At 40.0% G+C, this 72,089-nt stretch overlaps 3 protein-coding genes across 3 annotated transcripts; 2 read left to right on the top strand and 1 right to left on the bottom strand.

Annotated features, from left to right (window-relative positions):
- Positions 1-24,070: 24,070 nt before the first annotated feature.
- Positions 24,071-40,163, bottom strand: hormad1 (HORMA domain containing 1). The gene is made up of 16 exons (XM_034145894.1): positions 40,060-40,163; positions 39,883-39,945; positions 38,007-38,151; positions 37,749-37,812; positions 37,602-37,638; positions 36,502-36,522; positions 36,309-36,335; positions 36,107-36,181; positions 35,367-35,541; positions 33,315-33,472; positions 31,591-31,659; positions 31,270-31,327; positions 30,787-30,839; positions 26,400-26,483; positions 24,523-24,576; positions 24,071-24,249 (listed from the first exon to the last, which is right to left on the bottom strand). Exons 2-16 carry the CDS (start codon positions 39,913-39,915, stop codon positions 24,154-24,156), a joined length of 1,149 nt encoding a protein of 382 aa, XP_034001785.1. The 5' UTR covers positions 39,916-39,945; positions 40,060-40,163; the 3' UTR covers positions 24,071-24,153.
- A 447-nt stretch (positions 40,164-40,610) lies between these two features.
- Positions 40,611-55,013, top strand: ensab (endosulfine alpha b). Its single transcript, XM_034145827.1, has 3 exons — positions 40,611-40,804; positions 44,344-44,466; positions 51,638-55,013. The coding sequence occupies exons 1-3, from the start codon at positions 40,748-40,750 to the stop codon at positions 51,800-51,802; spliced, it is 345 nt and encodes a 114-aa protein (XP_034001718.1). The 5' UTR covers positions 40,611-40,747; the 3' UTR covers positions 51,803-55,013.
- Positions 55,014-56,212: 1,199 nt separating this feature from the next.
- Positions 56,213-58,862, top strand: mcl1b (MCL1 apoptosis regulator, BCL2 family member b). Its single transcript, XM_034145802.1, has 3 exons — positions 56,213-56,832; positions 57,640-57,890; positions 58,034-58,862. The coding sequence occupies exons 1-3, from the start codon at positions 56,367-56,369 to the stop codon at positions 58,148-58,150; spliced, it is 834 nt and encodes a 277-aa protein (XP_034001693.1). The 5' UTR covers positions 56,213-56,366; the 3' UTR covers positions 58,151-58,862.
- The last annotated feature ends 13,227 nt before the right edge of the window (positions 58,863-72,089 follow it).

Here is a 72,089-nt window from a genome sequence, read left to right as displayed (position 1 = left end):
GCACTTGTGCCTACACTTGCTCATATAGTGAGCTAATGGCCGGCACATTGATCATGCTTGCTCGACCTCCAAATTGGGGTCAAACACAAAAGAGGCCCCCGTCTCTACTGTGAGGAAAACAACCGCCAATTTCAGTCATCTGTGCATGTTTTTCTGGATGTAACCCAGAATGTCTCCTCGCAGACTTCCTATCAAAGCCTTCAGATGAGAGGTGTCCCTGTGAAGCAGTATGTCATGTATTCAACAAAACAACATTTCAAAACTTGTTAGATAAATCTTTTGTTTGCAAATCTTTATCTTAGTACGTCCAGTGTACAATAGGTGGGGGTGACCTCATTGTCTCAAGCACTGCAACTAACCTTTTTCAGAAATAAATATCAGAGACACCCGACTTCCTGCAACCTAGTTTGCCTTCGAGCGTCCTTCAACCCACATCAGGCAGAGGAGGAGGTCACCTAAAACCCCCTCCTCCCCCCCACCTCTCACTACCCCCCTCACTCCCATTTTCCACCTCTTTTTTTCCGCCAGCAAGCTATTAACCTTTATGTAATTTCTTTAACTGTTAGAAGTTGACGCTTGGGCCTCTGCATTTCGTTTCTCTGACACTTTCATTATCACAATAGCAGGTATATGAAAATAGACAGGTGCAAACATGCATCGCAGCCCTCTGTCCTTGCTCCGCCGGTTGCCATGGAAACGGCTGATAGAGTAGGGTATCGATCGCTGTGTCCAGTCCCCCCCCCCCCCTCCCCTCTCCCCCCCCCACCTCCTGAACTGACTTTTTTTCTGCAGTGATGGGCGTGGATCAATAGCCTGTATATTGTATGCTTTTTCTCGCCTCTCGTCCTCCATAATAGCAAAAAAAAAGAGGGAGAAGAGGAGAATTGTAAAAAATGTAAGCGCCGGTATTTACCGTGAAAGGAGAAGATTTGAGTCAAAGAAATTGATTAGGATTAAACGGGGAATACGGCTTGAGTCCGATGACACGTAAATACATTAAACTGGTTTTATTTTTTTGGATGGAAGAAAAACATGGAGAACAGGGAGGAACAAAAAAGGAAAGGAAAGGAAAGGAATAAAAAGGAAAGGAAAGGAAAGGGAAGCAAAGGAAAGGAAAGGAATGAAAGGAAAATAAGCACAAGTGAAGGAAAGGAAAAGAAAGGAGAGGAGAGGAGAGGAGAGGAGAGGAGAGGAGAGGAGAGAGGCAGAGGAGAGAGAGGAGAGAGAGGAGAGGAGAGAGAGAGAGAGGAGAGGAGAGGAGAGGAGAGAGAGGAGAGAGAGAGGAGGAGAGAGGAGAGAGAGAGGAGAGAGAGGAGAGGAGGAGAGGAGGAGAGAGAGGAGAGGAGAGGAGAGGAGAGAGAGGAGAGGAGAGGAGAGGAGAGGAGAGGAGAGGAGAGGAGAGAGAGGAGAGGAGAGGAGAGGAGAGAGAGGAGAGAGAGGAGAGAGGAAGAGGAGAGGAGAGGAGAGGAGAGGAGAGAGGAGAGGAGAGAGAGGAGAGAGAGAGGAGAGGAGAGGAGAGGAGAGGAGAGGAGAGGAATAAAAAAGGAAAGGAATGAAAGGAAACACAAAGAGAGGAAAGGAAAGGTAACAAAATAAAGAGAAAGGAAATGATGGGAAAGGAAAGGAAAGGAAAAGAGAGGAAAGGTAAGAAAAGGAGAGGAAAGGAAAGGTAACAAAATAAAGAGAAAGGAAAGGAAAGGAAAGGAGAGGAAAAGAGAGGAGAGGAAAGGAAAGGAAAGGAAAGGAAAGGAAAGGAAAGGAAACACAGGAAACAAAAAGAGAGGAAATGAAAGGAAAGGAAAGGAAAGGAGTTGCAGGGGCACTCAGCATTCCTACTGTATTCCTAATACAGTCATTCCTAAATCCGCCCTTTCCCTCTCCCTGGCACACACTGTTTACTCATACATGTCACGGCACATTTACCCACATATGTGCGATTTTATATATCAAATCTTCCTTTCTTTAATTCAATATGCATTTCCCAACCAGCCATTAGGGAGGGCCAATCTTTTGGAGCAACGTGACGGTGAAAAGAGGAACCAGGCGGACCTGGGGGAGCTCGTTTAAATCTGGCCTGAGGGATCCCTCCAGCGAGGGGTCATGGTTGAAGTCGTGGAGCTGAGGATTTAAAGGTGGGCCGTCCTCAAGGTGTCTCTGTCGCCCCGAGGCACGGTCATCACAACTCCGAGAGAGGTGGAAATAAAAGTGAAGCGAGGACACAAAGGCTTTTGGACACTTCTGGAGAAATTAGCTCACTGATGGTCAACCTTAGCTACAAACACCTCCAAACCCCCCACTCATAGTCAAGGTTTTCCCCCTTCTAAACAACTTGATCCCATATATCAGAATTCATCTCAGCATGTCTCCAACATTACACTGACAACTGTATTTACATTTACACTCCAACCTGCCAATAAATACAACACATGCATCACGTCAACGCTCACATTCTCTGATTGTATCCCCATATTTACAGAGAAAATGTAGACTGAGGTCTAAAAACTAACAACTATTGTAATCTTAATGCATTTGAGATAATCAACATATGCTATACTGTATCACTGTGCTGCACCTATTCATAACAACAAACTAGATATGGCTCTGTATTAATGTTTTATCAGCTTGTTTGCACCATAACAACAGAGTTTATACCATGCATGCCACTTAAAGTGGACCTATCATGCTATATTTGAATAATATAGTGTAGGACCATACCTATATAAGGCATATTTATACTTTTTTTTTTTCAAATACCAAACAGATCATGCATTTTAGCCATGCCTCATTTCGCTCAATTTGAAAATGTTAGCTCTGTTTTTGCAAGGGCTGATTCAGTGAGAACAGCACCACCTACAGGCCTGGCATATGTACTACAGCGTCTCCAGCGCTTTCGAACGGCAATGTCCGTGGCTGTCTCCTCCTGATTGGTGGAGTTGGCCCAATAGCCGTAGCGCCACTGTCCTGACGTCAGGACAGTGTTCAAATCTGGATCAGTTTTTATCAGATCCGTTGCAGCCCCTTTTTTAGAGATTTGGGTATGGAGGAAAATAGAGAGGGTTGTGTTTTCTGACACTTGGTGAGTTCCCTGGAACACCGGGGACACATATTCATGTATAAAAGACGTACAAAAGTGCATTTTGCATGATAGGTCCCCTTTAAGGCAGTCCTATATGTCTGTGTAGGCCAAGTTAAACACACCATTTAGCTGTGAAGGGAAAAGCTAAATTATGTTTTACTCCAACCTGCCAAACAATACAACACATGCATCACCTTAACGCTCAAATTCTCAGATTGTATCCCCAATATTTACAGAGGAAATCACATGTAGACTGAGGTCAGGTGATCACAACTCCAAGAGAGGTGGAAATAAAAGTGAAGCGAGGACACAAAGGCTTTTGGACACTTCTGGCTAGCTCACTGATGGTCAACAACCTTGTCTTAGCTGCAAACTAAGGCTCCAACTGTATTGATATTACACTGACGAATGAATGTGAAACACCGTTTAGCTGGGGCTCATTTTAGCTTTTGTCACCTTATTTTCCTCCTAGTATACTGTATAATGCATGGGTCCACAACAAGGGATCTTAAGAGTGACTATGGCAGCCTCATTTGTTTTTTATAGTGTTTAAAAGACTACAAATATGTCTGAAAAAACACTTTACAGTAATATCAATTTAACATAACACCGGCAAAGATAAATCGGTCGGCAAAAAACTAGATAATAACATTTTAATCTTAATGCATGTGTGCTAATTATCAATGCTATGTGTTGTGCTGCACCTATCCATAGCAACAAACCGGTTATGGCTCGATATCAATGTTTTATCAGCTTGTTTGCACCATAACAACAGAGTTTATATACCATGCATGACACTTAACGCAGTCCTATATGTTTCTGTAGGCCAAGTTAAACGCACCATTTAGCTGTGAAGGGAAAAGCTAAATTACGTTTTTACTCCAACCTGCCAAACAATACAACACATGCATAATCTAAACGCTCAAATCCTCAGATTGTATCGCCATATTTACGGAAAAAAATCACATGTAGACTGAGGTCGGGTCTATTTGGAGAGTCACATTGTCCGTTTTCCTCCTCTAGCGCCAGGCTGATATCATATACAGCTTCTCCCCCTACACACATATGTCAATATGTTTGGCTTCACTGGGAGGAATGTGCCCTGAGGCTCCCATATAAAATTAGCAGACCATTCCCATGTTGGCTCCCTTTCATGCCCCCACTTGCAAAGCGGCCGACGCCACTGTATCAATAATTCAGCCACAATTTAGCTGTAGTTGGGCCACATGTTACGGGTCAGTTGTAACAGGCTATATTGCCACAGGATGCCGGATCTGTCTGATGGGTTTGTTGGGGGTTTGTGGTCAAATGGCCTCATGTCCTATAGCATTGTGGTTTAACTGGCCTACATGTACGCCAGCTGAAGGCTGTCAAGAGCTTTGTTTACAGGTCTTAGTTTGCATTTAAAATACCACAATGCGTCATTTTGAAAGCAACTAAAAAGGGTCAGTTCGTCCGAATGACAAGAGTACAAGTCAATGTCAAATTAACGTCTCTATATACCCTTTTTTTATGTGCTATGTTACGTCTTGTTGCTTATTTTATAGTGTTGTATTTGCATTGTGTTGTAAAGCACCTCGCTGGATGAGTAAAAAGGACATGGATTCTGGAAAAGGACGATGATTTTTAATTTAATTTAATTTGGTTTTGTCTGCATTCAAGTAGAACTATACTAAATCTCAGGGTAAAAGCAATGATCTGAAAGCAACTAAAAGGGTCAGTTCGGCTAAATTACAAAGTTTATTGTTTTAATGTATTTCCATTGTATTGTTGCTCATTTTATTGTTGCGTTTTCATTGCCTTGTATTGCAGCTTTACAACAAAGGTGCGTTGAGCAACACACAAGTAGACGTAAAAGGATTTTTGTTTATGAAGCTCCAAGGAATTGCTGTTAAAACTGTTGACAGCATGTTCTGTGGATTAGTAACAGCAAAAGATTCTGGAAAAAGACGATGATGATACATTTGTAAAATATAATTTCAGTGCCTTTAGCACCACAAAAGAAACCAAAACTATAAACGGGTCATGACCATAGACTGTATATATAAATGGACGTAGGGTCCGTGACGTCACCCATAGGATTCTGCAGAGTTGCCGAGAAGCCCTTAGTAGGCGGAGTCGGCCACTAACGGCTCGACAGTGACGTCTGAGTCTAACTCCCGCCTGCTCCAGCCTGCTCCAAATAAGGGCAAAGAGGCGGAGCCGAGGCGGGACCTTCTGCCTCCAGCTGGGAAGTAACAGAGCTAGCTCAAGCTAAGAAGCTAAGCTAACATGCTTCCCCATCAGCACACTGCCGTCACATTTTACGTTTCTAAGGTAAGCGGACATGAAACTATTCAGCAAAACTATAAATAATAATCTAAGTTATTGAGTTTTTAGCATAATACTTCAGAATCTTAAAAGCCCTTAACATTTGTATGCAATGTGCTAAATGCAACACTGGAATCAAGCAAATATTAATATGTTTGCATGACATTAGTTATTTATATTTTGCTATCACTTAATTATACGTTTAATACATTTAAGTTAAGCTAAGGTGCATGTGATGATAGCTAGTTAGTGCTCTTACCTGTGAGGCCTCCTCCAAACAGCATTATAACCAGACTGTATCATTACAACTATAAGTACCAGTTCTAGATCCTTGACTTTAGACAAACAATTCAAAAGACAAAATGTATTTAAAGACCAATCTTTATTTGAAGGTGCCTCTTAACCTGAGATATTAGTTATACAGTAATAGTATTGACAATCTAAAAAAACTGAGCAACTCAACAGTCAACTTTATATTTCTTATTGTCTAAAGCATTTATTATTTTCATTTTCCCCTCTCATATTCAGTGTGGACGGATTGAGACAGCGTGGTGTCCAGAGAGCTGCAGAGACTTCAGGGAGAAACCTCTGTATGATGGACGTCCTGTCTGATGGTTTGGAGAGGACTGAGGGTCTTTCCTCTGTGAGGAGGACCAGGCCTGATGGAGGAGCCCATTCATAGCTGATACCACCTGATCAGGCCTAGTCGTCACTTTATTTGACTAAATGTGTTTACTTATACATTTAATAGGTTTACACCTTCTGTCCATATGTGCTTTTTATTTAAAACATGTTTGATTAACTTTTGGTTCACATTTCAATAAATTGAATTTGTATTTGCACTCCTTTTGTCCATTATTCTTACTGAAAATGTTAGATTACACATTCACATCCGACTGAAGATTGGCCCCATTTATTTGCGTTGCAAACTCTGCGGTACAAGGTACATGTTGTGAAGCTCATAAAGTGAGGCAAATAGAATTAATCAGCTGATGGAGTGTAGATGTGGAAATAGGTGCATTCGATCAGCTGACTTCACAATAAAAATAGTTTCTTAGTGAATGTCCTGTACTGGTCTTAACATCTCATGACATCAGCTTTTAATTTTCCTCTTGGATGTTCTTCTTGACCCTCAGAGAAGGAGAAAATGTTGAGTCGTGTCTTTCAGGCATGTCCTTTCCTAACAAAAATTACAGGAAACATAAAACATATTATTGCAGAACAAGTGTGTTATTTATGAAAGAGGTGTGCTTGTGTTTAGGGGCTGTAGATATAATTATTTTGTAATTGTAATGTTTTATTTTATTTCAACAGTGAGCTACAAAGACAATCAGATTATGAATGAACAGTATGACATTCATCAACATTGAAATATATTTTATTATCAAAATAATATTTAACTGTTATCAAAACTTAGTGCAACTGTAGAAGCTTGCTCTGTTCTCTCACTGAAATCATAACTTTTACCACGTTTTTTACAGACAATATTGAGAGATAAATAGCAGTTGTCACTATGTGTTAAATAGCTTTGCCTTCAATACCTTAAATTAGAAAGCTGACAGTCATATTGCTTGTTAACATCTAAATGTAACCCTTTGCATGGAAAAAACCCTCAACTTCACTGATGTGTAGGTGATCTAGTATTTAGTATTGTTTAATGGAATGTATATCAGTGTATTAAAGTCAATACTTCATTTATTTAAACCAATATCTTTCTTGATTCTTTGTACAGTATGAAAAAAGAGTATTTGTACCTGTGCTGAAGTTCACTGCTGTGAGGAGTCCAGTTCTGTCTCTCACTCTCTGGTCCAGCCTGTCTGCATCACCTGGAAACTTTAAACAAACAGATATATATGTAAAGAACCATGTGTACAAACAATATAACTTATTCTCTTCTGTTGAACATGTTGGATTGTGTATTGTCCGAGTCAGGGTTCTTTTTATTTTACTGTAACTTTGGAAATTGTGTTACCAATGCTGTTGTGTTACTGTTTATTTGATACCAATTTGGTAATGCACATTTCCTGCTGAAATACATGCATACCAAGTTACTGCGTGGCACTTTGGTTTTGATAAAACAGTGTAGTTCCACTATATAAACGTTACATTCATAATCAAACGAAACAATCTGCAAGATAATGAGCTATTTGTTGTTATTTTTAATGCGTGTCCTTCACACGTTAATCAAATAAAATAAGTACCGATACATAGCAGAACAATTGTGGCGATGTTCAGCTTAATAAGCCTTGTTCAACATAATTTATTTAGCTAATACTACAGCGGGCTGCAGGCGAACCAAGTCTGCGTTTCGCTGCATTCCTTGATCTCCAGTTATAATGCCGGACTCCGCCGCCGGCCGAAGCTAACGGAGCCGCCGGGACGCGCTAGCGAGCTAGCCCCCTGCGGCTCCGTTAGCTTCGGCCGGCGTGGACTCCGGCGGCCACCACTGGGATAATTGGGTCCCCTTTTAACATTTGCTCCCGTTTAGCATTATGGGCGTCACAGCCATATACTATAAAAGGCTGAATCATAAACTAAACTGTATATATATATATATACACATGTATAAAGGGTTACGTCCTTAGCTGGCTAATAAGCTACATAATAAGCTACATAACAAGCTAAACTAACAAGCACACAAACACCTGCTAACGGGATTAACATGTATAATATTATCATTTTACTCACCGAAAAAAGCTGAGAGTAGACTTCTTGGAAGGTCTGTTAGTACATTCAAGCGCACAGCACTACATTTCAATTGTCTGGTATTTGTAACAATATTCCCTAAAAGGCACAATCACCACGAACACGGCTAAAGGGTCAAGTACAGCAACTACAACTAACTAACGTTGTAGCCTAGCAGAGTGGACAAATTGCTGTTAGCTGACAGTGAGGCACGTACCTGTCCATCAAAGTGACCACGCCCTAATTTATGCAAAAACTTTAAGACCTAATATAAATAAAAGGGTCGTGTTAGAAAACAATTCACTCACAGATCCATAATCATGAAGGTGGAATCTAACTATATTCATAATAATATTTATTGGATCCATAGGTAGAAACATGTTTTTTTAGGCTGTGAAATTGGGCATTTTAACATTGGGCTCTATGGAAATTGCTCCTTTCTGCAGTCAGCGCCTATCGGCCAATATATGAACTGCAGTTTGTGGCACTTCCGCATTGGCGTCCCGGCTCTTCCCCAGAGTTTGCCGCTTGGTCATGACACATTTTACATTTGATTTAAAGGTCACCTATCATGCTATTTTTAGGCAATAGCATAGGTCTCAGATATATAAAAATGTATAAAAAACATGTCTATGAAGTGTTTTGCTCAAAATACCAAACAGATCACCCATTCTAGCCATGCCTCATATCCCTCTATTTCACTTCCTGTTTCAAAAGCGCTGATTTGGGGTATAAAGCTTTAAAAAAAATGTTTGATACAAAATTAAAAAGGAGGGGGCTGAGCTCATGCGGGACCCGGCAGCTACTGTCTAAACTAAATACTGCTGTGATGAAACGCCATATCATGGATTATCAAGGATTATTTCTGAAACAGTATGGAGCTCAAAGGCTTTCTCTCTTGCCGGTTATACCACAAGGTGAGTTCCTTTTTATTTCCTGCTTCTTCACACACATGCTCTCCAGTACAGGTTAGCTCTGAGTGTTAGCGATGCTAATGTAAACACCGACCATATTACATCCAAAACAGTCGGGCATTGTTTCTGATAGCAACTTTCTGATAGGGCCGTGGGTCCACATTTCAGATATTACGTCATATCGGACGCAAATCTGGATCAGCTCCGTTGTAGCCCCGTTTTTAAAAGATTTGGGTACGGAGGAAAAGAGAGAGGGTTTTATTTTCTGACGCTGCGTGAGTTCCCCGACACACCGGGGACACATATTTATGTATAAAAGACATCAAAAAGTGCATTTTGCATGATAGGTCCCCTTTAAAGCGGGTTTTGCTTTCTGATATTTATTTTCAATTCGTTAAGAATGATTAAAGAGAGAAGTCACGGAATCAGCAGTGACAATTTTGGAGAGGACAAAGAAAAATAAAGTCACACAAGAATGGAAACCATCTGGATTTATATTTGACCTATAAAGCACCAATCAAATCAACAAATAGCATGTTTGTTTTTTTCCTTGAAGTAGCAATATACTGTAAACCTCATTGGTCTACAACAAGGGATCTTTAGAGTTACTACCTCAGCTTATATACATAAATAAATATGTTTACACAACATTGATGATAGTCTTAATGTTACCTGTAAATCTTTGAGCAATCTCCTGAGCTAACTGACTAATACTTCACTAAAGACATCTATTAAGGTTATCTATTACTATTTTAATAGCTTTTCGTACTTCATAAAAAATGTATTTTTCTCTACAATGCATGATTTTTTTCGCCACCCTATATGTTTTTGCAGGCCCAGTTAAAAAGCAAATACATGTTATACTTATGTAGTTTCATCTTATAGCTCCTTGGCCTACAAAATGATGAAGTCCACAGGTATAGAGTTCAGTATTGTACCTTGACATAAAATAAGCAAAATATTTGGGTTTGAGAGATTACACTCTACCAATTAAAAGAAAAGTAGAAAAATGCCACCCATGTTTACTGATTTACTTGGAAGACTAAAGTGCTCAACTGTGTTATTTGAAGTAGTGAAGAAAACAAATGGCTTACTTCAACCAAATCCTGTAAGTCTCTTATAATATGTCTTTTTTCCATGCAGTCCAGAGCTATATGTGAGGCCATCAAATTGACAACCAATTGACGCCTCACAACACGGCTCATCCTCCACCAGCACATTTGAGGATCCATACAATCCACAGCTGCCTCAAACAAGTCTTGGGGGATCTTCTCCCCCGCATGCATCCCACCAACACTGCTACACGTCTGCCCTCCTGTCTTAAGCCAGCCTTGGGGTGCTGGAGCTGCTAATCTGGCGCTATATAGCAGAAATGGAAATCCACATGTGTGTGTGTGCATGCTGGACGATGGGAGAGAAGTGGCTGGCCCTTCACCTTGGCGAGATGAAAAGCCCTGAAAGCCCGGAGAGAAGAAAAACACTGGCAGGGCAGAAGTCAAACTCCCAAGGCCATCAGCGAGAGAGAGAGAGGAAAATCTACCAAACTTTTTCTTTTAGCCCGCGGCAGATTGTCTGTGTGGTCAAACCGGAGACCTGCTGTGAGTTACTGTATATGAAATGTAGATTCAACGCCATAGTAAACTTTTAGGCAACTTGTGAAAGGAGACTGCAGTGACCTGGATTAGTGAATCCCTTGTTTGTCGGACAGATGCTGTGTTTCAGTTCTGTTTTGTTTGTGAGCCTGAGGTAATGCACCATGGTGTACTTTTTAATTTAGTTTTGGTCAAGCTGATTATAAGATGCATCTTTGTGCGCTGACCTAAAACACGTTTTCATTGAGTGTTTTATTTAAAAGTTTACACTAAAGTCTGTACTCCAGCCTGGTATATCAGCAACACACACACACACACACACACACACACACACACACACACACACACACACACACACACACACACACACACACACACACACACACACACACACACACACACACACACACACACACACACACACACACACACACACACACACACACATACCATGTATATATCACTTCAGGGGACATTACATTGACTTACATGCATTTTCTGGAGTCTTATCCTAACCTTAATCATAACCAACACATGCCTAACCCTAAACCTAACCCTAACCCTAAACCTAACCAAGTCTTCACCCTAAAATGTATGATTCCCCTCATGGGGACCTCCATTTTGTCCCCATAAGGGAGGCGAGTCCCCACACGTGACTGTGTAAACAGATTTAGGTCCCCACAAGTATAGTAATGCTAGGCCTAAATTGGGTTTTTTCATGAACACGACGTAACATAATCGGGAACTATGATAGTTATTTGATGAGGATTTTCAGAAGAGATTTGTGTTTAGTTTTTTGTGCTCTCATACGATGGCTGAGAAGTGAAATCATGTTATTAAATATTTCCATTAGGAGAAACGTGCTGCAGTTATAAAAAAAGAATGCAAATAGCTGCTGTTTAGCTTTGGCAACGCTTTGTATTTGCAGCGTTGCGTTCATGTGGCTCTTTTAGTAAACTCTGCTCAATTGTTTTGATGTGTTTTAGTGTCATATTTGCATTGTTTTTGAAAGTGCAGTGCATTCCTCCTAATGGAAATGGGCCATGGAAGCACATTGGCAGCTGTCGGCCCAATAAATAACAAGGTTTGAACCTACTAACTTCACCATATTAGTGTCAGAATATGATGACATATTCCAGGTTTCAGAGGAGAACGCTCAGTGCTGATGTTTGGTGTAAAACTTTAATTAATTTAAGCCAAAGTTGTTCTCTAACTTTAAATGCATTGCTTATTTAATCACATATGTAATGTTACAGAGAAGTCCGTCTCTGTTTAAAACGTGTTGTGTGTGTTTTTCTTTCACACAATTGGATGTTCGAGCTTTACGGTACAGTTTAATGTTTGAGCAGCGTTTGACACCAGAAGGCTGTTCTTACATCAATCTGCTGAAGGGGGGAAAGCTTATTTCTGAGCTCACATTTAATCTGAGTTTAACACACCAGTGGGATTTTCTAATATTACAGTTTGAAAGCCGATCAAGTACAGTCTGAAACTGAGTGGGAAAACGTAAAGCCTTTTGTACAGCGTTTAAACTTAGTAAAACATTACAAATATTCTTAAACTAATCGATTTTGGATTTTTGAGTGAGGAAGACAGAATAGATGCAATTTTAATGTTTTTTTAGAGAAAGAAAATCACATGAGACATTATTAATTTTCAAAGAAGAGTATTCTTACATGTCTGAGTGTATCTTTATCAGAATCTGAATTCCTTTACTCGCCACACATCATGGACTTTGACGTTGTTACAGCAAAGGAAAGTGTAGATAAAAGGAAATATAATATACTTACTAAATAAAGAAGCGAGCACACGTTAATAAAATCAAATAAAATCAGTAGAAATACATGGAAACAAATAAGTAGCAGCATTAATAACGTAAGTGAGGAAGCAGCCAATAATAATAATAATATATGCTGCATTGTAGGTACTCTAGTCTAAAACAACAACCACCAAGTATAGCTAAAGGTTGAACTGACCTGAACAAGAAAGGCTTCATATTGTCTGCAGTACAATAAAAGAAAGACCCCCCCCCCCCCCCCCCCCCCCCCCCCCATTATTACCATTATCACAAGAGACCGTTTAGTGACACCCATGCAGAGTATCGATACCATATCACAGGAGAGCACATCATGACATATCGCATTATTGATTATTTGTCACACCCCTTTGGTAATTAAGGTTAAAGACACGTGAAAATGGAACATTTGCCCTTCCTCGTGCTCCATCCTTTTGTTGCACACTGGAGAAACACACATGTTATCTTGCCCAGCTGGAACGTGGAGTATCAAGACGACATGAATCTGACTTTTTTCGGAGTATTTCTTGACCTAAAGACAGTGGTTTCTGGTTGAAATGCTTACTTAGTTCCCACCCACCTCAAGAATTGCGTCTCAATCCATTATTGGACTAATTTACCAACATTTTACAGTTCCTTTGAAATACAAACAAGGATGCACGGAGACTTTTATTGTACTGTATGTAGTTTGTGAGTGTAGTTCTTGAAAAGTTGAGGAAATAACTTCATTCCCGAGCCCTCAGTGTACTATCACAGAGAGTTGCAGGACAATAACCCACATTTTAGCGCCCATCCTTTGCCCCTCTGACAAATTCCTTCATGAATACTTAACCACTAATTCACTTGCTTCAGCGTTAAAACTCATTTTAAAACGCATGCTTGCAGGAACTAGCAGTGACCATAATCATTTCTTTGTCCACTTCCTGTGTGTTTTCAGAAACTACAGTAAATCCACCCATTTACAACGATCAATACCCAGAGAAAAAAGTCCACTGCGGATGCCTGAACAGCTGATGCTGGAGGTTAAGTGTTTCCTAGTACACATAGAGGTATGTGTGCTTTAAAGAAAAAAGTGTAAAGCACAGAAGTGATCTATGTCCTTAAGCACCTCTGTGTGCTTTTGCTGGCACTCTTGATGAGTTGCTGCTATGATTGGGTGGAAAAACAAGTGTAAGTGATGTGGCCCCGCAGTCACCTGACCATCAGGAAGGCGCGTCTGCCACCGAGCTGCACCCGGTCCGAATGGCACAGGTATATACGGCAGTCAGTAGTTATTCATCATCCATAATGTTAACGATTACAGCATGTCGATAACAAACCCAGGAGTTAAATGAGTTTGTGCACTCAGCTACGCCTGCGCCTTGCTGGTTCAAGGTCACTCCCTTCCCTCTCTGACAGGAGGGATGATTCCCGGGCCGTCTGCAACACACACATCTTAACTCAAGGTCAAGTGTGCCACTATTTAGAACAAATAGATACATAAAACACTCAATCTTGTGGGTTGTTTAAGTATGGGCCAGGACCTTGAGCTGGGATAAAGTTGGCCGGCAGCTCGTATATTTCGTCCTGTACTTGTATTTCAACTTGACACCTCACCCACCCCACCCCTTTCTTCTCTCTCTCCCATTTTTGAAGTCCCCCTTTTGTGAGTGAACGGGGAAAAGTTCGATTTTTAGTCATGTAAGAGCTCAGCGGAGTGCAATGTGGACGGATCTCGAGCGTCTTTGGATGACAAACTGTGTTTATCATCCAGGCCAGCTGAATTTAGACTCCGCAGCCTCCTTCTCCTTTTTTAAGCTGCTCCGTCAAACATACCATGACCAAAGCTTGCTATTCACCTATGGATGGTGGAGAAAAATCTAAACACAGAGGGGCCCCTTTGTGTTTGAGCAAGAGCAGGACAAGGCTAGGGCGCGTGGCGAGAGGATACACTTGATTCGGAGTCAGTTAGCAGCTCATGCCTATCGAAATGGACAATGGGGCAAGGGCAAGTGTCTCCCTCCCCTCAGCTTCCCTCTCTCCCTCTCCCTGTCTCTCGGCGTGCGTCCCCCCGGAGACACGAGCCGGGGGCTGGGACCACTGATGGCCAAGCGTGACATTTAAACCCCTGCCCTGCGGTAGCTTTAGGGGGGCTTTGTGGAGGAGATAGAGTGAGGAGGAGGAGGTGGGGCTCAAAGAGAGAGAGAAGGTCCATCTGAGCACAGAGAAAGAAAAAAGGGGGTACGGACACAGACCCTATAAAATCCCTCCATGCACACGCACTCCCCTCCCTTCCTTTAGAAATCCTCAGTATGTCAGTGAGGTGGGGGCCCCATTGTGAAGAAAAGGGCCCTTTGGTGGTAAACAATTCAGCTGTCCACTCTGATCACAATGGGGGCACATCCCATTGCTTTGAGCATCTGTTTGGAGTAGGTGTCGGTCCCTTCGCCAGCGTTGACCATACATATACCCGGTGAGCGACTAAACCCCACCACCACCTGCTCTCTGCCCCCCCCCAAAAAGCCCCTCCTCCTCTTTATCATTTCTTATTCGGATCAATACTGTTGACTCTGACTCACTGCAGTGTCTCTCTCGAAAAAAAGGACAAGTTAAATAGCCTCGTTGGCCGCTCAGTAGCATCGCATGCTTTTTAAATTGCGTACAGTCGCCGAGGCCAACTGTACGAGCTGATTAAGGCATGCATGAGCAGGAAGAGGTTTTCTGTCCTGACACGAGGCAGCAGGGGCTTTTCTGTGGAGGCCTCGTTGTGTTTTGCAGTTATTTCATGGCTGCTTATCGCCCCCTTGTGGTGGTTCACAGTATTTCATTCCTGCTTGTACATTCATCCACTGCTGTTACAGTAAGGGGCTCACTCTACAGTATATGTAAGTATTGACAACCCCTATGTAAAAAAATACAAGCTGTGCATTACAAATAAAATGCACAGCTTTTCTACTTTGAATTCTGATATAAACATATTTCAATTTTGAGAGTAATATTTAAAATAAAAAATAAAAAAATTGTGTTTTCATTTTTTTCAGATTTATTCTTTTGTATTTTATTTTTAAATTTTTTTACATATTTATATTTCTTGACAACATTTATGTTTTAGTTGTATAATGTTTTTAAAAATATTTTTCTATTAGTGTTATATTTGCTTCTTTTTTTAAACACATTTTTATTATTTTTGTAGTCCTTTAATTGTGTTGTATCTATACGGCATTTTACACCAAAGCAAATCATTGTCATGCTTAAATATACCTGGCAATAAACCTGATTCTGAGAAAGCATCCAATCATATTTTAGACTTCACTGTAAATGCATTATATTCATATTATTTAGTTGCTTATCTGTATCTACAACCTATTTGCATATTGTATTTCCCTCGTGTCTCTTCCATATTATGCCTTTCTGTGTCTCATGTAGAACTCTTTGAATGAGTGTGTTACTAAATAGGCAATCATTTCCTCTAAGAAGCAGTATATAAAGTATACTAAAATGGAAGAAGACTAAGTAAAAAAACATCAAACATGAACTTAAATACTGTATTTTATTCCTTTGAACCCTGGCTACTTCCCATGTGTTGCTATTGTATCGCAGTGTGTACGACAGTACAAGGATCCTTTTCGGTATTAACTTAAAAACCTGAAATCAGTGAGTGCTTTTCATAACCCCTTGTATCACTTACACTGTATTTTATTGACAATTTAACTTCATTATGTATTTATGTCTTAAGGTATATTGTTTGTTGCAGTGTTTGAGGAGCTTTAAGAGTTTAATTGCCAAAAACAACACTGTATGCTTATCCTTACAACCTCTCCATTTTGTCCGGTAAATATTTGACTGACATATTTCGTGTTTCTAATCCAACATGTCTGCCCTCTGATTCAAAGGGTTAACAGGGAGATTTTCATTGCTAAAAACAACACTATATGACAATAAAAACCCTTTAAAATCCTTACAACCTCTCCATTTTATCCGTTAGATATTTGACTGACATATTTCCTGTTTCTAATCCAACATGTCTGCCCTCTTCCTGATTCAAAGGGTTAACAGGGAGCGGGGTTTCTCTGCTAATCAGCTCGGAAACATTTGCTGCCCTTCTGGCAAGGTCAGAGGGGTCACGGTCCCTGGGCTGGGTGTCCGATGCATCCCTCGCTCCTCCCCCTCCTCCTGTGAAGCCCCCCACCCCCCCCCAGGGTGCTATTCGCCCTGCAGGCACAATCACCGCACCTCCACTATAGGCTCACAGACGCTGGCTTTAATCTACGGAGCCCTGTCTGTCCATCAGTGTGTCAGCGTGTCTTTCCTTGACCGCACACACTGGGCGGCCCTGCAACGAACCTATCGACTGCAGACCATATCCATCACTGATCCCATCCATATAAACAATGCCAAAAATAGAAACAATCATAACCCCAATAAATCCTAAATGAGCAATCTTTCCCACTTCGTTTTTGCTCCTTTCTGTCCTTTGGTTTTGCGCCTGGCCGACGCGCTCACAAGGTCCAAGGTTCAAGGCTTTTATTAGTCATACGTACATAGCTACAGTGTAGTTATGACGATGAACATCTTAGGTCACATGCTCCTCCAACACAATAAAACAGATAAACAGACAAGATAGTGCAAGTAAATACAAAAAGAAAAATAGTAAAATCATCACACAGAGAGATGTTGTTTGTTTCGGTACATTTATTTCCACGCTATCCATAACATGTCTTCTTTTAACACAAATAAAAGTGTCTTACCAGATGATGATGAAGACAGTTACGTCACATAAAATAAACAACTTCAACTCGTAATTTCTCTGCAGTGCAGCGGTCAAAAAACCGTATGGCTTCACAACCCAAATGAACCCAGAGTATCGCCAGCTGGACTCTTTTGTACCAGCTGAGGCAATCACAGCGTCAATCAGCTGTTTCGTTTAACTGCATGTGCGGATCACAATGAATTGACATTAATTAACATCCTATTCCATTCCATAACCAATATTCAATATTTTACGCATAATTAAACGATTACATAATCACAATAGTAACGTTTTGGCTTCTATAAATCCCAAGTGTGACATTCCTGGCTCTTACATAAATGTATATTTTATATCAGAAGAAACACATCCATTTTTATTTGCCTAAAAATGTATTGTCAGAATCAGAATCAGAATACCTTTATTAGTCCCACAGAGGGGACATTTACATTGTTACATGTTGGGAAAATACTGAATGTACTCTTCCAATATCAGAGTCCACATGATAACAAAGGTATCCCAACTGTAGCTGTGTACATGACAGGATGTATGACTACCTAGAAGAGCATCAGGACTGTTTGAGGCATATGATAGCTATGTGATTAACATGATGATTCAGCTTCTATGGAGATAGACATATGACAAGCATGCTCATTTCTGACGTGGAGCTAATCTGAACTAAACATTGAATACTGCTTTCTATTCCTCCATCTTGTGACTGTGTAACTCCCTCTCTTGGATATCAGCATGTGAAGGACACTGTTCAGGAACTAGTTGATGCTCTGTATGTGATGACTACTTCCGTTCTGGAGAGGATCAGAAATACATGGATCCTGAGATTGAAGCTCAAGCCGGGGACCAGTGAGATTTTTCTAACATTAGACCACCAGACTCAGAGACAGTTTCATCCCACAGGCCATAAGACTGTTAAACACCTGAACCTTTGAAAGAACATCCATAACATTCATCTGTTTGCAACTTACATATCAATAATCCAATTACTTGTATATAGACTATTCTGCACAATTTCTATTATATTCTATTCTATTTTATTGTATTTGCTTGCACTATTATCTGTGTTATTGTGTTGCACTGTTGGAGGAGCCTGTGACTCCAGATCTTCATTGTCATATCTACACTGTTGCTATGTACACATGACAATAAAAGCCTTGCATCTTGAACCTTGAAAGACAGCTTAATGTTACATAAGACACATGCATAAAAATGTCTTCAAAAAATAATAAAAACGGGCCGGACCCTGGTTTCTGATTGGTCCGTAGGGGCGTCCCCCCCCCCTGTTGTTTGGTCAGCTGATTGATCTGTTAACACTGGCCGCTGGACGTGTGTCCCTGAATTTAATTTCAGAATTCATTTTCTGGGAGACGTGTGTGTACAGACATGATGTAGAGTCCCAGCATCAGAGTGAAGGATGGAGGGTGGAGGCAAAATAAAAATGCAATTTAGATTCCTTTCCCCTTCCCCACCTCCATCTATAGACGTGTGCTTGCAAGGAACGCTTTTCTCTACCTTTAACACATGTATATGTTTTCATTTTCAGTTAAACAAATTGAAATACAGTTCTTCAGAAAGCAAATGACATTATACGTAACTCCAACAAACTTAAAGAGGACATATGATGCTCAAATATGAACTAATTTCAGGGTCATATCAGTATGTAGTGTCTCTACTTTAAAGAGTCCTCTCCTGCTGATGTTCAGGTTCATATCAGTATGTAGTGTCTCTACTTTAAAGAGTCCTCTCCTGCTGATGTTCAGGTGTATATCAGTATGTAGTGTCTCTACTTTAAAGAGTCCTCTCCTGCTGATGTTCAGGTGTATATCAGAATGTAGTGTCTCTACTTTAAAGAGTCCTCTCCTGCTGATGTTCAGGTGTATATCAGTATGTAGTGTCTCTACTTTAAAGAGTCCTCTCCTGCTGATGTTCAGGTGTATATCAGTATGTAGTGTCTCTACTTTAAAGAGTCCTCTCCTGCTGATGTTCAGGTGTATATCAGTATGTAGTGTCTCTACTTTAAAGAGTCCTCTCCTGCTGATGTTCAGGTGTATATCAGTATGTATTGTCTCTACTTTAAAGAGTCCTCTCCTGCTGATGTTCAGGTGTATATCAGTATGTAGTGTCTCTATTTAAAGAGTCCTCTCCTACTGATGTTCAGGTGTATATCAGTATGTAGTGTCTCTACTTTAAAGAGTCCTCTCCTGCTGATGTTCAGGTGTATATCAGTATGTAGTGTCTCTACTTTAAAGAGTCCTCTCCTGCTGATGTTCAGGTGTATATCAGAATGTAGTGTCTCTACTTTAAAGAGTCCTCTCCTGCTGATGTTCAGGTGTATATCAGTATGTAGTGTCTCTACTTTAAAGAGTCCTCTCCTGCTGATGTTCAGGTGTATATCAGTATGTAGTGTCTCTACTTTAAAGAGTCCTCTCCTGCTGATGTTCAGGTGTATATCAGTATGTAGTGTCTCTACTTTAAAGAGTCCTCTCCTGCTGATGTTCAGGTGTATATCAGTATGTAGTGTCTCTACTTTAAAGAGTCCTCTCCTGCTGATGTTCAGGTGTATATCAGTATGTAGTGTCTCTACTTTAAAGAGTCCTCTCCTGCTGATGTTCAGGTGTATATCAGTATGTAGTGTCTCTACTGTCTCCATGCTTTAATGTTCAAAAAGCTCTTTATTTGTCTCATACTGTCTGTGCTGCAGCACCTCTTTTCACCCTCTGTCTGAAACCAGAGCCCAGTCTGCTCTGATTGGTTAGCTGGCCGGCTCTGTTGTGATTGGTCAACAACTTAGAGATGTCCCGCCCCTTAGCCTATCACGTACAATGTGTTGGAGCGCTAGCCAATAGAAGCGCGAGTGTTACATAGCGAAGTCACTCTGTTCCTGAAGTAAACAAAGGAGTCCAATGGAGGTGTTGCAGGCAGGGAACACAGGGATTTTAGCCTTTGCAGACCGTTGACATGCACTAAAACCTATAAAACACACTAAACAGGAAAGGGAAAGCCCAACAAATCATAATCGGGTCTCTTTAACTGTATTTCCACAAAAAATCGGATAAAGATCTAACCTCACTAGTCAAGTGTTATCAAGAGACAACCGATAGTTATAAAAGGACTTTACTTGTACAGAATTAACATTGGCTATTAATCATTTTCCTTTAAAACAAACCTCCAGGAATGAAAGACATTCCAGTATAAATCCTGCTAAAAAAATCATAGTTTTCCACAAACAAGGCTTTACTTTTCAATTAATATGTCATTGAAAGTTGCCAAAAATCAAAGTCTTTAACTTTCTCATCTCCAAGGGTTATCCTCCAAGACAATGTCTCAACGTGTGTATTTTCCACTTGGACACATTCAGCCTTTTGGGCTCTGTTAATCGCTTCATTTCTGTGATGCAGTGTTGTTGCAACGTCTACAGCCGAGAGAGATACTGCTTGTCTCCAAAACATGACTAGACCTGCACAAAAGGTGCCCGTAACACTTTATATGAAGGTACACATATTCACCATCAACTTGTTGTTAATTAACATGCATGTTAGCAGTATATTGGCTCTTTATTAGTCATTATAAAACACTTATTAATGCCTTATTCTGCATGACCACATTCCACAAGTACTAGGCCATTAGCTGAGAGTTTTTCCTCAATAACCCTCTAATGAATGCTTATTTATTGCAAGTACGGAAGTTGTTGTTCATGAGTTTTGGTCTCAATATGGGCAGCACAAGAATAGTAACTCTCCCATAATAACACTATCTATTCTGATGTAGCAAGACATGAAACTACAAGTGTTAATTGTTTCAAAATAACTTAAAATGTGGTGTTTTCTAACTCAGAATATGTTGTTTTCTGGCTCAAATATGCATGTTAATAACTAGTTGATGTGAATATGTGTACCTTACTACTTTTAAATCCAGGCTGGAGACTTTTTCTTTTGCCCTTTCCTTTAATTGAGCTATTCATATCTTAAACTGCACTGTACACTACTTTTTTCATTTAATGTTTATTTGATTATCTTTGCTTTTTAATGACATGCCATTTTCTTAATGTCTTTCATTTTCATTTAGGTGCTATAAAAATGCACTTGCCTTGCCTTAATCTAAAGTGTTACCAAGGTGCCTTTCACCTCATTGCATTTCATCACTTATCAATACCCTGAGAACACCCGCTGCTGTCAAAACAATAACAGAAAAACTTTGAGAAATGCCACTGTGAGGTGAGGCAACCCTGATTCATTTCACAGCTCATAAAGCGCGTCGATGCGTTGCTGCTGCCGTGTGCGTATTGCCCACCACTCTCCACTTTCAGAAATACCCATAAAAAACCGCACAGAGACAATGAAATAAATGCAGTGGCCGAGACAATGGTTGGGAAGTGAGGGCTGATTTGATGGAGTCTCGAGCTCTCTCTCTCCCCCCCTCTGCAGACACATAGGTGGGGGCTGCTTGGATATGCATCACAAAGGCTTCCTGGAGTATTGATCCGCACTGGGTTAAGGCAGTCTATCAGCAAATGTCCCTCTCTCTGGGAAAAACAATGGGAGATTAAAAACACACAGCTTGCCGGGCGGGAGGCTGCTGACGGACCCTTATCTGGGCCCAAAGGTCACCGTGTACAGATATAATCCACTTTCACTTAACAGCTTCATTTAAGGCACCTCGCATGCAAATGGTGGCATTTCAAGGCGCTTTTAGTCAAAGATGGAGGCTTGTTTTTCAGGAGTTTTCTGTCCCAGAGGGGTTTGTTTTTTTTTACTGGCAGGAAGCGGGTGAATCTTTAAACCCGTAGAAGATGACTGTATTTACTTTTTATAAAACAAGCAAGCACGGGTGTCTTGCTAATACTGAAGGAAGCAGTGGCTGAGCATTACATGTTCGGCTAAGCTGCATTTCTGCTTCAATCAATTCATTTGACTCTAGTTTAAAGGGCGTGAATAAATAAAATAACACATATTCTGTACGCTACACAGCACCCAAATGTACACATATTGCAGTATATATATATACATCTAAAAATGCACTAATGTATGCAGTTAAATTGTCTTATTCTCTTCTCTTCTGCACATACATTTCTGCTTCAATCAATTCATTTGACTCCATCTAAAGGGCCTGATTTTGACATACACATATTTTGTAGGCTACACAGCACATACATGTATTTATAAAACGGACAAGTCAAATCAAGCAATCTGATTGGTTCTTAGCCGTGATATACTGAGCGTATACCACGGGTAGAATTGTAAGTTACTTTTCACAACAAGTCAGTATCCCTCCGCGTCTGAGAAAAACAGTATACAGTTGGGCTGAAAAGCAAACTGCTTCGCGTCGGGCCGAACCACGCCCCTTAATTGTGATATAATGGCCATATACCACGGCCTGTCGTGAGCTATTGCTGAAACATATTGCAGTATATACCTTCTCTAAAAATGCACAAATGTATGCAGTGACTTATTTTCTCTTCTGCACATGCATTTACAAGCTTCCTTATGACTGCCAGCTTATAAAGATATGACTCAAAAAATCCTGGCACACTTCCTCCTGCATGACGGTACTCTCTGCACACTGCTCTTTTTATACCAACGCCATTGTTTGTTGTATAGGAGCACACATTAAGACACGAAAAGACACAGCAGTGAAATGAAGAGCAGGATCGTAAGCCTCATGCTTCCTAAATTTGATATAGATATCAAGAGCAACGTGGCATAAAGAACCAAATCCTGTTCATAGTTATATTTTATATCAGTAGAAACACATCTAGTTTTATAAGCATGTATTTGCCTAAAAAACGGGTCATCTTAATATATTGCAATGTAGTGTTATCTGTTGATAAAACAAACTATGTATCAAGCTGTTTTGACTTTGTAGGCTTTATTAGGCTTCAAATATTTGGGAAAAACTGCTGCATTTTACCTAATTAAATTACGTTTCATATCTTACACTGCAACGTAACTTTCATAGTTGTATTTATACCCGTCTTCTTCTATTTGAGTTTGTGTTATTGGTATTCTTATGGTTCCTTTTATGAGCACGTTGAATTGCCTTAAAGGTCACCTATCATGCTATTTTTAGGCAATAGCATAGGTCTCAGATATATAAAAATATATTAAAAACATGTCTATGAAGTGTTTTGCTCAAAATACCAAACAGATCACCCATTCTAGCCGTGCCTCATATCCCTCTATTTCACTTCCTGTTTCAAAAGTGCTGATTTTGGGTATAAAGCTTTAAAAAAAATAAAAATTGATAAAAAATAAAAAAGGAGGGGGCTGAGCTCATGCGGGACCCGGCAGCTACTGTCTAAACTAAATACTGCCGTGATGAAACGCCATATCATGGATTATCAAGGATTATTTCTGAAACAGTATGGAGCTCAAAGGCTTTCCCTCTTGCCGGTTATACCACAAGGTGAGTTCCTTTTCATTTCCTGCTTCTTCACACACATGCTCTCCAGTACAGGTTAGCTCTGAGTGTTAGCGATGCTAATGTAAACACCGACCATATTACGTCCAAAACAGTCGGGCATTGTTTCTGATAGCAACGTTTCTGATAGGGCCGTGGGTCCACATTTCAGATATTACGTCATATCGGACGCAAATCTGGATCAGCTCCGTTGTTCCCCCGTTTTTAGAGATTTGGGTCCGGAGGAAAAGAGAGAGGGTTTTATTTTCTGACGCTGCGTGAGTTCCCTGACACACCGGGGACACATATTTATGTAGAAAAGACATAAAAAAGTGCATTTTGCATGATAGGTCCCCTTTAAAACGTATAGTCATAAACTGTAACACAAGATGCAATTTCATATTTTATTCAAGTATGAAATCCTGCTTTGTCAAACAAACATTAAGATGAAATTTAAATACTGCAGCAAGGAAAACATTCAAACATGTAAACTGTCCACCATTTGGATTAGCGTTGCGTTCAAACTCAATGTAATATCACAGAAACAAAAATGTTGCAATAATAAAAAAATCCATGTAAAAAAAGACTAGAAATTGAAATATAAAAATCATGAATGTGAATCAATCCAGCCGTCTGGTGCCAGGTCAGTAGTGCTCTTTGGGCTCGCTGAACTTGCGCCTCTTGCTGGACGAGGAGGAGCACGGTGTCCCCTGGCTGTTGGGGATCTCGTACTGACAAACCTGAACAAAGAGGACACGCCCGGTTGGCAAGAAGTCAAACACACACTTTTATTTTTACTGACAACATCCCACTCGGAGAATCAGCGCTGACTCATCTGTGAGGCAAAAACCTACGGCCTCCTACATGTTTTCCATTTCAAAATCCATCCCATGTCTTCAGTAGAAAAGCTTTTTATGTGAATGTGCAGCTTCATTATTTAGCTAGGGGCATTTACAGATGAATATGTATGTTAAATTAGGGTTTATTTAACACATTAAAGATTTGATTCTCACCAGTTTGTCCTTCTTCGCTGCCGGTGGCATGTTGTTCACTCTCAGGTTTGTCTGCTACACACACACGCACGCACGCACGCACGCACGCACGCACGCACGCACGCACGCACGCACGCACACACACACACACACACACACACACACACACACACACACACACACACACACACACACACACACACACACACACACACACACACACACACACACACACACACACACACACACACACACACACACACACACACACACACACACACACACACACACACACACACACACACACACACACACACACACCAATTCATTTTAGTCTTTTACAGACCGCATGCATGCACACAAACCTATAACACACTACAAGACAGGGAAAACCCACAAAGGATAATAGGGCGTCTTAAAATCACACTCCTAAAATAAGGAGACAGTGTTTTTGGAGTAAAGTATGATATTAACTTTTCGCCTTTGTTTATCCCTTTGATCCTTATGGCTTCATTTACACACAAGTATCCAAGTTGTACGTCAATAATAAGAGTGTAGATGTTCCTCAGGTTAAATCTCAGCTAAAAAGTCACCTCTTTGCACTGGCTTTTAATACTAGTTGAACATAACATTTGGATATTTGTATGTTTTTATATGTTTCTAGTTATTGTGCTTTTTACCTTGTTTTTAAATATTGTTTTATTATTTTACTCCTATTGTGTTATTTTACAGCACTTTGGTCAACTGCGGTGGTTTTAAAGGTCCCCTATTATACTGTTTTTCATCAATATATCACAGGTCTCAGATATATACAGAGCCTGTCTCTGATTGGCTGAAACACCAAACAGATCATTGCAGCATTACCCATAATCCCCTCTGTTTCAGCCCTGTTTCAAAAGTGCTGATTCTCTGTCTGTTACTTTAGATGAAAATAAGGAGCCCCTCCCCACGCCCCTCTGAGAGAGATTTGGTTACAAAGAACACAATGGTGCTCTAGGAGGAGATTCAGGTGATAAGGTGGGGAGGGGGGGTTACCTTAGTTGCCAAAACATCCTTATGACATCATAAAGTGGCCAAAATCTGATCAGCTCATTTTCAGACAGGTTTTTATAGAAATGGATCAGGACAAAAAGAGAGAGAATCTTTGTTCCTGAAACTTTCAGAGTCTCTTTACACAGAGGGGACACATGTTGATGTAGAAGAGACATGAAGAAGAGGGGACACATGTTGATGTAGAAGAGACATGAAAAAGAGGGGACACATGTTGATGTAGAAGAGACATGAAGAAGAGGGGACACATGTTGATGTAGAAGAGACATGAAGAAGAGGGGACACATGTTGATGTAGAAGAGACATGAAGAAGAGGGGACACATGTTGATGTAGAAGAGACATGAAGAAGAGGGGACACATGTTGATGTAGAAGAGACATGAAGAAGAGGGGACACATGTTGATGTAGAAGAGACATGAAGAAGAGGGGACACATGTTGATGTAGAAGAGACATGAAGAAGAGGGGACACATGTTGATGTAGAAGAGACATGAAGAAGAGGGGACACATGTTGATGTAGAAGAGACATGAAGAAGAGGGGACACATGTTGATGTAGAAGAGACATGAAGAAGAGGGGACACGTGTTGATGTAGAAGAGACATGGAGAAGAGGGGACACATGTTGATGTAGAAGAGACATGGAGAAGAGGGGACACGTGTTGATGTAGAAGAGACATGGAGAAGAGGGGACACATGTTGATGTAGAAGAGACATGAAGAAGAGGGGACACATGTTGATGTAGAAGAGACATGATAGGTGACCTTTAAATGTGCCATATAAATAAATAAAAGATTGAGATTGAGGAGTGAACAGCTAGCTGGCTGTTGAGCTTTAAAGTGTCTGACTGACCGTGGTGGACCTGATGATGCGTCCGCTCCTCGTCCTCTTCATACCCATCTCCATGTCGGAGGTCTTCTTCACCAGAGCGACCATCTGAGGGGACAGATGGTCCGTGACGACACCCGTCATTAAGTGCTCTCAAAGGGGCTTCATGTTGACACTGAGCCTGCAGTCATTCTGCTAGCAAACCCCTTTTTGTGACCTTTCCTTGTGTTGAAGACCCATCTTTTTACACTGGCTTTACTTGAGATGTGTGTTCTGTTCTTATGTCTGTTCCTTTCAGGACTCCACGTGGTCTGTGTTTGGTTTTTATGCTAACCTTACATTTCTGCCTCATGTTGTTTTTGTATTCATGTTTCTGTGGTCTTCATTTGAACTTCTTGTGAAGCACTTTGTGAATTATATTATTATTATATTGAAAGTATATTATACTAGATTTTAAAAGATATCTTCTCACATTTTAATTGTGTCTTTACTCCCATCACACATTTTGTTGTTTACCATGTTCCTTAAAGTGGACCGATCATGCTATATTTGAATAATATAGTGTAGGACCATACCTATATAAGGCATATTTATACTTTTTTTTCTTCAAAATACCAAACAGATCATGCATTTTAGCCATGCCTCATTTTGCTCAATTTTGGCGCATTTCCATTGCAGCGCGTAGCTCGCTTTAAGCGTGCCGTGTCGTGCCGTCCCCTTTTTTGGTTGTGCTTCCACTAGGCCTCGTTCCGGCGCGGCACGGCGCGGGGCCACTTTTTCCCCTCTTTTCTGGCCCTAGAAAATTGTGGTTCTATCGGGGCCAACAAACAGGGCTGAGTCGGGCTGAGTATGCTAAACTAGAGAGAGGAGCGCTGGCAAGAGGGCTAGAACTACAACAAGATGGACATATTTGACCGTGATTTAATTGTAATACACGTTTCAAAATGATGCCGAAGTAACAACATACTGATACCGGTTAGTAAAAACCATGAATTAATGCTTTGTCAAGTTTGCAGACAGACGGCAGGCGAAAAACCTTTTAAAATTCGTGTTTTTCTAGATGGAGATTGGCTAAGCTAACGCAGTATATGCCCCGACCGTCCACACTCACAACAACGGCCTATACAGACATAAATAAGGCAGCGACTGTATTCACCATGACACAGGCAGTCTGTGGTGTGTACTTGTTTAACTTTTGTCGAGTTTCTGAACATATATAAGGAGCTGTGAGCTCTGAGTGCTCACAGCTAACGGCTGTGTTGTGTTTCTGGATTTCTCATTGAAGATGACGTCACGGCTCCGCCTGCACTGCGTTACTATAGTAACTACCCCAGTTCCTAAACTGTAATGGAAGCGCAGCATGAAGTGAGTCGGCCCTGTTAAGGCCCAACGCGGCCAAGCCGTACCGAGCCGTACCGAGTGTGGCCGAGGCCGACCGTGTAGTGGAAATGCGCCATTTGACAAATGTTAGATCTGTTTTAGCAAGATCTGATTCTGTGAGAACAGCACCATCTACAGGCCTGGCATATGTACTACAGCGTCTCCAGCGCTTTCGAACGGCAATGGCCGTGGCTGTCTCCTCCTGATTGGTGGAGTTGGCCCAATAGCCGTAGCGCCACCGTCCTGACGTCAGGACAGTGTTCAAATCTGGATCAGTTTTTATCAGATCCGTTGCAGCCCCTTTTTTAGAGATTTGGGTATGGAGGAAAATAGAGAGGGTTGTGTTTTCTGACACTTGGTGAGTTCCCTGGAACACCGGGGACACATATTCATGTTTAAAAGACCTACAAAAGTGCATTTTGCATGATAGGTCCCCTTTAAGTGGAGAAAGAATACATTCCCAATATAGCCAAATGCAAAATGGCAGATTTTCTGTCTTTGTATGCACCATTTATGCCAAAACAAATGCCTTGTATGCTCTGGTGTAAAGTAACTAAGTACAATTACTCTAGTTCTGTACTTAAGTACAATATTGAGGTACTTGTACTTTACTTGAGTATTTCCATTTTCTGTTACTTTGTACTTCTCCTCCACTACAGTTCAGAGGTACATGGTGTACTTGTACTCCACTACATGTATTTAATACCTTTAGTTACTTTACAGATGTGGATGAATGATGTGAAATATAATCAAGTGTTAAATCAGACTGTAGTTCCACCTGGAGTAAATTCACAAGCTACCCTGCAGTATACAAAGTCATTCAAACTAGCTGCACCTTTACCAGCTTTGAGAACACTTTCATGATCAATCATTATGAAACATATCATATATATTATTCTGAAATGGACCAATCTGCACAATGACTACTTTTACTGTCGCTACTTTCACTATATTTTGATGAGAATACTTTTCTACTTTTACTTGAGGAACATTTTGAATGCAGGACTTTTACTGAAACAGAGTATTCCTGCACTCTGGTACTTCTACTTTTACTCAAGTACAAGATCTGAGTACTTCTACTTTTACTCAAGTACAAGATCTGAGTACTTCTACTTTTACTCAAGTACAAGATCTGAGTACTTCTACTTTTACTCAAGTACAAGATCTGAGTACTTCTACTTTTACTCAAGTACAAGATCTGAGTACTTCTACTTTTACTCAAGTACAAGATCTGAGTACTTCTACTTTTACTCAAGTACAAGATCTGAGTACTTCTACTTTTACTCAAGTACAAGATCTGAGTACTTCTACTTTTACTCAAGTACAAGATCTGAATACTTCTACTTTTACTCAAGTACAAGATCTGAATACTTCTACTTTTACTCAAGTACAAGATCTGAATACTTCTACTTTTACTCAAGTACAAGATCTGAGTACTTCTACTTTTACTCAAATACAAGATCTGAGTACTTCTACTTTTACTCAAATACAAGATCTGAATACTTCTACTTTTACTCAAGTACAATATCTGAGTACTTCTACTTTTACTCAAGTACAAGATCTGAGTACTTCTACTTTTACTCAAATACAAGATCTGAGTACGTCTACTTTTACTCAAGTACAAGATCTGAGTACTTCTACTTTTACTCAAGTACAAGATCTGAGTACTTCTACTTTTACTCAAGTACAAGATCTGAGTACTTCTACTTTCACTCAAATACAAGATCTGAATACTTCTACTTTTACTCAAGTACAAGATCTGAGTACTTCTACTTTTACTCAAGTACAAGTTCTGAGTACTTCTACTTTTACTCAAGTACAAGATTTGAGTACTTCTACTTTTACTCAAGTGCAAGATCTGAGTACTTCTACTTTTACTCAAGTACAAGATCTGAGTACTTCTACTTTTACTCAAGTACAAGATCTGAGTACTTCTACTTTTACTCAAGTACAAGATCTGAGTACTTCTACTTTTACTCAAGTACAAGATCAGAGTACTTCTACTTTTACTCAAGTACAAGATCTGAGTACTTCTACTTTTACTCAAGTACAAGATCTGAGTACTTCTACTTTTACTCAAATACAAGATCTGAGTACTTCTACTTTTACTCAAGTACAAGATCAGAGTACTTCTACTTTTACTCAAATACAGATCTGAGTACTCTACTTTTACTCATCGAGTACTTCTACTTTTACTCAAATACAAGATCTGAGTACTTCTACTTTTACTCAAAGTACAAGATCAGGAGTACTTCTACTTTTACTCAAGTACAAGATCAGAGTACTTCTACTTTTACTCAAGTACAAGATCTGAGTACTTCTACTTTTACTCAAGTACAGATTCTGAGACTTCTACTACTCAAATACAAGATCTGAGTACGTCTACTTTTACTCAAGTACAAGATCAGAGTACTTCTACTTTTACTCAAGTACAAGATCTGAGTACTTCTACTTTTACTCAAATACAAGATCTGAGTACGTCTACTTTTACTCAAGTACAAGATCAGAGTACTTCTACTTTTACTCAAGTACAAGATCAGAGTACTTCTACTTTTACTCAAGTACAAGATCTGAGTACTTCTACTTTTACTCAAATACAAGATCTGAGTACGTCTACTTTTACTCAAGTACAAGATCAGAGTACTTCTACTTTTACTCAAGTACAAGATCTGAGTACTTCTACTTTTACTCAAATACAAGATCTGAGTACTTCTACTTTTACTCAAGTACAAGATCAGAGTACTTCTACTTTTACTCAAGTACAAGATCTGAGTACTTCTACTTTTACTCAAGTACAAGATCTGAGTACTTCTACTTTTACTCAAGTACAAGATCTGAGTACTTCTACTTTTACTCAAGTACAAGATCAGAGTACTTCTACTTTTACTCAAGTACAAGATCTGAGTACTTCTACTTTTACTCAAGTACAAGATCTGAGTACTTCTACTTTTACTCAAGATTAAAATGGAAATGATTGAATGTGTAAAATGTTCCCAAAGAGTTGAGCTCGTGAACTTAATGTCTCTCGTACCTCCATAACTTCCTCACAGCTCTCGATCTTCTCATGGCAGCTCATCTCGATCTCTTGGGTTCAGAAAAAAAAAAAGATAACGTTCATATAGTTTCAAAGTATAAGAATCAAAAGTAGGCTTTCATTTTATCCAATGAAGTTTAAAAGTAAGTTTAAAAGTATTTGAATAGAAATGTCGTAAAAGGTCTCAAGACAAAAAGTGTTAAATGTGAAAAACAAAAAGCTCTAAACTGAATTTTAATATGCCAAAATCAAATCATAAATGAGGCTTTATGATGCCTTTGATATCCCTGTTACACACCTCACTCTTAGATTAGAACATCTACTGGCTTATAATGATGTTCAACAAGAATTCCTTTATCAAAGATGGTTTAATCTCCTGCATTTTATTCTGCAATTTGGACACATATCACATCACAAACAAGGCCGAAGTGAACCCAGGAGAGTGTACGGCAGTTGAAGTGAACTGTAAGGAGGATTTACCCGTGTTGTCCAAGTCTATGCTGTCGTCAGGCTTCTCCACGTCTTCAATCACATGAGTCTAGAGATTAAAACATGTTTATCTCAACACCAGGATCACAAAGTGTCAACATGCTGACCACAGAAACAAACTGCTCTGATAACACACACACTGACACACACACACACGTCGGACCTGTAGCCTCGTGAATTTCCCAATACATGTGTCAATCACAAAGCTGTTCAACTAACTATTTTATATTCTCAGGGGAAAATGTCACACTGGTCTTAAAGGTGGATGAGTGTAAACAAGCTGCATGTCAGAGGTGTGTTGTGTGTGCTGACCTGCGACAGATCTCCCTCCTCCTCCATATTCAGAATCCACTTCTCAGTCACATTAACACTCTCCTCCACCTGCAGACATTTAGCAACGTGCACACAGCTGTCAATCACAACTCAGCTCCCAGAGAAAGGACAAACAGGCATCCACTAAAGACAGAACAACCTCAAAGAAGCTGAATAGAAAGAACGACAAATGAGTATCATTTTTAGAGCGTATAGAGCAGAGTACGTCGGGTACCCGCGGGTCCTAGATGGAGAAAATAACCAACATCCCACGCTTTTTGAGACAAATATGCAACTGCGTGTGTTAATAATTGCACGTTTTCACTGCTCATATATATGCGGGTTCGGGTCGGGTTGCGGATCTTGTGCCGACGGGTCGGGTTGCGGAACTAATTGGCAATATGTGCGGGTAGCGGGGCGGGTTCGGTATTGCACGTCGCGGGTGTGGGGCGGGAGCGGGTCTTGAAAATCAGACCCGTGCAGGACTCTGGTATAGAGCAGGGGTGTCCACACTTTTTCACCGAGGGCCACATACAGAAAAATATAGGAAGGGCTGAGCCACTTATAGAGGTGAAGTTTTACTACATTTATGCTTAACCTTGCCTGAAAATTACAATAAAAAAAGTTAACGCAGGATTTGATATTATATGTTTTGCGAGACATAAGGGCAGGAAAAACGCGTCATATTACAACCTTCTCGGACTCCTTCTCTGCCCAATCCGCGGTAGTAGTTGGTAGTTGGTTTGAGCGGTTGTGATTTAGTGAGCTGGTATTTTTTCGGTGATTTTACATTGCATTTCACCATTTTTAATCATGGTGAGCTATTGTGTTTGTGCAGGTTGCACAAACTCCAGCCTGTCAGGACATCGAGTCCACAGTTTCCCTAACAGGAAAAGGACCGGAGCTAGCTTTCGTTCCTGGGTGCGTTGTGCGAGGTGCATCCACCTCTCTGCAGCACATACTCTCCACAGCTGAGGCCTATCAAACATTTATCAGGAAACCGTATTACATCTCTCTCCCCCCTTCGCTGCTCTCTCTCTCCCCTCCGGTACACAGCACCGTAAGACGTAGAGTGGAGTTGCATTAGGTAACGCGAGATACGGCTGATACTTGCGCATTAGTTTCTGTTATGGATCAGTATCAACAGTCCTGCCAGTAACGTTACTATATTCAGGGGTGCACATAACTACTTTCTCAGTGAGGTACTCAGATGAGTACCTGGAGTCAGTGTTTGGTACTCCAACTTCTGGCTCCACTCAAAGTTATTTGCCCTCTGTATCGCGAACGTCAACGGGGGGGGGGTGCTAGTGGAGTACTTCAGGAAAGTCGACGGGGGGGGGGGGGGGCTAGAGCGTTGGCGTAGTTTTGGCACAATTCCGTTGTACAGACCGACGTTAACAGCAGCCCTGTCTGTGCACACGGAGACCGACTCTGTCGTCCGGTGATCTAACCGCCTTCTGGAAAAGATTCACAAGTACGTCGGTACAGTACCACTGCTGTAGTGTGTATTTATGTATATTTTTTTGAAAATCTAGTGTATACATAATTTTCCTACACATTTATTCACTGGGGGTTCTAACCTGCAAGTTGCTCTTTAAGTTATAAGTTAGCAAAATGTAGGTAAAATAGGCTTAATATGCTGTAGGAAAAACAACAGCCTACGTCACAGCTCTCCAGAGGGTTTCATTTATCTTGTTGGCAGCTCATCCCTTAAAAGATAATACCTGCTCCAGTCTCTGCCTCTCCGTGGCCATGTCCAGCTTCAGAGTGTGGTAGGGAGTGAGCACCTCCCCCATGGTGAGTTGTACCGGCTCCTTCTCAAACTCCATGGTGTCGCCGTCAGCATCCTTGAAGCCTGGCGGCTGGTAGTCCTGAGGAGTGACTGTTCGAGACAAACAGACAGAGAAACACACTGTGAGAGACAAAACCTCCACTAGGAAGAAATGCAAGACACTTGAAATCAGTTGCATTAGAACAACATAGATAGATAGATAGATAGATAGATAGATAGATAGATAGATAGATAGATAGATAGATAGATAGATAGATAGATAGATAGATAGATAGATAGATAGATAGATAGATAGATAGATAGATAGATAGATAGATAGATAGATAGATGGGTAGGTGGGTGGGTGGATGGATAGATAGATAGATAGGTAGGTCGGTAGGTAGGTAGGTAGACGGACAGACGGACAGATAGATAGATAGATGGATAGATGGATGATAGATAGATAGATAGATGGATATATAGATGGATAGATAAATAGATAGATGGATGGATAGATAGATAGATAGATAGATAGATAGATAGATAGATAGATAGATAGATAGATAGATAGATAGATAGATAGATAGATAGATAGATAGATAGATAGATAGATAGATAGGTACTTTATTGACATACAAAAGAGAAACAAAACCTGAACTAGGAAAAAACAGCATTTCTGGCCATGAAGAAATTCTGATGGCGGAAAAATCCCAACTTTCTACACAGTTTCTTAATCTACTAAATCTTCTTCACACACTCTGAACAACGTGGTGTTTCATTTTACAAAACAAAGAATTTAAAAGAGGCAAACATGTATATCCTTTTGGTCCAGCCAACTGAATGTAAACTCCTCACTTTAATGCTTTAACATTATCTGTTAAAAGCACATGACCGTAATATAATACGATAAAGATACGATACGATAATACTTTATTGGTCAGATCAAGTCTGAAATTTGACTTGCATCACAGCAGCTCCATGTCCAACACCAACAGACACATATCCAGACACAATACATGAAACACAAACATTTAACATAACATCACAATCACTGAGAGAAAACATTGTCATGACCCTTTTAATACTGTACATGCAGGATGCTTGTCTAACAGTCTCAAATTGTAAATCCTGTAAATAAGGACTGTAAACTATTTAAGATCAGCCTTGTTTATCTCAGCAAAGTTACTGAAAATAATAAATAATATTTAAAAAAGGCTTGTAAAATCTTGAAATGTTTGAAAAACGATGCAAGGCATGGACACGTTTTGGGGAGAATATACACTAGGGTTGTGCAATTATGGCAAAAATCATAATCATTAATTGCACAGCCCTAATTTACACCTTAATGAAGGACAGCCTTGTGATATCAAAGAAAAATGTTTTTGATGTATCTTTGAATGTATATTTTCCAGGATAGTTGATCACTATTGATTGGCACATTGATTTAAACATGTAATGATCTGGACTTACGTCTTCTGCATTGTGTAACTTATTTGTCTCTTTTGAATCTGGTTTCCTAACTTCCCCAGGGAATGCTACTCAGGAAGAAACTGAAGTTGCACAATATAGTCTGATAACGGCATCAGCTAAATGTATTACATTTGACAATAATATATACGATTTTAGGTCTTGACGCTGCTGCACATGTCGGAGAGTTCAAGCAGTAATAATAATAATAATGAATAATAGATTCAATTTGTATAGAGCCTTTTCACAGGGTGAACAAACAAACAAACAAAAGGGGCAAATAATAAAGTACAAATGAAATAAATAGCAGTAGGAGGACTGTGATGGGTTAGGGGTCAAAGGTAGTAGCAAGTAGTGCATGCTCATTGGAAAAATCAAATGTGTAAATCGTATATAATTGACGTTTACTTATGCTGGGTGTGTGTGTGTGTGTGCGTGTGTGTGTGTGTATCTGTCTGTCTCTGTGTGTGTGTGTGTGTGCGTGTGTGTGTGTGTATCTGTCTGTCTCTGTGTGTGTGTGTGTGTGTGTGTGTGTTACCGTTGTTGTAGTAGGACAGCTTCATGTTGAGACACACGTTGTCAGGCAGAGGGCCGAGGTTCTGCATCAGAGTGTAGAGCTTCCTCACCAGCAGGATACTCGCCTTCTTGGTGTTCCCGCACGACATGGACGACACCTTGTTGTCGTTGTTGCTGACGAAGAAACGGACGGACCACTATTTTAAGTATTGTATTTTAATGTCTGAACACACTTATGTTTCTGTGACTAAATAATTTACCTACCTACCTACCTACCTACCTACCTACCTACCTACCTACCTACCTACCTACCTACCTACCTACCTACCTACCTACCTACCTACCTACCTACCTACCTACCTACCTACCCTACCTACCTACCTACCTACCTACCTACCTACCTACCTACCTACCTACCTACCTACCTACCTACCTACCTACCTACCTACCTACCTACCTACCTACCTACCTACCTACCTACCTACCTACCTACCTACCTACCTACCTACCTACCTACCTACCTACCTACCTACCTACCTACCTACCATCCATCCATCCATCCATCATCCATCCATCCATCCATCCATCCATCCATCCATCCATCCATCCATCCATCCATCCATCCATCCAACCATCCATCCATCCATCCATCCATCCATCCACCCAAAGTAATAGATGGTTTACACCTTTATTAGTTTCCTGCATTGATATTAGGTGTATCCACTGTCTTCTGAACATCTCATAATTGTAAAGATAAAAAACATCCCACCTCTCAAAGTCCATCTGCGCTCCTTTTGTAGTGTACTGGATCCTAAACTGGTAATACTCTGTCACTTTCTTAAAGACAAGAGATGATAGGTGTACAGTATGAGATACACAATGATCATAAAAGCAGCTTGTAATCTGTACAGTGGTTTAGCTTTGTTAAACATCAACAATGGCACGAAGAAAACCTGCGGGTTACCTGTGGGTTCTCTGGGTCAGAGTAGATCTGAAAAAGGGCAATATAGAAAAACAGTAGAACCGTGAGCCTTTCAGGACTTATAGAAAAGATGAAATGTTCCAAAACATCAGCTGAAAAAGTATATAAAGTTACTATTCCCAGTATTTGCCTGGGAATCTGTTCGTTGCTAAAAACCCATTTACATAATACTCACAGACATGATGACTGAACGCAGCTGGTGGGAAAACAACACATTTGACCATGTTAGTTATAATGAGACACAGGGGAAACATGTGAATAAGCACTTACGCCAGAGTTTCCATTAGCTGGTAATTACCGGACTATGACCGGTAAAATATGCTGAAGTCCAAATCCAAATCTCTCTGGGCAAAATGTCCGGTCAAAATAATTTCCCCTTAGCACAATACTGCATCAGTTGCGCCACTTATGTGACAGACGAAAGAGTATGTGACAGACAAAAGAGTATGTGACAGACAAGAAGAGTCAATTCTAATGTCTAACACTTAATGTGGAGAAAGAGATGTCCTGTATGGGTTGATTGTGCGTTGATCTGTTGGTAATGCCTCGGGGTTCCGGTGGGCATGTAAACAAATGCATAATGCTGCGCTATACTTTGTGGCCTCACCCGGTTGCATAGCGATGCTTATTGTTTAGGTGTCCTTTGATAAGCAGGTAGTCATATCATTAGCTAGAACTAGCTCGATCTGATCGATATGGATATAAACGTGAGTGAAGTCTAATCTGACGGGAGAGAGAGATCAGCTGCTGCTGACGAGTCGACACGCAGCTCTGCATGATCACCTGCAGCGGTGAGCGGAGCAACACACACACACACACTTCAGGTTAGAATATCACACGTAGCTATTTTAATTACCTCTCAAACTACCTAAAGTAGTTATAGATATGTTTAGTTTTACTGTCGGGTCACTCTGGATCCGCGAGCTGCATGATACTGGCGGGCTGTCAGGAGAGGGAGAGAGAGCGCTCCGTTTATTATTCCCGTGTTATTATAAGTTACTGTACACTTTTGAATAATGTAGTTAATCTACTATAATTTGTTTGTTTAATATTGAATTATATCAATTTGTTTTAAAGCTCAATAAATAACAAAGAAGACCTTTGACCGGCACTTTTCTCATTTTGTCCGGAAGATTTCAACTTTAACGGACATGTTGACCGGCAAAAAAATATTCTAACGGAAACTCTGACTTACGCTGCTGGTTATGTTCATTTTTGATGTCTAATTCATAGTGACTCAGTCAGACATGATGGAAAAGGTTGAGTTTGACTTACATACTTCTTCTGGATGGCCTCAAAACATCCCTGCATCCTGTGAGAATGTAAACAAAGCAGTGAAAGCACACGTCTAATTAGCTGTGAAACATATCCTCCAACTTTCATTGTTTTAACTATGACTGTGGATATCAAGTTGTTATTGACCATTTAACAATCTGATTGGCACCAGGACAGCTGCGTTCCTCTTTTAGGATCATCACTTTCTGATCTGTGGGAATAAAAAAAAGAGGGATACTTCAAATGTGTAAATAGACCTTGATAGCCACTGCTAATCACCTGAGCTCTGTTAAGTGCCCCGATAAACATTCCTGTTGTCATCTTGCAATCTATAGCTCTGTGCATATGACAATAAAACCTTTGAATCTTTGAATGATGTGCCGACAAATCCATGTGTAATCTAACCTTCGACATATCTGCTGCCGTAGGCCTTCTCTGGGAAAATGCCTCGCAGGTATGTGATGCCAGACACTGCGATGGCGAGAAGTCTCTTCATAACAACCACGGACTGCTGCTCTGAGAGAACCTGATTAGGTAACAGCTGAGTATCCTGCACGAGGGAAAGAAATTAATCGCATACTGCTTACTGCTTACTCATCACAGCTAGCAGAGACACTCTAAGTCAGCCAACATAGAATAGAATAGAATCGGAGGGAGGAAACCCATGGTCATTGGTCACACATGCAGAGCACACAGCACACACGGGGGGTGTTTCTCAATCGCGAGTAAAGCTGCTTCAGAGCCACTATTTCAAGCATACTACGTCATCGAGTGCCGCCGAAGTACTGTTCCAATCTCCAGCATACTTGGAAATCTACCGAGCCCGGCGTAATCCGTTTGGAGAAATATCGAGGCTGCACATGAGTAGACTCTGCGGTCTTAAAATCCCCACAATGCTTTGCGCACGGACCAATTTCCCCAAATCACACTTGCTAGCGTGTTCCACTCTTCGTTTTCCGAATGCCAGGAAGTATTCTTGACTCGCTTCTGAAGCAAGATGCTCGGCAGACATGTGCTACCAAGCAAGCGTACTCGCGATTGAGAAACACCCACAGTGAAATTTGGCCTCTGCATTTAACCCATCCTAGTACCAGGAGTCTAGTACGAGGAGCAGTGGGCAGCTATTGTACAGCGCCCGGGGAGCAATGGGAGCAATGGGAGTGGGGGGGTGTCCGGTGCCTTGCTCAAGGGCACCACAGCAGGGCAGGAGGTGAACTGGGACCTCTCCAAGTAGCAGTCCACACTCCATATTTAGGTCTGGTTGGGGACTTGAACCGGCGACCCTACGGCTCACAGTCCAAGTCCCTACTGACTGAGCCACTGCCGGACCATGCAACAATTGCATTAGAACAAGTGAGTCTACAACATAACATATAATATCAATTATTCCACCATCTCTCTCATTTTTTAAATACAAGCAAAATGAATAGTAGTGAACATGGTTAATTATATGTTACATGTTCTTAGACCTAAATAATGCCGTGGATCATTTTATAAAATCTTGATTTTATGAGGAATTTACTAAATGAGTGGTGGTCATACAGTTAAGTTTGTAGCTTATGAATACATGATGATCATATATTTTATAATTTATAGAAACTCTAAATCTGCAGATACACCTGTTTTAAGAAATCACGCTAAAAGGTACATTTACTGCTTACTCATCACAGCTAACAGAGACACTCGAAGTCAGCCAACAGTTGCATTAGAACAAGTGAGCCTACAACATAACATATCAAATACAATTTTTAAAATATGCAATGTATTATTTCCCCCCTCAAGTCTAGCAGAGCAAAAATAAGAGTAGTGTTCTTACAATAGACCTTAATAATGCTGTGGATCATTTTATAAAATGTGGAGTTGGGAGATTGTACTGGGAATTTATTAAATGAGTGGTGGTAATACAGTAAGTAATGTAACATAAATCATTGGGTGAGAAGATGCAACCAGAATATAATTACCTCTGTAGCTTATGAATACATGATGATCATAGATTTGGTCATTTATATACATTTTAAATCTGCAGATACACTTGTTTTGAGCAATTAAATGTATGTTGCACAGTAGATGTATAAAGTAGCATACAATGATCATGCTAAAAAGTACATTAAACTTGTTTCTAGTGGATGAGTAATTGTACTTTATCTAAAATAACTATTGCTATTGTTATGGACAAAATGTAACACAGCATAGATTACAGCTATACAATTCTCTTAAACTAGCTTACTTATTAAATATTCATCAACTTTAATGTTTTGCTAGAAGTTAAGAGGGATTTTACCTGTGAAGTTCTAACTTGTTGGACACAAGCCATTGCAGTGGTGAGAGGAAAACAAAATAAAAGCTGAAAAAACAGAGAGAAATGTTGCTAATGTTAGCTCATTAGCTTATTTACATTTAGCTAGGCAGCCACAAGCTAAAACAGTCTCTGACACAATTTGATGGCGCTGTTACTCACCTAGCTGGTACTTAGATGGCAACAATGAAGGAATATTTTAACAAAAAACAAACAATATAATACAATCCGTATAATTTGTATTTTTTTAAGTTTGGTAAGCAAGCTAGCTTTGTGTTAATCGAACCGTTCCCGCGATTAGTTTGATTGACAGGCACCAACGGTCAAGCAGTAGCCAATCACAGTGCAGGGATCTAGTCCGAAGTTTAGTGCAAAAAACATGGACGCTGATCCTCTTTTTTTTTTCTGTATTCATTTATTAATATAACACGGAGTAATTCAGATTCAAAACCAACATTTTACATGGATAATGTATCTTATGTGCAGTTAAGGTGCTCTGTGTTGATGCAGTGCAGCCCCCGCGTCGCCTCCCAGTCGCCATTCTGTAAAATCATTGGTCGACGGGCTATCAATCACAGAGAACAGAACCAATCATGGCCTCTCATTGGCTCTACTTGCCCCAACACTGCTCACCTATTGGTTACTGTATATGTCAATCACAAATGGGAACAACCCCCTCATTGGTGATGTCACATCTCGTTACGCCATTTTTTTTGGGGAGCAGCAGCACTAGTCGTGTCCAGAAAAGGAGGATTAGATTCAGTACAGGTACATCAAACCGTACATTGTATATTCATCTCTTCGAGTTGTCTGTCAAACGGGACACTTATTTGTCCATCACACTCACACAATGTCGTCAGAAAACCTCGACTCGGACACTCAGGTGGACAACGAGGACGAAAAACAGGTGGGTTTTCATGACTGCTGTCTTGATGTTGTTGGCTAACCACAGCTAGCTAGAAGTGGCTAACACCAGCTAGCACAAGTGAAGTGTGTATTCTCAGCGCTACAGAAAGGCAGAGGAAGACTCCTGTGAGACATGTAGAGATATGATAAGCTGTTAGCTGTGTTAAACGTGGTTTTGTCGTGGCTGTCCCAAAGCATCTTGCCAGTGTGTCACTTTGTTTTGTCCCTTGCCTTGTGTCATTGGCTGGCGACTCCACAGCAGCTCGGGCCTCATTGGTCTGTCTTGGAGGGTCTCAAAACGTGCCATGGAGGGCCTGTAGTCTCCGAGTAAACACAGAAATGGGCAGTTTCACTTGGGACACTTGGCATTATAAAACAGTGGGTTTTTTCCCTGACTTGCACATGGCTCGATGTTCCTGATTGTGTTTTCCTGACAGTGACAACAACTGCAGTGTGACAGTGCTTCCGCATTTCCTGTCAGTGGCACAACAACGTCAGTGATGTACATGTGGTTCATCCCCTGCAACAATGCTTTTTCAAACATAATGACATCACTATGGGTTATATGCATTCAGTGTGATTTGTTATTCTCCGTTTACAAGGCCTGCAGTTTGTCTGTCCTGCTTAAATTTGTTGATGTGTGGAATTATACGAATTATAATATATATATATATATATATATATATATCTATCCACACACAAATAAACATGACATGAATGTCAGAAGTTAGGGAAGGGTCTGATTTAATTGTTGTTTTCAATAATTGATGACTTTTTGTCTTTGTTATGTAATAGTTGATATCTATAGATAAAATGCCAAGCCATTACATGTGTCTGATTGGCTGCACAGTACGTTAGAAGCTTTTAATTCAGCTCTTAATGTTGATAAACCTGGTGGATTTTATTTGTAAGCTTCATTGTGTGTACAGATATTGAGACATGGTAATTAGCAATGCTATTTTAACAAACAACATTACTAACTTGGTTTCTGTCAAACTATAATAACACAATAAATATGTGCAAAATAAGAGAAACATTAGGGCCAGACCCAAAATCATAACACTCATTTAGCTAACATTATTTTACATTTTCATCAACACAAAGTTAATAAGGATACCAAATGTATAATTTAAAAAAATGGTTATTGTCATTACACAGTACAGGTACTATGTAACAAAATGGTTTCTCTGCATTTGACCCATCCTAGTGTTAGGAGCAGTGCATGCAAATTGGTTTAGAAAAAGTATGCTGTTAACTTCTAAACTGGAACAAGCAGATGCAATATATATTAGCAAAGTGTGAAATAAATGATATTTCACACTTTGCCACTGAGGGTTGTTTTACAGTTCTGCACATGACGGATTAACTCTCCTGCACGGTTTCAGAATGTGTTGTTGGATTCTGCAGGTTCTCTGCAATGGGGCCGAATATAGTAGCTCATACATTTCTCGTCATGGCCCCAAGTGAATCTGCACCGTCGTTGCCACACGTCCGTCCCCCCTCCTCCTGAGGGAATGTGTTCGTTGGCTTCTGTGTCCTGAGTCACATTTGATCTCTGCCCAAGCAAGCTTTGCAGAGTGCCCTATCATGTCTGTTTCGTGGAAGTAGGTCTATGTCCTGGGCATAGGACTGTATGTGCAGACAGTGCATACATGTCCTCTGGAGTTTATCATGTTAAACACCTGAACCTTTGAAAGAACATCCATAACATTCATCTGTTTGCAACTTATATATATCAATATTCCAATTACTTGTATATAGACTATTCTGCACTATTTCTATTCTAATTTATTGAATTTACTTGCACTATTCAAGGTTCAAGGCTTTTATTGGTCATACGTACATAGCTACAGTGTAGTTATGACGATGAAAATCTTAGGTCACAGGCTCCTCCAACAGTGCATTATTATTATTATTATTATTATCTGTTTTATTGTGTTGCACTGTTGGAGGAGCCTGTGACCTAAGATTGTCATCGTCATAACTACACTGTAGCTATGTACGAATGACAATAAAAGCCTTGAACCTTGAATCTTCTGTAATCCTATGCACTTTACTCCTGATATTTCCTCATATCATTTCAGCATGCAATAAAACCACTTAATTTACGCTGTGGTTCAATGTGGACAAAATGACTGTCCTCAAAATGTAGTTGACAGGGACATGAAAGACTGGTGTCTGACCTGTTTGGCTACTGCTTGTCAGTGGATTGCGCAAATACTATCGTTGTCTTCTGAACTGCGCCCTAAGGATTCGGTAACTCTATACTGGTTTCGTAAGAGCTGATAAACATTGTCAAGTTATTGTTTCTTGACCTTAAAGGTGGGGTAGGTAATTCACTTCAGAAACACTTGTTGTTATATTCCATGGAATGCTCTTCACATCCCGATAGCAATGAATACATTAAATGCTTTGACAATAAATACATAAAAAAATGTCATCTGTGGAAGCCGTAATACTGTAAAAAGCACGACCAATCATCTGAGCCGGCCCGGCTAAAATAACTGGATGGCCTACCTGCCTGTCAGCCTTCCATCTGTGCACAAACTTATCTCGTGCCCTCATTGGTCATGTGAGCGTTCGTGTGTGTTGGAGGAGGGGCTCTGTAAGGAAGTCTGAAGGAAGGGGCAGATTTTTTTGTGTTGTGTACTTTCAAATTCTAGCGCACTCGAGCTGGTTTCTCCATTCTTACCTACCCTACCTTTAATTACAATATGTTTTCTAAATAACACACTAGTTATATTACCAATGAATTCACCCAAAAAATAAAACGAGCAAGGGATCCATGATATTTGCTGTAAACGTTATAAGGGGCCAAAGCGTGACCTTAGGAAGCAGAAAACACAGTTTATGTCCACATTAAGTGAAAATAACACAATTTAGGAACTTGTGCTTCAGCAGTAGTTCTAATCTAATCTAATGAGCAATACTGTATTGCTCTACTACAAAGGTTAACTGAAGTAGAATTTGTTGAACAGTGGATAGACGTCTTGGGGTCAGAGTTCTTTCTTCATCGACTAGTTTTACCTTTAACAGATCCTTACATGATGCTTTTGTGGACATAGTCCTTGTCAACAGGATTCCCAAAGAGAGCATTTGTTAGTTATTGGTGTGTAAGCTTATAAAATCATTTTGACCTCATTTCAGGTCTGTGTTTGTACCAAGCCGTGTCCTCTTCATGAGTTATTGCCTGTCAGGCATAATGGTAATTTGAGAGACTAACAAAAGTACATTTTTCTTATGGCACGTGCTGTTGTGAAGTATCTTCAGTTCCAGCTAGCCGTTGTCATCGCTCTGTCCCACTTCACAGCAGAGGTTATTAAGAACAGCTGTAGTATTTTTGAAGAATGTTTATCACTGCTTGGATGTAGGTGTTTGCGTAGTAGCAGCATTTTTGGAATTGCAGGGTAAATACCATAATAAGAACCTGTCACTTAACCAGCTTTTGCAGTTGTGCTGACATATTTCTGAAGAAGTATCGACTGGCCTTGTTTTCTGCAAAAGACGAGTTCTTATGTGCGTTTGTTTTTGTCTCCACAGGACTCCCAAGAGAAGAATGCAAACCCGGTGAAGGCAGAGGAGGCCAAGCTGAAGGCCAAGTACCCCGGCATGGGCCAGAAGCCCGGGGGCTCAGACTTCCTGATGAAGAGACTACAGAAAGGGGTAGGTGACCATATATATCCTTTATTTAACCAGGTCAAAGTCTCATTGACATTAAAAGAGGGCAACATGAACAATGAACACAAAACAATACAGGCATATGAATAAAGCTGGATATACTGTGGTTTGTTATTTACATTAGAAGTGTGAAGACAAGATTGTGTCTTAGATTTGATCCACACTGTCATGCCCCTGATAAAAGGGGAAGAAATCATCACAGCAGTGTAAAGGGTGTTTCCTCAGCGAGAACTTTTACTCAAGTTAGGAAAATACCGTGAGTCCCCAGATATGTGGATGGAGACAAAAGCAATCGATAGGGATGCTCCGATCGCCAATTTTGGGGGCCATCGCCGGAATCAGTATCGGCCGATCCGATCAAGTGGGCGGGGCCTATGGGGATCTTCCATTTAAAGTGATGTTTAAAACTCAGTCAATGGGGCTCATTCACTGGCGCTTCCACAAACAACAGCCAACATAATTATTACATTCAAATGAAGTACATTATTCAAGTTTTACATTAACTTGGAGAATTACCACTGGAGAAATGAGTGGAAGCGCTCTATGTCAATAAGCTCAACAGAGAGTTAACATAATATATAGAGTGACGATTATGTAATGGTTGTCTATCTGTATAAGATAATAGCTCTCTATAGTATCCAATATATATCTAGCCAACTCTCTCTATCCTCCCCCTCTCTCTCTCTCTCTCTCCCCCTCTCTCTCTCTCTCTCTCTCTCTCTCTCCCTGACAGCCTGTCACTATCTCATGCCAGCTCACTGATCCAGTAATGAGCGACCCGACAGTGAAGAATAAACATATGTATAACTAGTTTAGCTTGTTCCAGAGGTAGATAAAATAGCTACGTGTGTTAGGTCTAACTCTTAGTGTGTGTTTTGCTCCGCTCACCGGTCCGTCACAGTGGGTGGAGCTGCAGAGAAAAAAAAGTGTCATGTATTTTACGTCCTCATTTTACGTCATGCGATCGGCTCTGGCGATCGGCATTTTTAGAGAGCACCGATCAATCGATAGAGAGTGAGTATCGGCCGATGTTCGGTTGTATCCTTATATCAGGGTGCGTACGGGTGCTGGAAATGCTTGAAAATGCTTGAAATTGTACGAGGTGTTTTCAAGGTTTGAAAAGTGCTTGAATTTTGGGAATGGTGCTTGAATTTGGGATAAAGTGCTTGAAATTGTAAATGCTTTACTTCGCTTTTTAGATTAAAAGAAAATAAAGAAGTCGGAGCGCGCTTAATTGCTTCGCTTTTACATAAAACAGCTCCGCTCCGGCCTTCCCGCGCAATGTGCGTGACCGGCAAGTGTTTTTGTTACGTGTGTGACCTGGGCATTCTGATGAGAGTGATAGATGACAGTATGCCAGGAGGTTGCCGTTTCAACGAGCGTTGGCTAGCAGAAGACAAATACAAGCCATGGCTAAGACGAGGGTCAAGCGAAGCCCAAGAGTAGCCTCCTGCAAAGTGTGCAACAATAACGATGCGAGAGTCTGCGCTGACGAGCCACACACCACACGAAAGGTACGCCGTAGAGCATTTTAGATTAGGCTAACGTTGCATGTAAAATACATGACACTTTTCTCTGTGCGCGGCAAAACAAGCTCGCCAAAATGGCTTCACTAGTCTGGCAGTATTTTAAGTGTCCGAAAATGACAATAAAATAGCGGTATGCAACGTGTGTGAAGCAGAAATCCTGCAGCTCCACCCGCTGTGACGGACCGGTGAGCGGAGCAGAACACACATTAAGAGTTAGACCTAACACACTTAGCTATTTTATCTACCTCTGGAACAAGCTAAACTAGTTATAAATATATTTATTCTTCACTGTCGGGTCGCTTATTACTGGATCAGTGAGCTGCAGGAGATACTGACGGGCTGTCAGGAGAAAGAGAGCGGTATCGGCCGATACTGATTCCGGCGATCGGCTCCAAAATGGGCGATCGGAGCATCCCTAATAATTGTATATGATATGTTTTATAATGATTGATCATGAAAGTGTTCTCAAAGCTGGTAAAGTTGCAGCTAGTTTGAATGACTTTGTATACTGCAGAGTAGCTTGTGAATTTACTCCAGGTGGAACTAAAGTCTGATTTAACACTTGATTATATTTCACATCATTCATCCACATCTGTAAAGTTACTAAAGGTATTAAATACATGTAGTGGAGTCAAAGTACACCATTTACCTCTGACTTGTGTTTACTGCCAACCTAAAAGTACCTCAAAAATAGTAATCAATAATATATTGAAAAGTTATTTGGCTGATTGTTTTATATTGGCTCAGCCAGGTTATATGGGATGCCCAGTCTACGTACAGATAGGTGACACATTTTGAAATATTAAACTTAGTTTTCTTTTCTAACATTTTTAATTTTTCATCCTCATGTAGAATGCTATTATGAAACACACATTTGGTTGTTTATAGCATAAAGAACATCTGATTTAATGTGAGGTAGGGAAATAATCATTTGAGTATAAGTATGTGTATATAAATATGTAATTTACAACAACTGTAAGATGCTTGAAAAGCTTGAAAATGCACCTTGAAAATGCTTGAAAAGTGCTTGAATTTGACTTTGGAAAAGGTGTAAGAACCCTGTTATATGTATAATGTAACATATGATGAGTTTTAGCCCTATTCACAATTGAAACATCATATCAGATACTTAATTCTCTATGTCTGTGTGTATGTGTGTTTATCATATTCTAACCTGTCAAAACTGAAGGCATGTTTAAGTTAGCAAACCCCTGAATCCCTTCCTGCTCATACAAATAATGCTGCATTAGGTGTAAATACTAAAACTATGAAGTCCTGCAGATGTGTCTTGCATGATCAGTCAAGCTCCATGCATCACTGTCCCTGAAACCTCACCTTAATGCACTGTTGGAAAAGCAAGATGTGTTGAATCCATTTTGTTTTATCTTGATCATATTAAGCTGTTTCTAGCTTGGCATCAAGGGAGTTTTTTGGTACAAAATGTAATCTAAAACTCGACCAAAGTCAAGGACTAACATCTACAGCTCCATTCAGCATCTATTGAAGCAGATAGAAAAATATCCTCTCCTTTAAACCAGAATGCAATGCGGCATCATTGTTTAAAATTCAACAGCCTTTAATGTATTATTTTTGTTGATAAGTTAAACAGCATAAAAGAGCATTGTTCTCTCTCCTCTCCTACTTTTCCTCGCCTGGAAAAAGTGTTGCTCTCTCCACCTACACGTACTGTATATATGTTACAGAGAACTTCCACCTCGGGAGATTGTTGAAAGTCATTCTGGGAAATCACCGACTACAGTAGGAGTAGCTGAGGCAGGCTGAAGTGAAAGCCAAAAAGTAAATTGCAGTTCTTAATCAAAAGATAACTCCCAGATTGACCATCATCAGAGATTGATGATATCAAACTGTAAGAGGGGGGGGGGGGTGAAAGGGTTGATTCAGCACAACACCATACTCTTGATTTTAACAGAGGAGGTTGAAAAATCTGTCTTTATACAATATTCTTTGTGCAATAATTCCCCCTGTCCACACTGGCTTTGAAAATCGTATTTCTTTATGTGAATTCAACGTAAGAGCTGGAGGAATCCACCTTCCTACTGTAGTGTAAAATGAAAAGTGAAAAATACATTCCAGGGAAATTTGTACCAAAAACCCTTAAACGTTGAACACATCTTGAGTTGTTCATTTGTATTTGTAGGATGTACGATTTTGGCTTGCAACGATTATGAACACAATGTAATCAGAAAAAAAACGATTATTTTGCTGCATAGAGGCGAAGTCCCTCCCTTTCCGGGGACCTCCATGGGACCTTATTTAGGAAAAAGTATGTATTGAAGTCAATGGAGAGAGAAAGATTATCTTTCGATCCCGTTTGAATTGTGCCACGAATTACACACATGATGTTTGTCAATTTTAAAAGATAATTTTACAAGTAAAAAAAATAAAAATGTGTCGTAAAACTGTGAAGTAACACTTTTATTTGTGTGAAACGCTCAATGAACTACATCTCCCGTCTCGCACCACACACCAAGACGGCCGTCACGTTGGCACATTTCACTTCTTTCTTTCAGAATGAGGCGGAAAGTATTAAAAGAGGTGAAAATCACTCCAAGTCTGGGCATGTTGAGAGCTGTACATACACACAAGGGGAGTTAGTCGGTTCGTAAGAGCCAGCATGCGGGACTGGGACTCTGGGATTTGTAGTCTTTCTAGTTGCGTATTTTTCATAGTCTTATATTTCAACAGTTTTACGACAAACTGTGACTTTTTTAACATGGAAATTATTTTTTAAGATTGACAAACATCATATGTGTAATTCGTGGCACAATTCAAACGGGATCGAAAGATAATCTTTCTCTCTCCATTGACTTCAATACATATTTTTTCCGAAATAAGGTCCCATGGGTCGGAAGTAGATGGGCGGGACTTCGCCTCTCTATTCCCTTTCGCAATGATGCTCTCAATTTGTCTTGCGTTATACACCCTGCCCCCCCGCCCTAAAAGCCCTCTCGGCCAGATTGTGTTGTGACTTGCAGTCTGTTTAATAAATCCACGTTACAAGGGAAGCTTTAGTTGCCGTGTCTTTATTCTCCGGTCTCTAGCGAACAGTCAGCTGTTACTAACCTCGTTAAGCCGGAGCCTCTTAGCTACTTCCGGTTTCCGGATAAGGGGTTGTCACTACCCGATCTGTCCCCCTGCCCGATCTGTACTGCGCATGTGCAAGATGGTCTGCCATATTGGACAACTACATACGGCAACTCTAATAGGACACTTGACACAGTGGCTTTTGGCAAAGCAGAAAAAGAACTGATAGAGATGAGTTATTGTTATTACAACGTGACTTCACTATTATTTAACAACTCTTTTTATTGGGTTCTTTTATTTGGGGTTAAGTACATTGTCAGAATAAGTGAGACATGGATTTAACTTCTGTTAGACAGCTATATGACATACATTTTTGCATACATTCAGTATGATAGCTGTCTAACAGAAGTTAAATCAATTTCTCACTTATTCTGACAATGTACTTAACCCCAAATAAAAGAACCCAATAAAAACAGTTGTTAAATAATAGTGAAGTCACGTTGTAATAACAATAATCTCTCTCGGTTCTTTTTCTGCTTTGCCAAAAGCCACTGTGTCAAATGTCCTATTAGAGTTGCCGTATGTAGTTGTCCAATATGGCGGACCATCTCGCACATGCGCACTACAGATCGGGCAGGGGGACAGATCGGGTAGTGACAGGGGTTACCAAAATAAGAGCACTGCGGGTAGCAGTATAATTAAACATTACAGGTTGTGAGTGACATTAGTTATCATATTTATATATGTTTAGTAGGTTGTGGAAGTGCGCTCCAAAATATTTGTTTATCTTCTTTATTGGTATTTATTATTTTGATATTATTTATTTAAATGTAGATATAAATGTATAATTTATTTTTGTATTGGTTTTTCAGTTGAATTATAGTTAAAGTTCAGAGTATTCAACTGTTCAAAACATACTGTTCAAATTATTATTATTTTAAAGTTCAATAAATGGATGTTTTCAAAGTCAATGAATAATCGTATTTAATAATCGTGATATCAATATTGACCAAAGATAATCGTGATTATGATTTTTGCCAGAATCGAGCAGCCCTACTTTCCGCCATGCATTTGGACCTCTGAACAGATCTGTGAAAAAGGTATTCAGATAGCTAGATAAGGGTCATCTATTAAAAAGAAAATCACTTCTCTCCAAGGTCAGTCCACCTCATCATATTGTATTTGCTACACCGCTGTGAGATGAGATGGAGGAAGAAGAAGCAAAATGTTAGGACTACTACACTTCAATAAGTTCTGTAGAAAATAAAAATAGAGATGTAGGTATACTGCAAACTCTGCCAGGTAAAGTTAGCATTTCACAAGACTAAAACAACTAGGAGCAAAGACCCAAGCAGAACTGTGTCTGCATGTGTGTGGAGGGGATCTCTGAATCATAATCGAATAGTTCCCAGTGAACATCAACATGCAGTTCGTGTTGATATGCCTTCAGTGGAAAGCTACTGTAGAGGAGCAGGGAAAGACAAGCTTCAGCTGAACTTTGGAGTACAGCTTCGAACAGAATTAAGCCTGTAAATCATGTCCTCCATATCTTATATTGGGATTACATAAGGAAATGTCTCCACCGGGCCAGTATGGACAAGAGGAATAATTCCATGGACTGATAATGCTTTTTAATTTACATTTTCTTATTTATTTGTATTTATATAATCGTTTATTTGAAGAGGGACATTGATGAACATTTTTAACAATTAATGCTTCAAAATGCTGGATTTTAGCTTTTAGCTAATTTCCATCCGTAGTCCCTCACATACAACATTTAAGAACATGACATTTATATATATATAGCAAAAATAAATACATGATATGCAGAAAGAGCATGAGCAGCATATACTGTACAAGCATTAACCACATGGCAGTACAATGTAGCAGCTACGACATATAGAGAGGCGAAGTGAAATGTGCCAACGTGACGGCCGTCTTGGTGTGTGGTGCGAGACGGGAGATGTAGTTCATTGAGCGTTTCACACACAAAAAAGTCTTACTTCACAGTTTTACGACACATTTAAAAAATGTTGTCCCAATAAGGTCCCATGGAGGTCCACCGGAAAGGGAGGGACTTCGCCTCTCTATAAAGTGCAAGAGAAGATACCCCTGTATTAAAGTGCATTTAGCGGTGATTGCACATTTGTTTGTTTCTCAACCATTCTTTGAGTTGACCTTTTAAAACTGTTCAAAGTGGGACAATCCCGTATCTCAGTTGGGAGGCTATTCCACAAAGAGCTGCCCTTAATTGAAAGTACATTTTGTCCAAAAGTGGTCCGTCTACGGTGGACTTCACAGTCTCCTCTGGTTTCTGACCTGGTGCAGCGTCCAGTGGGTTTTCTGTGGATGAATTCCCCTAAGGGACATTTATAAAAAAACACATACTTTTAAAAGACTTAAAATGGTCAAAACTCAAGAAATTGTGGTGGTATGAATATGGCTTTCTGTCAAACACCTTGATCGCTCTCTTGTACAGCTGTTCTATTGGTTTCAGGTTTCTGGCTTGTCTTCCCTGAACTATGTAAGCAGCATGTTTTCTAACGCTGTGAGCATTTCTTCTCATCTCTTTTCTCTCACAGCAAAAGTACTTTGACTCAGGCGACTACAACATGGCCAAGGCAAATATGAAAAAGCTTCCCGTGGCAGGACCCGACAAGAACCTGGTGACCGGCGACCACATTCCCACGCCGCAAGACCTGCCGCCGAGGAAGTCCTCCTTGGTGACCAGCAAGCTAGCCGGCTAGCCCCCCATCACCCTAAAAGCACCTTAAACCCCGGGGGCCCCCCATCGAAATGTCCCTCCTCCTCCATCTATGTCCATCCCCTCCCCTCTCTTCCCCCTTTTCATCCCCAGGCACCACTGGCTTCAACATGTCGGGCAGAGTTGTATAAGTTAAAAAAAACTCCATTTGCTTGTATGTGGGAGGGAGCCTTCTCTGCCTTCCCACAATGCACTCCTCTGCCCCTCCGCCCCCTTCCCTCTCATGTCTTGGTTTTCGTTTCGCTCCAAGATGCATCACAGTGGGTGTGTCGTCGGGCAGGGGTTGGACGGGGTGACTTATAATGCACTTTGTAGTCTGTATAGTATGCTTTTGTTTAGTTTTTGCATCCTAAATGACACCAAAATAATGTGTGTACGGGAGTTAGGAACCAGGATTCTTTGGTTCTTCATGTTCAATAATGGCTTGCATACCAAATCTGAGTTCTTTAGACACCATATTGGGAAATGGGGGGGATATGAACGGAGGCCTTCCTTCGGCCACCTTTCGTCGAACAAAAATCGTGCTCTGCCAAAGGGGGATTTAAAGCGCCACTTTACTTTCTCTCTCTGCTCATGTTGCGTTAATTCTTGACTCCCTTTTCTCCTGTTCAATCTAAATATGCTGCATGATTGTAACATGTAAGAAAAAAAGAAATGTAACGTTTTTTTAACGGGAGTGTGGCTTTTGCTTAGTAATAAGAAGTATCAAAACAAACACACAGAGCCCTTAGACGTCCACACTTCCTTTCCTTTCCTTTCCTTTCCTTTCCTTTCCTTTCCTTTCCTTTCCTTTCCTTTCCTTTCCTTATTGCTGTCCCGACAATCCATGAACACGCGCTCCTGTAACCGGCCCAGGGCAGGCCAGCTGAGTATGTCCTTGTATTATTTTTAATGGCGGGGAACCATGCCAGTCTGAGCTCAGTCTCACTTTGGTTCAAGACGTGTGTTTGCCATGAGCCTAAAAGATTTGCGGGGCTATCGAAGCACCCCGCGTAAAGTATATGCTTCTGTAAATAATACTGAAACAAGCACGTAATACGAGATAAGCTCTCTGAGGACTGAGATAAATGGTAGTGCTGAATCCACTCGCTTGGGATTGCATCCTGGGATTTCTGCCTTTGGTAATTCTATGCTTTACCAACAGAGCCAAGTTTCACACTGCAGCTATCAGTCTCATAGTCTCATATATCTATTAAATGTGGCCTGTTAGCATCCCATCATCAGGTTCACATTGTGAGGTGGTGAGGCAGACTGAAAACTGGTCTGACTCACTTTGTGTTCAAATCTCATGAACGTGTGACGTAAACACGATCCAGACATCTTACTGACTTGTCATCTTTAAAAAGCAGATTTAACAATCACTTTGTTAGCATTTCAGTTCATATTGTGACTTAACTGCTGTATCAGATCATAAAAAGTCCCATTGAAAAGACAGAACTATCCTTCATAGATGTCCTGCAATGGCATGTGCAGTGAAAATAGTTTTCATACATTTAGGACCGACCAAAAAGAAATTATTCTAGCTGCTTTTTAAATCTCACACACGACTTTAATGTATCGCCTTTTTGTTGGAGATGGTTTTCTCCATGTTTTACACTTTATATCACAATCACAGGAAGTGGTAACCATCTCTGGCAAGTCACATTGTAAGACACTAATAAAGCTGCTTCTTCCACCATCGCCCCGTAGAACAAAGTGTTTCAAACTGAGTCACTACACAGACTGATCTTTGATCTCAGGAGGGTAGCAGCAGGAAACCTGCTCACAACAGGTGTCGGATCCCCAGATTGTCATCGCGGGCTTAAAGTGGGACACTGCATGCCTGCAGGATGCACTCACCCCAGCACTTGGCAAGGCAGAGAGAGATTTTATAACCCACTGCGCGCCTATCCCACCTGTTAATGTGGTGCAACCTCTGAGCGAGCATCAACAAACCTGCAGACTGAATGCATGCCGTCCACACGTTGAAGAACTGGACGCTCTCTGAGAATCAGCCTCCTGTAAAACAATGCTTCAGGGAACCTTCACAAACGCACTCTCCACCATGTAGGCTAGGTGACAGGATGCATGCACCATCACATCCTCAACCTCACTTCTTTTTCTTCGAGAATAATGTGTCAATTGTGCAGTGGGCGAAAGAGAACTGACCTGTACGTATCTGCTCGTGATGGTGTCGTATGAATGCACTGCTTGTCTCTGTTCCATCTATTGTAAATAGACTTCAACAGGAAGGGATTTTTGTGTTGTTTCCCCAACTGCTTTTCACTCTTTCATAGCCTGAGCTATTTTCTGATTCAATGGTTCCTCTCTCCTTTCAGTTTAACACTACTTCTACTCGATCTTAGTGAAACGCAGAGGCTATGTGAATCTGTATCATATGAAAATATGTGTAAATGCTGCTGATTCAGTCAAAGACAAATCTAAGCGATGATACCCTGTACAAGAACACCTGTCCTCTTGATTTGACCAGTTCCCTCCCAAGAATCCTTGTTTAAAGTCAAATAATTTGAGATGTAAATTCAACCCTACATTTTTAAAGGTACATTGCCGAACTTTATCCAGCTTTTGATCCAGAAAGATTCTGGAAAAGCTTTGTGTCACAGACCATTAAGCATTATATTGTGCTAAAAAGACTAAAGTTTTGTGCTTTAAAAGTTAAGATTGCTAAAGAAAATGGGTGTTTAAGCTTTTACATGTTCTATTAAACGGCAACGGACAGGAATTCTTGAATGCTACTTGATGTTTGGCTTTGCACAGAGCGGTTCAACGAGAGGAAATAGCAGGGTATGTTTCAAACACAAAGGGTGTCTCTCATTCAGCTATATAAACACGTGCCAGAATGTAAAAAGAAATGACAGGCTGTGTGCTCTGAAGTACTTTTGTGCTGCTTTTACCTTATCGGTTTTCTTGTTGTTTTTATTTGCAAGAATATGTTTAATTTTCTTGTGTTCTCTTACTTACCATAATTAGTATATTTCATCCTGGCCCAAGATTACTACAGGGAAATCAGAGGCACCCCTTGCTTCCAAGGAAAAATACAAATAAGGGTTTACATGTTAAAAAGGATGACTGGAGAACACAGGAATGATTTAAAGACTTCAGAAAGTACACGAGTACTTGGATTGTTTCAGTTGTGTGGGAGTAGGTGAGAGGATTTTTGTCAGTATTTGAAATAAACTTTTACATTAATACGATTCCCTTGTTTTTCGTTAATGTTAGGCTCTTGTATTTTCCAAAGCTGTATGGCGAATCCCCCTCAACACATGGAAGCAAATGAGAAAAGGTCTCACATGTTAAGTGTAAATGAATGAATCTTGTGGGGAAACACATAAGGAAATGCTAAAAGGAGTACAACCTTCCTCTGACCACCAGGGGGAAGCACTAGCACTCAACATGTGGCCTTTAATTGACAAAAGAGTTCCTAACATACTCTGGATTTTTCTTGATTTGTAAAAAGGAGTCCTAGGTGTACATGTCTCACATACTTAGATGACACATACCCTGCTGTGATTAAACATGAAGAAATGTGTCCACTCACCCTCATGTAATATCAGAACTGTAATGTGTGCCAAAGTGCAGGACGGTGGCTCTAAATGTCAGCGATATGTCACCAGTTTTATTTGTATTTATTGGCTAGGATCAGTGACATCAACGTTTGCTGTCATTTATCAAACCATAAACCGATCAAGACACTTTATCTAAGCCACCATAACTGCTGCATAGCACAATGTCATTGGTGATGACCTATGGGAAAATGTGTCATGGTTGAAATTGAACTTAAACAATATATAAAACAAATGTAACAACTTCAAATCTTATAATATACATATCTGACATGTTTAGTTAAAAAACGTTTAATTTCACAATATCATTGTCTATCGAAGACATAAAAGCATACTATTCATTAAGCTTAAAATAAAAAGAACAGTATGGAAAATACAATGTCATGGTATAAATAGAAAACAATATACTGGTTTACAATGTACTACAAATGTAATGTATTTTATCTTCATGGAATAGTTATTATTAGTATCATGTAAAAACATTACTGCTATTTTTGTGATTGCCTCTGTAAAGAGAAGTCGTTATTTATGGCACTGTTTCCGGTAATCTATTATCTCTCTGTTTGATGTCACGGAAAATTACCAAACATTACCAAAAATCTATGAAATGCCTGCTTTATATTAGTTTGCTTTAAAACCCTTCCCACACTCTGAAAAATACATGTTCTCCTTCTTCTCAACCTATTTCATTTTCCTTATGTTCAACAACTCGAAAAAATAAGAACAGTTGGAAAAAAGGTTTGGACTAGAGAACACGTTGTGACGTCATATTGACGCACGAGACGTAATGACGCGCAACATAAGAACCGTTCATAAGACCGACCGTTGGCTTCACTTCCGTTTCACTCCCATCTCGACCATGGATATTGAGTCACCGTTAGAGAATAGGCTAGTTTAATTTTTTTTTGTAACCACAGACTAGCAAGGTTCTCTACCAATACCCTTTATTTTTCATTTAGTAATCTTTAAAGTTAATCGCCAAACATGTATCCCACGACAAAAAGAGTCTTAAGCGTAACTGGAGCCATGAGCTGTTTGATTATTCCTCAAAATGGAGGCGTGAACGGAGCCATGCACTACGGCTCTGGAGGAGGCACTTCTTCCCCACCGAAAGACTCCAGCAACGGCCAGGTCGTGTCCAACGATACCCCGAAAAGACCCAAGAGCCTAGGGGTGAAGACGACCAATGGGTTTGCGTTAAAAAACAGCGAGGAAATTGAAGACGGTTCGTTACCGTGCAGTCCGGAGCTCCAGTCGGACAGTGAGATCGATGAGTCCGGTGGCTCTGCGGGGAACGAGGTGCTGGCGAACGACACCAGGCAACTAATTGGCCGTTTCTTCAGAGACTTAACTGGACTTTCCAAACCTCAGTGGAATGAAAGCAGAGAACTAAGGACGATGAAACGAGTGGTGGAGAGCGTTATGTCTAAACACAGATACGCATACAATGGTAGGTAGTAGTGACACGTATGTGTGTGTGGGCTATATTCTGCTGCTGATAGCCATGAAATGCTAAAGCTACATGCTGTGTTATATCTATTATTGAATTATGCACAATGTGTATATATAGTCGTTTCTAACTGTATTTGTTTTTAGTACCTCTTGGTTACATTTAAGCCAGTAGTTAACTAATTTGAATGGAAGTTAGTAGATGGATATAGGAAGCTGCTTTATCCATCCCAGATTAGGATATTATTTTGTTACAGCAGCAATTTGTTCAGGCATTAAAAGGATTAAAAGATGGAGAAAATATATACATATTACAGTAGCAGAAACATATATATACATATGATAGTATATAAATTGCTATTTATTATTCAAAGACTGCTACTCATAGCCTTTAAATGCTAAAGCTACAGGCTGTTTAATTATTTTAATTATGCACAACATATATATTGTTGAACTGGCTTTTTGTACTGCCTCTTAGATCAATTAAAGCCAGCAGTCATAACTTGAATGGAAATTGTTTGAGTTGATGTGCACAAAATCTTACCTTTTGAAACATACAATCAAGATTTAATTTAACATTCCGTTTTATCTAATTCAGTCACATCTATATAGTTCACTTCTCCCCTCATTTTACCTGCACCGTGCACTTTTTTCATCCCCATATATTTTTTTCTAGTTTACTGTGAAGAGCCTTGGACTTTAGACTTTGCTTGCCAACAGCTACACTGCATCCATTGTGCATATGACAATACAAGCCTTTGAGTCTTTTAGAAGATGTATTTCTGACCCTGCCTTGTTTTCTTTTTAGGTATGCTCAACAAATTGTCACTTGATGACAGAGAGGATGATGCTAGTTTTGTCAGTGCAGTAGCAATAAGCCTCTTTGCTGACGGGAACACCAACTGGGGTCGTATCGCGAGCCTGGTGGCCTTTGGTGCTGTGGTCTGTCAGTACCTGAAAGAGAAAAACAGGGATAACTGTGTGGAGCTGGTGGCCAAGGAGATTTCTACATACTTGCTATCTGAACAGAGAGACTGGCTGGTCAAAAACAATGGCTGGGTAAGTTATGACTAATGCTTGACTGACAGGAAGTTGTGTAACTGCCCTTGTATTGTGCAAGTCAAACAAGTCCAAAGCAGTTTTGCCTCTGTGCCTCACTTTATAATGTAAATCTAATGTATTTTTATTCATTTTATTTGCAGGATGGCTTCGTTGAGTTCTTTCGGGAAGCAGACCCAGAGTCCACGGTGAGGAACACGCTCATGGCCTTTGCTGGAGTTGCTGGTATTGGGGCTACACTTGCCCTGTTGATCAGGTGAACTTTTGGACACTCAGAGCCTTTTTTTCACTTGGTGGATTCTCCTACTTTTGACAACATCTCTCAACATTGAAAATTGGACTTAAATGGACTTAACTGCTGATGCGAGGTTCCTTTCATCTTCCACCCCCAACTGCCACTAAGTTGACCTAAATGGCTGGACTTAACTGAAAGAAGTCAACATTATTTAAATTCAGAGAAATTATTTTTATAATCTAAAGAAAATGTTTTCCTATGCAAATTAAAACAAGGGTAATGGGCAGTCAGTCTTCTGATGTTTTCTATCCTAATTCTTGTAAAATTCCCTAGCAGTAATGGTCTGTTGTTAATAAGCCCTAGGCCAAAGCAGGAACGTAAAGCAGCCATTTTCCATGTCATGCAGTCATGAAGCCCATTTTCATAAAGCCAATTCATATTCCCAGGTTCGTTTTACCTCAACGTGAGTGGAGGAGGGGGGGATTTGCATGAGTCTAGCTCTGCTTCCTGAAAATGTTGATTTCTAAACAGCAGCCTGGAAAGTTTGAGTGTGTTGGAAGAAATAACCCAGGCGTTTGAGTTGGGTAGATTGTGCTGGTCCAATGCACCAAAGATGACAGAAGTTGGGGAAGTTTGTTTGTCTTTTTGAGAGAAAAAGCAGACTATGATTCATAATACCGATCAGGTTGTAAGCTAACACATTTGTAAAGTTGTAAAATAAAAAAATAATTATAATTCACATGTTTTTTTTGATACTGTCTTTTTGTGAAGGCGAACTTTTCAAAAGACAGAGGTTTCATCTTCAGTCATAGTTCCACGCCTCCGCTCTCTTCAACCTTTTGGTGTTTATTCACACCACAACCCCATCAGTCAACAAAGGCTGTCGTTTCCTCGAAATTTGATGAGGCTGTGGCAGCACCCGAGATCTCAGCTGCATCCGCAACTACTGCGAGTCTGCAGCGATGCTGTGTTCTCTGCAGAGAGCTGGTGCACAACAGCAGATTGTGAAAGTGGGGTAAAAACCAGTTCACATCAACAAAAATTGCACACTGTCTACTTCCTGGGTTTGATAGTCTCTAAACTACTTTTTTTTTTAAAACTAATGAAATATGTATTCGGTTAAACTATCATAGCAAATATATCATTTGATTGGGTATATTTATTATTTGTGGGTATGTTTATTTAAGCTCTCTTATGCAAAGTGACAACCTTAATGTCTTTTACTAACCCAACATCTTATATGGTTGCAGCCAGTGTTTCTCGAGTTAACTAGACTGTAATTCAACCCTGCTTTTGTACACTTTTGTAATATTAATCTAGAATTACAACAATATGTTCGCCCTTATTGTCCTTGAAAACTCCTTATATCTATTTGTAGATACGGTGGATAAGATGCAGCTGTGTATAGCTCTCTTTTGATTAGTTTGGACCCTATGAATCAGGGAAATCCTCGATGATGTGGGGCTGCACCCTTGTTTGTGCAGATCCTCCCGTTGTCTCGGGTTACAAGACAAACACAACACTCAGCGAGGTCTGCAGAGGAAATGGAGTAGAGCCTCTCCATGGTGATGATCCACAGCAGACCTCCCCATGTGCTCCTCTGCGGCTAATGATGTTAGCCTCCACACTGGTTACCCCCTGCACACTTCATTGTGAAGAACAGGCGGTTACACATTTGGGAATTGAGGCTGAGGCAATATCATAGAGCAGTTTGCACTATACACTAGTGTATTGGAGGAGGGGTGCAGAAAACAGACGGCACTGCAGTGTCTTGGGGCTGAATATGCAAAGTTCACCAAGTCTTTGAACAACCTTGATATATTGGCAACTAGCTTATTAGAGCTATGCATTATTTAGGACTGTTGCACGTACATGATTTCCATATTAATACATCCGTCTGTGTGGATGAAACTGTTAATTCTCTATAACACATCAGCACATTTTGGAAGGTGTGAATGTGTAACCACTTCCTAATAACTAATGTATGTCAAACTGTAAATGAAACCGCTGTGGTTGATGTCAACATCAACGTATTAACACAGCACATTTTAAAGTCTTCCATGTATGGTCGGTTATCTTTCACAGCTAAAGAAACGACTTGATGAGGAAGTTGTCAGCAACATTGATCTTCCGAGAAAAACTGCAGAGCTCACCAGAATGTTTTTATACTTTGTTATTGCGGCAGTTAAGCTGTAAAAGGTTATTCGGTTGTAGTTAAACTTATCAGTCAGAGGTGCAGCAGAGATGTAGAAAGATTTGAGTAGGTGAATGCATTCCTGTCATGGGATAGTTCTAAGGAGTGGGTTTGAAACTATTGTCTGCATACATACCAAACATTCAGATGGGGAGTATTGATTATATCCAGCTTGAACCACAATGGCCCAACCCAGAGGAAATAACTCGGGTTTACACCCACATGCATCTTCTTCAGATAACTGAGTTTCTGTGCATTAAGCATTCTCAATTCCTTTACATTTGGCTTTTTGTGCCTCCAACAATGAACTCTGTCCTGTTGAGAAACTTTCAGATTAGTTTCAAAACTAAATAAACCCCCCCCATTTCATCACATTTCATTTCATCACATTTCATTTCAACGTTTTCTTACTTTCCCAAGTGCACTTTGGTAACTTGAGCTGTGAGTAAGGGCCTGCTTCAAACAAGTCACTGCATTGGTTCGAGGCCTCTTCACTTCCTCGTAGCAACAGCACGCCCCTTTCATTTTAAAAATAAGCAACTGTTCTGGGAAGTCAGCTGACGCACACGTTTATCTTTAAACAGAAGGACTCGGCTGCAGTTACTGGTTAGAAGCTGTGAATACTGCGAATTCTGACTCTGAGAGGAAAAGATATGTTAAGTCTTCGCAGTTTGAAGTAACACTCTGTTAAAGTGAAATTGAATGTGTTCAAAAAGCTTGCAGATAAAAACAAACAGATAAAGCAAGTACTGACACATCACAAAAGTGTTTTAAGCTGCGTTACTTTAAAATAATTAGACCTGTAGATATTGCATCTTGCGCTACAGCCTTAGCATTGCATGTTTTAATATACAGAAATAGATTTTATACACATGCAAAATATCCTGAAGTGACTTTGAGCCTGTGCAATGTTATCACCCTGTTTGAAGTTAAGCAGCTTCTGATTGACAGATTTTGAGCCAAAGTTTGAGCCAACTCCTCCATCCTTATTCAAAATGTGGATTCTGATGTAAAACCACCATTTCCTTGTTTGCAAAGATCTCTTTCCCTGGAAAACTCCAACAAACAAGGAGCCACATTCACCAAGCCTTATGCAAAAAGAAAAAAAGCGGATATTTGCATATGCTGACTGGTCAGAAAGAGCCAGTCTGTTCCTTGTTATAGCTGCTATTTTGAATTGCGCACAAGGTGTCCACTCATTCCTGCTGCTATCTATACATGGAAGTCAACATTCTGGTGTTTAATCTAGTTTGATGTAAAGCAGACACACGCTGTAATTCCTGGTAATGTCAAAGCAGCTTTTGAACTGAGAAGCTTCAGTCATGAGGCAGTACTGAGGATCTGATTATCTACACATTAGGCCCTATATGTAAATGAACGGTCCTTATGGCTTCCTGTGAAGTGGACTCATACCTGTTGATTGTTGAACACATAAGCAAATCTAAGAATGTTTAGACCAAGGGTGTCAAACTCAAGGCCCGGGGGCCAAATCCGGCCCGCCACTTCATTTGATGTGGCCCACAAGAGCTTGCAAAGAATATAATACGTTTATTATAAGGTCACGTGCCGCTTTACAGGAGCACCATAAACTACATGTCCCACAATGCATCTCATTTTGTGAGATGCGCACTGAAGAGACTTGCAATTACTTACTAGACTTATGCTTTCAGGCGTTGTTAATTATGAAGTTATTACCATATCCGATAATAATCCAATGCAGAGGAAATATTGTAAAATAATACATTATTTTATATATATATTATGTATATTTATCTATGTATATTTGTATAGTCTTAAAGTTACCACCGGCCCTTTGAGTGCAACCATAATTCTAATGTGGCCCGCGATGAAATTGAGTTTGACACCCCTGGTTTAGACCTTTGACGACTTTAAAAAAAGATTAAGGCTCCAAAGAAAGTATTCCACTTAAAAAAAAAATAGAGATTTAACTACTGATACTTGACTACAAATCTAATCATAGATATGGTGATAATACAAAAGGACTGTTTTAAAATGACTGTTTTAATCCTATCTAAACTTTTTAACATTGTCCTTTTGCAATACTACACCTGTACCTAGAGAATATTAGTGAAAAGGTGAATTGTGAAAGACCTATTCTGATACTGTTTTCATAAAGTGTCCATAAGCAGCCTATTGTTAACAGTATTGAGTTGTGGGTTGTAGGGTACAATAATAGCTTTAAATAGGAGTTTTAAAATAGTTGCAGATCATAGGTCAAAGGGCTCTCATTCATCAGTCTAAACCCTGAACATTGTGCTCTTTGTGGTGAGTGGATACTTATCACATTGAATCCTCCGGCTGATGTGTCAAGTTCCCCTCTGGCCTGAGTCACCCTGTCCTTTGAAACTGTATTCTCCGGCTGATGACCGCGGTGCAGTATTAATAGATGGCTTATCCCTCTGACCTGAAGGCTGCCCGCCACTATCTCTGTTACTGCAGCCTGCAGTTGCTCCATATCTTTGTTTAGGAGGGAAAATAACCATCTAAACAGGATTATAGAATGATGGGATCTTCAGCGTTGGTAGATCAAATGTCACAATAGCCAGTAAGCTAACAGCTATGATATGCTAACACTTTACACCAACATGGTCTTCTTGTTGTCCCCAGTAAGAGTGCATTAAAACTAGCGAGCATTGAATATGAAATAGTTGGCTGGAAAGAAATTGATAAAACTACTCGAAATTGTGTGCTAAAAGTACTTTAAAATAGTTAGCTAAAAGTATTCAAAACAGTTTGCTTAAAGTATCCAAAATGTTTGCTAAAAGTTGTCAACATAGTTTTATGAAAGTAGTTGAAATACTTCGCTAAAAGTAGTTGAAATAATTTGCTAAAAGTACTCAATATTGTTTACTTAAAGTAACTGAAACTGTTTGCTAAATGTCCCTCGAAATAGTTAGCTTAAACTACATGAAATTGTTAGCTATTAATGCTGAAAATAGTTTGCTTCAAAGTACTCGAAATATTTGAATAAATCTACTGAAAGTTTTGCTTAAAGTTCTCGAAATAGTTTGCTTAGTTTACCTGAAATAGTCAGCTTAAAATAGTTAGCTCAAACTACAGTGGCCCTGAAAGCTCAATGCACTGAAATTGAAAAAACATCTTTCACACATTTTGACAAAGCATAGCTGCAAGTACAGAAAAGAGAACCACATTTTGGATGCTGCAGTGGCTTTGAAGACAATAGTTACTGTTTCCAGGGGACACAAAGAGCTCAATTGTTGCCATGGTTTTGTTTTTCCAAAGTAATAATGGCTGCTACAATAGCATTGGGAAAAAATAGCTAAAATTAGAATTGTGTTTTTTTTCTTTTGTGTTCAATTATGATTTTTTTATTTTCTTCTGAGACATTTAAAGAAGAAATAGAGTGATTTAAATATTTATAAAAATACATACAAAATAAAAAACACATTTAAGAGAGTCATTTACATTTAAATCTACAAATAGACTGAAAACACAGACATTCATAAACAACACAGACATTAAAGACAAATGTAAAAGCTGAATAAACATTGACATTTAAAAACTAGCTGCCCATGTTTTCTCTGTTTTCTCTGCCCATGTTTTCTCTGTTTTCTCTGCCCATGTTTACTCATTGTTGAAGATGTTAAGTTTGCCTCTTTGCAAGGATTCATGGGTTTTCTCTTTCTCTGTTGCAGACGTGTGCTACGTGACGTCTCTGTACTCAGACGCTCGTGTTGAAACGTCTGCTCTTCTCAGTACACAGTGTGCTCGAACACTGGGGACGACCCTACGTCAGGTCATTTGAGGGAGGCTGTCCATGTTTTGTTTCTCCTCGGAGAAAAACAGGGGGAGTGATGTTCCCAGCGAAGAAAGAGCCAGCTTGTTATAGACGGGAAGGAAGTATCCAAGAATAAATACCGCACCCCAACAAATATTTAGTTATCTTCCCCATGATCAAGACTAAACATGCCAGGGTTTTCCTTCTTCATTCTTTGTTTGCATACTTCCTTATTAAAATAACTTTGCTATTCTCTGAATCGATTTGCATATACTCAAGTATGCACAAGGAAAACAGTGGAGATGATCCATCTATTTGTTTACAGAGAAAATAAGGAAGACGGATATTTTATTATGCTGTGTTTTGTCTGGACTAGGGAGCAGGAATGTGTTTTCAGCTCTAATCTTTTTCAATACCCACTTCCCTTCCACACTTGCTCGGAAAAAGCTTCGGGAGCGTCCACAGATGACGGACTGTTACATATGATTGAATTTTCCCGAAAAATAGTGGACTTCGAGATAAGATTTTGTATTTGGCAGTCAGTTTGTGATGTCGTTTGGAAACTCTCGTTGTTTGAATGCCCTTACGTTATCTGCTTCCTGTTGGGTTTCTCATGTTCAATCATGTCCTTATTGAGATGATAAAGCCGAAAGACCAGAGATTTGGCTGCCCTTTGTGCTATGTGGATTCTCAGCAGGGGCGGACTGGTCATTGGGAATACTGGGAGTTTTCCCGGTGGGCCGGTGCTGTGCGTGGGCCGGAGGGCAAAAAAAAAAAAAAAAAACGAAAAAAAAAAAAAATCCTAAATCCTACCGGCCCACATTTGTAAGTGTTCCGGCCACACCCCACTGGGCTGGGCTGGGCCGTTTTGATAGGCTACCTATGTTCTAGCTATCAGATAATTTCACTTTCACACATCAGGCCCGTAGCAGCTGTCACTGCGCAGTGAACGATCAGGAGTGAGTGACTGAGAGACCTAGCTGGCAGTTGCTTACAGATGGATAAACAAGCTCCAAAGCGTAAAGGGGTTTTTGTATAGTTTGTGTATACAGTATACAGTATTGTAGCGAGCACTGGGTTCAGAGGGAGGGGCTTGCATAGGGGAGGGGGAGGGGGGGTTGGCAGGGAAACAGGGTTCAGGGGGAGTGGCTGTACCCGTAGGACAGGAAAGGGGGAAGTGACGTCTGACTCAGAGGTCGTGCGGCTGTTGAGAAGAACGTGTTGCCCACATTCTGTTACTGAGTTTAGGCTAGTTAGCTAGCAGGTTTATTGTTTTGGGTGCAGTCACTTTTGCCTCCACTTGCTGTTCAAATAAATGTTGAAAGAAAAAGTAAATCTGTTTACAGTTCTGTTTCATATGGATGTTGAGAGATGTATCCATAGATGTAGTCCCTAATGTTGCTCTCAAAGTGCACCAGATTGATGCATTTAACTTCAACATTTAAAAAAAAATCTTCCCGGGGAGCATGCCCCCGGACCCCCCCTAGAGGAGGTGAGGTCCACCACCTGCCCACACCCCCTGTCAAATTGTCTCACCCACATTGAGGATGCTTCCTACGCCCATGTTTTATTCCATGTGTCACGTGAGGCAAATTGGGTCCAAATGTTATTGCATCAATGATCTGTTTATTGAAATCACTAAATATATGCTGTAACTATTTTGCTCTAAGCAACTCAAGGGCTCAGCTAATGTGATTACTATATGAATAATGGTCCAAAATAACATAAAATGCATCGTTTTCTTTGTTAAGTAACATACTTTCGTCGCCGGCCGGTCGATACATGCCGCGCATTAAGTGGGCCTGTCTGTCAATTAATCCCCGGGCCACTTTTTCCCCCCAGTCCGCCCCTGATTCTCAGTATTGTCTCAAAGTCCCTAATGAGTCCAGCACAACCAGTTCTTATTGTCTGGAATGATACTCAATTCATTCCTAGTTTGTGGTTATTTTGAGTGCACAACATCAAATAACAACCCCTTTGAAATGGGTTCTTAAGCAGGGCCCCACTACAGGAAACAGACACAAAAAAATGCCTCTTTTTTTTATTTTTCAATGTGCAAATTCTCTTACAAATTTGAATATAGTAAAAGCATGCAGTGAACCCGGGGATTTTTGAGTCCTTTGGGATCTGTAGAGTAGCCCACATTACCAGGTTGACAATTCACCCTTGGTTTGTAAATGCAAATCACTACCACTGTTTGATTTCTGCTGAAAACGTATGTCTTGGCCATGTTTAAGCTCTTTCAAATAGTGACAGCAGCATGTGTCAGAATTAACCAAGTTGAAACCAAAGCTCAAGTCTGCATTTGAACAAAAAACAAAGCTTTACTCCTGTTATCTCAAATGTTTCAAAGATTCAATTTCTAACCCAATGACATAGAAAATATGCTGACTTTGGTTTTGAAAATGTGGTTTAGGGTAACACCTGATTCCTGACCAGCTGCATGTAACCACATCTTTTACAGTAACCAGGTTATAGCAGTGCCAGTAAACAGGTTCTGATTTCCTAGTCAGGTCAACCATGTTTCTTCTGCACATGTGAACACACCTCAACTCATTCAAAAAGACACATTTGAATAGTGGACAGCGAAAGTAGGGATGCTAATTCCAACCTTTAGGCTCATTGTGTCCTCTTGTTGATGACACAGTTGTTAAGGAACTACGAAACAATGAAAGTGGGCGACAAACACCTGAGATGTAGGTCACATATTTCCATGTTTAGAGTCACGGAAGATACATTAGCACTAGAATGTCATGTTTCCATTGACTTCTGGTAAATCGGGGTCAAACTGTGACAGGCCCGGGCATGTCTGACCTCATTGCTCCAAGGTGTGATGTTGTTATGTCTGGATAACCCTTCAGGTGGATAGAGGGTCAAATGATCAGTGTCAGTTACAGCTCCTCAGCCCCCTTTTTTGTTTGGAGACGATGTTTGCTTAGCATTGATGGTGGTTTGTTGACGTCTGAAGCCTCCAACATTCCTCCTTCACAGCAATCTGTAAATCTCAGTGCTTCAAAAGGCCATTGAACTCGTCAAGAAGAGTGCATTGTGTTCAGAAAAAACCCCACTGTGCTGCTGATAGTCATCCTTTCATGTGGTTATTTAGAGAAGTCCGGCATGTGGTCGGAACAATGCAGATGACCAATTGTCATTTTTATCCATTCAAACTTACAGTCATGCGTCTTGGGATCACATGTTTTCTTTTTTGCCATGGCGACGTCTGAATGAATGAGTGTGTTGAAATGCTTATTTCAGCAGAAGTTTGAGGAACTACCTCATCACCACCAGTAGGATAATTATACCCCCCTCCGCTCAAATGAAGCTAGGATCAGCACTCGGTCAGCAAAAATGAGCGCAGACCTTTTAGGAATGAATCACAGCGGTGCAAATCTCAGTACTTGAGTTTAGAAGATGCAACTCAGGCCAAACCACACATTTTTTTGGTTGTCAGGAAAAGGTTTGTCAGTGCTGCCGAAGGAACAAACACGATGAGTCATACCTTAATGTCTACCATTTAGACAACATGACTAATGAAAGCAAGGTGGAATAAGTCTGTTCTAGTCCGGGCAGGTTCTTTGCAGTGTGTAAAAACAAAAAAGGTGTCATGAATTCATTTGAACAGGGACAATAAAGTGGTTCAATTAGAGTGCCGATGCAAAGGGACGTCACCTTAATTGGTGTATTGGGCCCCGAAAGATATTTATCGCCTTTTTCTGAAAGTAAAACTATTTTTTTGTCCTTTTTGTATTGAATAGAATCTGATTCTGGCCCAGAAATATAAAGAATCTGTTGTACGTTAACCGACAGCCCAACAAAAGTGGTTTAAAGTTGGTTGAAGGACTGACTTTTCATGCAATCTTAAGCAACACCCAGTACGTCCAACCATGATTATATGAATAGTTGGTGTATTTTTTCCATTTTTGACCCCTTTTTGAACAGATTACAGCTCAAAGAACCGCACAAATGGCATGTATTTATTCATTTTGATTTTCTAATCTATAATCAAGCGAACAAATAGGACTTAAATTTATTACACATTCAAATATTCTATTCAAAAAGGCTTAAAGGTGTTCCCATCGTCCATAAACAGTGTGTGGGCTAGGTTTTAGGTTTTAGCGATGTTTCTATACAAAAGGGTAAAACCCAACAAATGGTAAAACACGGCTCAACAGCCTACGTACTGTATAGGAACAATATTTACGTCAAGTCTCAAACCAGAATGTGTTTTTCTGACCCGTAAATCAATTGTCTCTCACCCTGCTGACAGCTGGTCATTACGTGTTCAACTTCTTCATTCAAAGCAGTTTGACTTAAGATAAGATAAGATCGAACTTTATTGATCCCAATTTGGGAAATGTTTGTGTTGCAGCAGCATAAAAAGACATGGCAATGTACAATAACAATTAAAAGACAAGAAATAAACAAGAAAGTAGAAAATATACATGTTGAATTTACAAATTAACAATATTATAGAAGATTAACTTGATCATGTTAACCTAACACAATCACATGTGGATGTAAAATGATTTTAATCACTTCTTTTTAGCTCATACTGTTTGATCAGTCCTCCGCAAAGATCAAATATGTTGATATGTTCAGTCTTTTAATGCCACAACACCAGCTGTCAACGAGCATCAAAGACGGGCGACACGGAAAATTCAATGATTTTATCACTTGGCCTGATCACACCTACGGTTTGTTTTCAGAACCCGGGTTGAAAAGTTTGTTTTTTAGCTTCACACAGGTCATCAACTTTAGGCTCGAAAATTGGTTTATTGAGGGTTTCTTTGGTTGTTCAGGCCCGAAAAATGCTGTGCCTGGATTGTGTTCAGACCACACAACTACAACACGCATTTAGAGTCAAGTGTTGTTCCTTTCTGGCAGCAATGCAAACAAAAACATCTACTAAGCAATATTTTGATTACATTTTCTTTAATTCCACACTATTTGTCCTTTTTTGGGCCTACATTTCCCACAATGCAGATTAACCACAAACTGTTTGGTTAGAGTTGGGGTGTGTTATGCTAGTAGTAGTTTAGTAGCTAAGTAACATCACTTAAGGCCAATTATCAAATGTTGCGCCGCTCCCTCCGAAGCAAAAAGAAACAGTTTTCCTAAAATAAGTCAAATGCACTTTTATTAGTAAAATCGGTGTAGTTTCCCTTTTAATGCGAATTAAACCAAAAAACGATAGAAGTCTTTATTGGACACAAGCTAGCTTCAACCCAGCAAGTGATTCCACAAAATGTGTGTTTCGTGAGAAGAAATGGTTTCCCCAGGTGTAGTCATAGATGGAGGTGATTATATTTACAAGCCACAGCTCAAATCTTTTAATCATTTTATAGCGCCTTGGATGAGAAGATTATAAATCCCCCGAAACAAACAAGACTTCACATTAACTGCTGCTTCTGAACATGAAACGGCTTTTAGGTAATTTCCAAAATACGTAATATATCCAAGATTACTACACCGAACTTTAACTTTCATTTTCTGTTTCTTTCCGCTTCTCACTCGTACAGTAATACTAAATTACAGGTAGGGAGCTCCCCAGTTAAATCAGCCTTTTTGATGCTTCTCAGAATCAGATTTATTGCCAAGTAGGTTTACACAAAAAAGGAATATGCTTTGGTGTATAATAGTGCATGATTATAGGAATTAACTTGTCAAAAAGAACTCTTTAAAAGCTATTTAAAAGACTTATATACAATTTATTAAAAGAAAATAACATTACAAGAATAGAACAAGTTCAATAAGAATCTTTTTCCTTTACAAAACTACACTGTAGCTACTGTGCATATGGCAATAAAGCCTTTGAATCTTGAGTTTGAAACATGAACAATTATTCTTATTAGTCAAATATTACACTAAAATACATATCATTTAGCTAATGCTTTTATCTTATGAAATTTGGGGTTAAGTATCTTGCCCAAGGACACTTGTTGACGGTTGAACCACTGACCCTCTGATTGGTAGACGCCCATTTGTTCCCCCCCTGCCTGAGCCACATTTCATCAAATAGGTGCATTAAATCAGAATTTAAAGTAACCAACCAAGCATTAATTAAAAAGGTAGCATTGAGCAGAAATGTGCAAAATATACATATTTAACAGTATGGAAAATTAGGAATATCTAACATGATGTGCGTTACTTGAAATTCATATGGGATATCTTGCTGTTAAGATAGATGGATGGATAGATAGATAGATAGATAGATAGATGGATAGATAGATAGATGGATAGATGGATGGATTGATGGATAGATAGATAGATAGATAGATAGATGGATAGATAGAGAGATAGATGGATTGATGGATGGATTGATGGATAGATAGATGGATAGATAAATAGATAGATGGATAGATAGAGAGATGGATAGATAGATAGATGGATAGATGGATGGATAGATAGAGAGATGGATAGATAGATAGATAGATGGATAGATAGATGGATAGATAGATAGATAGATGGATTGATGGATGGATTGATGGATAGATAGATGGATAGATAGATGGATAGATAGATGGATAGATAGAGAGATGGATAGATAGATAGATAGATAGATGGATAGATAGATGGATTGATGGATGGATTGATGGATGGATTGATGGATGGATAGATGGATAGATAGATGGATAGATAGAGAGATAGATAGATGGATGGATGGATAGATGGATAGATAGATGGATAGATAGATGGATTGATGGATTGATGGATGGATAGATGGATAGATAGATGGATAGATAGAGAGATAGATAGATAGATAGATTGATGGATAGATAGATGGATAGATAGATAGATGGATAGATAGATAGATAGATTGATGGATGGATAGATGGATAGATAGATGGATAGATAGAGAGATAGATAGATAGATAGATAGATAGATGGATGGATGGATGGATGGATGGATGGATAGATGGGAGGCTGTGGCTCAGTGGAATAGTGCGCTGAACTTTATATCAGGGGGTAGCAAGTTCGAGTCCCACTGCAGTCAGCATGTCTTTGTGTCCCTGAGACACTTCACCCCAAATTGCTCCTGTGGGGATTGTCCACAGTACTGAATGTATGTAAGTCACTTTGGATAAAAGCGTCTAACAAGTGACATGTAGATAGATAGATGGATAGATGGATAGATGGATAGAGAGATAGAGAGATAGAGAGATTAGTACTTTATTGATCCCAATTTGGGAAATCTTTGCGTTGCAGCAGCATAAAAAACAAGGCAATCAATAACCCTAACCCATAAGAGAAATTAAGACACTAGAAACAAACAGTCCAAAATATTTCTGAAATAAAATAGAATACAAAAGTTACAAAATATGTGGAAATACAAATGTCCAGTAACAAATATGATCTATTCTTATGTAACAAGACATGAAACTATAAGTGTTAATTGTGTCTAAATAACTCAAAATGAGGTATTTCTATCTAAGAATATGTTTAAAGTGAAGTCTTGTTCATAACCAATAAGCTGGATCGAAATGGATTATTCAATATCAAATTGAACATAAATGTGAAATGTACAGTGGGAGTTTAAGTTTAAGTACATTTTCCTAAACTGATACCTTGCGAATGACCGCGTGTCAGGACTGAAGTTGTTATTGGGTTTGATGGATGTTTTACCAAGCAGATGAAATTACTGTTTTCAGTGGATCCCCTATCGCACGCCAAAAAGAGCCCGTACACACCTATAAGGTAATTAGGGGCTTTTCTGTAAGCTTTTGGTATTGTTTTGTCTCTCAAGGCCTATCTGTGAATTTGGGTCAGGGCTGGAATCTGTCATCCTCCCCCATGGATGACGATGGGGGGGGGGGGGGATTACAGCACAGACAAAATAAGCGCTCAGCTGATAACCAAAGAAGCTCCAGCCTTCACAGAACCATAAAGAAAGCTGTTCTGTAACGTGTTGTTAGTCACAGAGACAAAGAAAAAGGTTGCTCACTGTTGTACGGAAAACACTATTCAGAAAGATAATCCACTCATATTCTGCCATGGATGCTCATCACATGG

Source organism: Trematomus bernacchii, unplaced genomic scaffold, assembly GCF_902827165.1.
Source record: "Trematomus bernacchii unplaced genomic scaffold, fTreBer1.1, whole genome shotgun sequence".
Taxonomy (NCBI): domain Eukaryota; kingdom Metazoa; phylum Chordata; class Actinopteri; order Perciformes; family Nototheniidae; genus Trematomus; species Trematomus bernacchii.
Note: the sequence above shows the minus strand (reverse complement) of the source record. Positions and strands in the feature narration are given on the sequence as shown.

Excerpts from the sequence above, each read along its gene's own strand:
- mcl1b (XM_034145802.1), top strand. The coding sequence starts at position 56,367 with ATGTATCCCACGACAAAAAGAGTCTTAAGCGTAACTGGAGCCATGAGC. Across the intron at positions 56,833-57,639 it reads ACACAGATACGCATACAATG|GTATGCTCAACAAATTGTCA; the intron begins GTAGGTAGTAGT and ends TTTTCTTTTTAG. Across the intron at positions 57,891-58,033 it reads TGGTCAAAAACAATGGCTGG|GATGGCTTCGTTGAGTTCTT; the intron begins GTAAGTTATGAC and ends TTTTATTTGCAG.
- hormad1 (XM_034145894.1), bottom strand. The coding sequence starts at position 39,915 with ATGGCTTGTGTCCAACAAGTTAGAACTTCACAG. Across the intron at positions 33,473-35,366 it reads GCTGTCCTACTACAACAACG|TCACTCCTCAGGACTACCAG; the intron begins GTAACACACACA and ends TGTCTCGAACAG. Across the intron at positions 24,577-26,399 it reads GCATCATCAGGTCCACCACG|CAGACAAACCTGAGAGTGAA; the intron begins GTCAGTCAGACA and ends GTGTGTGTGTAG.
- ensab (XM_034145827.1), top strand. The coding sequence starts at position 40,748 with ATGTCGTCAGAAAACCTCGACTCGGACACTCAGGTGGACAACGAGGAC. Across the intron at positions 40,805-44,343 it reads ACAACGAGGACGAAAAACAG|GACTCCCAAGAGAAGAATGC; the intron begins GTGGGTTTTCAT and ends TTGTCTCCACAG. Across the intron at positions 44,467-51,637 it reads TGAAGAGACTACAGAAAGGG|CAAAAGTACTTTGACTCAGG; the intron begins GTAGGTGACCAT and ends TTTCTCTCACAG.